Raw genomic sequence first — 72,089 nt, 5'->3', positions numbered from 1 at the left:
AAACGCTCTGGATGAGTTATTCTCGGCGAAGTATGCAATTGAGTATATTTTTCAGAAGCTGAGGACGATTTACTACTACTGTCACTATTGGCAGATATATTGTTTTTACTTGAATTGTTAATATCTGAAATAGTTTTTGTGGATCTGTCATCAACACTGTTTTTTCGAAGACTAGACGACTCACTGCTTTTCCATTTTTCTTTACTTTGTTTATCAACCTTGGTTGTAGGTATGGATTCGTCTGCTATTAAGGACTGGTCATTTTTTGAACCTTTTTTCACATTCGTCTCAAGAATTTGTGAAGTGACCGATGACTTCTTGGGTTTAAAGTTCTCGGTTTGAATATTACTATCTTTCAAGGCGGTGCTAGTAGGAGGAAGATGGGAATTTTCACCCTCAAATTGGAACAAGTCTATTGATAATGCATCAGCGTCAAATTCTTTATTTTCTACCCTTTCACTCGCTTCGGCTAAAGATTTTATCGAAACTTTCGATTTAGAAGACTCTCCACTTCCATATACTTTGGACTTCGATGATTTGTTTTTTTGATCTTGTTTTGCTGTAGTAGATTGTCTTATCTGCTCATCTTTACTGACAGGAGGGACTTTTACAGATTCTTGTTTCGCTTGCTTTTCATTGTTTATCACTTCTAAAGAAGACTTTTTTCCTTTCACTTCTGTTGTAGATTTTTCATCAGTTTTTGAAACATCGCTTAGGTTCACTTTATTTCGTACATTACTTTGCTTTTCCTTAATTTGATCTGCCTTAGTTTCTTCTTTAGCTGGACGAGTCAATTGATCTTTACTTAAAGTGCCCCTTGCTTTAACATTAATGCCTTCGTCCTTTTGTTTTTTTAATTCAGGTTTTCTTTTATTACTCGATTTTGATAGCGAATCGTTCGAGTTTCCATTCTTTAGAGAAACATCATTGACTTTGACTTCTGGCTTCTTTAGTGTATTTAACTCTAGCTCTTGCTGCTTTGAATCACGTTTATCATTCTTAAGCTTTTTGTTCACTGTTAAAGTACTTGAACTTTTGCTTTCGGTGTCTTTTTCTCCATCAATATTTAAAGATGTTGTCTTTGTAATTGCCACAGGTTTCTTGTCTTTTAAATAATTGTTGTTTGACGAGGGTATTGTCTCTTGAGGATGAAAATCGTTTATCTTACTATGTTTATTAACAGATTTATCATTCCTCTCAGGTTTTTCTGATTTCTCTTTCTTTAGAGAAGGATCATCCGTGTTACTCTTCCTATTCTTGTCATTCAAATTCACATTTATTCCATTTTTTCCATGAATATGTTCTGGCTTTTGTTTCCTATTCTTCTTAGTGTCTGGGGTTTGAAGTCCACTTTCTGATTCAAAAGTTCCTTCTTTTATCGGTGGGGTCTGCAGGGAGTTTTCACTTCCAATCACAGGAAGTGCAAGGGTACCCCTTTTAATTCCACCGCTCCGAGAACGATGCGCCTGTGTGGAATCTGTTTCGAACGTGGCCTGTCGATCCACCGGGTCACTTTTTGGTTTTAACAAACGATCCATGATCGTCTGCTCTATGTGAAGACGCCATTTTGGGAAATTTTGACGGCATCATATTGAACTATTACGTATTTAAGTCGATGCCAATGGGGTGGATTCTGAAGAAATAAAAAAGCCCATAATTAGCAATATTTTATTTACATTAATTAGATTAAAAGTATATGAAATTCTTCTGATCATACTTATATTCTACCTTTTATATAACAGATGAATGTTCAAAAAGGGCAACAATTCATACATGTATGCCATATGACTGAAACACTAGCATTCAGCTTCAAATTAACATTTTCTTTGTTATATCACGACGCAAATTAACAAATGTATCAATGCATTTAGAAGTTACACGCATAATAATCAATTAGGAATCGTGATACTTTACTCATGTAAGAGCACACCAAGTTTGAAAAACTATGAAAATTAAAGTTATTTGATGTAAAAACCAGCTTTCTCTAATCTCGCCGCTCTTTCCCTTCCTCTCCTCCTCCCTACCCAACTTTCTCTCCCTCATACTTTCTCTCCCTTCTCTTCTCTCCCTCATACCCTATCTGTCCCTTCTCTTCTTTCCCTCATACCCTCTCTCTCCCTCATACCCTCTCTCCGTTCTCTTCTCTCTCTCATACCCTCTCTTCTTTCTCTCATACCCTCTCTCCCTTCTCTTCTCTCTCTCATATCCTCTCTCCGTTCTCTTCTCTCTCTCATACCCTCTCTCCCTTCTCTTCTCTCTCTCATACCCTCTCTCTCCCTTCTCTCGTCTCCCTCATACCCTCTCCCCGTTCTCTTCTCTCCCCCATACCCTCTCTTTCCCTTCTCTTCTCTCCCTCATACCCTCTCTTCCCTCCCTCATACCCTCTCTTTCCCTTCTCTTCTCTCCCTCATACCCTCTCTCCCTACTCTTCTCTCCCTCATACCCTCTATCTCCGTTCTCTTCTCTCCCTCATACCCTCTCTCCCCTCCCTCATATCCTCTCTCCGTTCTCTTCTCTCCTTCATACCCTCTATCTGTTCTGTTCTCTCCCTCATACCCTCTCTTCCCTCCCTCATACCCTCTCTTTCCCTTCTCTTCTCTCCCTCATACCCTCTCTCCCTACTCTTCTCTCCCTCATACCCTCTATCTCCGTTCTCTTCTCTCCCCTCTCTCATATCCTCTCTCCGTTCTCTTCTCTCCCTCATACCCTTCTCTTCTCTCCCTCATACCCTCTATCTCCGTTCTCTTCCCTCCCTCATACCCTCTCTCCCCTCCCTCATATCCTCTCTCCCTTCTCTTCTCTCCCTCATACCCTCTCTCTCTCCCTTCTCTCCCTCATACCCTCTCTCCCCTCCCTCATATCCTCTCTCCCTTCTCTTCTCTCCCTCATACTCTCTATCTCCGTTCTCTTCTCTCCCTCATACCCTCTATCTCCGTTCTCTTCTCTCTCTCATACCCCCTCTCTCCCCTCCCTCATACCCTCTCTCCCTTCTCTTCTCTCCCTCATACCCTCTCTCCCCTCCCTCATACCCTCTCTCCGTTCTCTTTTCTCTCTCATACCCTCTCTCTCTCCGTTCTCTTCTCTCCCTCATACCCTCTCTCCCTTCTCTTCTCTCTCTCATACCCTCTCTCCCCTCCCTCATATCCTCTCTCCGTTCTCTTCTCTCCTTCATACCCTCTGTTCTCTTCTCTCTCTCATACCCTCTCTCCGTTCTCTTCTCTCTCTCGTACCCTTTCTCCGTTCCCTTCTCTTCCTCATACCCTCTCTCCCTTCTCTTCTCTCCCTCATACCCTCTCTCTCCCTTCTCTTCTCTCCCTCATACCCTTTCTCCGTTCTCTTCTCTCCCTTCTCTTCTCTCTCATACCCTCTCTCTCTCCCTTCTCTTCTCTCCCTCATACCCTCTCTCCGTTCTCTTTTCTCTCTCATACCCTCTCTCTCTCCGTTCTCTTCTCTCCCTCATACCCCCTCTCCCTTCTCTTGTCGCTCTCATACCCTCTCTTCATCCATTTTATCATATCCGTCTCAACGTTACTACATATATATATATATATATACAAGATATTTCATTGACCAATCAAGGGCCAAAGAAGGCATAGTTGACAAAAGAAGCATAATTTAAACATTATTTCTATAGAAACTCAACAATATTGCTCACTACATAATCAATATATGTTTTTAAGAACATGAATACCATGTATTCAAGCGTGAAACATGACAATTATAGATTAACTGAAATGATCTTGCAAAAACAACAGAAAAAATTCATTATGTTGACTTGCCAAAAAAAAAAAAAAAACAAACAAAAAAAACCAAATGAGAAGAACCATTTGATCTCGATGGCAGCAGATATAAATCAATGTATTACACAGTGTTTGAGAAATCGGTAGTTATGCTCTTGAGAGATTGTATTGGAATCAGTGCATGATTTGCTAATAGATATTCCATGTGTTTAGTTAATATATAACACTAATCTGTCTTTGGGAGAAACGTGTGTGTGTATGTGTTTCAATGGGGTGATGTAGCATAACACGGTTTGGAAATTTTTCCACGGTCTCTTTCTTCTAAATATTTACTCATTCTAATCATATTCCAGAATAAGTGCTCTACCTTTGTTGTGTCAACAATGTTTAGTTGTCTAGTACTGACATGTACAGTTGATCTGTGAAATCAAAATACACCACGGTGTAAACAGAAAAAAGATCAATAAACATGAAACTACAAGGACAGACTTTTTCAATCGTGATAAAAATGATATTTTCAAATGCATATCTTTTTTGGCAGAAATAGATTTTCCATTAATCGATGCGTATCTATGAATTCGAAGTACAAACTAGAAACTTTCAGAACATTCAGAACAATACCCCCATTAGTAACCATCACAACTCGACCTCTAAGTTCGTGATATCGGAGTCAAAACCTTGAAAAACACATAAATTATCACCTGGCAATTTATACAATTTAAAGGGTACCAGCTTACATGACTCGGATAAAACGCATAAGAGGATGTCGATGTTCTCAAAAAGAAAATCTGTACCTGTTATTGATGCTTGATCCCCAACTGGTTGGACAAAGAGAATTTACAAGTATCCGGGTAGATTTGCTATTGATCGAGAAAGAGTCGGAATACAGATTTCTTGTGAGTAAACTCCGGGACTCTTTTGCCCAAGGAACTGAATACACCAATCAGAATTTCTGTCCTTGTTTTAGAATATTTAATGGCGGCTAAAGGATATTATACACACGAGATAAAAGTTTAAACCAAACCATGCTTGGGTAATAGAGATTTAACGAAACGCCTCGACGCTTTACAATACCAACATGATTAAATACTATGTACGCTCAGACTGATCTCAAGATCTCTTTCAATATACGTGTACTGCCTCAATCGGTTATACCATTATAAAGCATTATATCACTATAGAAAGAAAGTTGGAAATTGATATGGCGTTTCGGAGTTTAAAAAATATTAATGACATTTATTTGCTAGATACATACACACACAGATATATATATATATATATATATATATATTACGTAGGCATCTAGAGATGGAAATCCGTTTTGGACGAGGATTGTATGTAGTTGTAGTTTGAAGCTGGTTTCTTTTGTGTCATTGCAAGAGGAAATGCCTTTGTATATCAATTCAAAAGGGCCGTGAATGCAAAGAGAACGAAATTGCTTTTCGATAAATGTCCTTAATCTTCGAGACTATGTAGCTATCGTCTATATGGGTATACATCAGATTTTTGATATGCTCTCAAAATAGAAACAACTATTCACCTGTCGGAGTTCAATTTTATCATCGCGCTCAATATTTGCTCAACAATCTATTCTGTATCATGTAAACATTTATATGAATTCACCTTTACCATGCAAATAAAAGTATCGATTAAACTAGTGCTTATTCCATGAAATATATATTTTAGAAACCATGATGTCATTATAAATGTGTATCTGAGAGAGAGAGAGAGAGAGAGAGAGAGAGAGAATCTGAGAGAGAGAGAGAGAGAGAGAGAGAGAGAATCTGAGAGAGAGAGAGAGAGAGAGAGAGAGAGAGAGATTGAGATTTGGCACATAAAAATTACCATATTTTCCTTCTGAAATATCCTTTCTTGTGAGTGTGGCTATAGATTGAAAAATCACTACAAAAACAATGCGTTTCCTTATAAATTCGATCCTACATTCACAATCCGTTTAGAAAGAGGTATTATGCTGTTGTCATTTTTTGCATTCTTCGATCTCGATTTGATTTTGATTGTAGGCTCCTCAGTCCTATCGATTAGATATTTCTTTATAGTGACACTACGACGTGAAGGATTTAACATCTAATTCCATTAAAACAGTGGCCTCCTACTACTTCACACAACATCGGATCCGGATTCAGCCAAGAGCATACTTTCGATCTCTAATCCTGAGATGGTTCTTTGCTCAGAGAACTGTTGGCAAATACATTCTCTTCAAATGTCCATATTTTATGCTCCTGGAGTATAACTATCATCTTGTGTAATTAACAACGGTAGATATGGCATGCGAGTCTGAATTGGGAAGATTTCAACAAAGTTGTCGATAAACACTGGATTTTAAATGTTGAGAACAAACATCGTCCATTCTAACGGGGAGAGACTCGCGTACCGTCTGCGGTATCAACATGGGATAGACGCCATTTTCAACATTCAGTTTTTATGAATTGATACTAAGTACATGTAGCAATTTTAAAAATCCATTAGTATAGATTTTAAATAAACACATGTTCGTTTCTGTGCAAATCGTAAATTGGTTCAGTGGTTTTATCCATTTAATTATTGGGACAATAGAAGGTTAATCCTTCGTTCCATACTATAACACCAGGTCTTTTTTTTATTTTGGCCTTGTTCAAACGCGTGCAAATTAATAATACAAATCTGTTTCAAATGAATTTAAAATCCGTTGTAAATACGGAATAAGTCAATTATTAATGCTTTTCAACCAGGTTACAAAAATTTGAAAAGACAATTACCTTTCAGTATAGCTCGTAAAAGAATAAGGTTATCGTAAGTTAAGTTCAATCCAAAAGATAATTTAGTAAATTTAGTGGAATCTAATTCATTGTATTCAATTTCACCCATCATTAAATTTTCATCACTTCTCAGAGGATTGATAGATAGTAGATACGATTTTCAAAACCAAACTAATGGCGTCTAAATGAACTCAATGAATCACCCCCTCCCCTAAATGGACTCTTCATTTCTTAAAAACAAATGCTATCGTCATGTGAATTATTAGACAGAAGAATATCGGGAGGTTACTAAGTCTTGAACCAAATGATAAAAAATATCTGCTACAAGTGTTATACTGTTACATGGAAACGCGCTATACGACTAAAAATCATTCAATTGGTGAGTTTGAAATAAAGAAAACAAGTTATTGAGCCTTTTCCACTTCATTTGGATTGTTTGTCGTCAGATATTTTGAGATGAGATAGTAAACTGCTTCTTCATCTTCCGACCGAAAGAAGGGTCTTCTATTATCACATGTCGCTACGACCTTCGCATCCGGCTTTTGAACAAAGCGCGGGTCTGGAGGAGACACGAAAGGAGTAGAAGTCGCTTTTGGATAAAAACAGGGACTTGTGGTTCCATTTAACTTGTATATTTCCGAAATGTTAGAGCTATTATTTTTACCAGAAATGCTGGACTCAGTATGGAAGGAGATGCGCGCTTTCTTTGATAGTGGTGGATCCATGGAACCGGAAGAGTTGCTATGGGAACTAGCGTATGAAGCTATCAGATGGTCACTTAGATGAAATTTTGACGGTGAACTGGATTCCGAGAAGCTCAAAATATCACAGTCGAACGAAGCATGGCTATGATAATCCCCAAACGATTCCGTACTTGAATTTAGAATGGATGGAGTCGAATTTCGATGACTCGCGCTTCTACTCCATGGACGTTTGAAGACTTCATTGGATGAATTCCACGTCAATGAATTGGATAGGTTTGGATTGTAGTGCGAAACATTATGAACAATGTCTGTCCAGTCTGACAGGCGATCGGACGCTTCGTCAATAGTACTGCAAGAACTACAGCTGGGTTTGGAAAGCTGTCAAACAGTGAAATATAACATGATCTATAGTTATGACAAAAATAGGATATTAACTCCAATATTTGGCTTTATTACACCCTTACTGATCTTTCTGTACATAAAAGTAATACGACTAAATTGTATTTCCCTGAAAATGCAATATTCTCCCCATCTGAAGACTACTTTCTGCAGAATCCGTAGTAATCCCTGGGATATAACCAATGAAAATGCTCGGTAATCGGAGCGTTCCAAGAACCGTGAGATCTGTGACGTAAATGTTATGAGCAGACGTTATAAAGGTCAAACTGTAATGATGGCGGAAGGGAGGTTTGAATAAGAACTACAGTTGATCATCTTCAATAAAATAAATCAAGTCTGTACACTAAAGCAGCAATTAAGATGGCGAAAAATTTACTTGAAACTAAGTATCTAGTATCTCAGTGAACGGAATATAGCAAGCATGAAGGAAAATGTTTTGAACCTTTAAACTGCTTCGGTATAATAAAACAGTTATTAAATGCTTAATTCGGTAAATAGGAAATGTATGGCCCCCTTGGGTGTAGAGATGTAAATTTGCTATTTCCTTTACACCTATTTTATACCGAGCGAAGCTCGGACGGGCCCGTCCGCGAAGCAAGGTTCTAAAGGTAACACGTATGTAAAAGAAAAAAGTCAAAATCAGCAAAAGAAAAAGAGATAATCTCTATATACGTTCACTGAAATTTTCGTGATCCATATGGGCGCCGCCATTTATTTTTTCATTACCTGATTCAACAGTTATTCGTGATTTATTTTGAATGCCAATAATAGAGTTCGTAATTTAAACACTCAATTTGTTCAAAGTGAATAGTATAATTATTATTGTAACAGGTTTTAGCAAATAAATACATATAAAACCGTAATACGACTAAATAGATGAACGAGTTCATGAGTTTCTTTGAATAAGAATATACGATAAAATTACGGTTACTTTTCTACCATTTTGAATTTATTGGTTAATTTTGTTTAGTTTTAACGGCCTTTTTCATTCTTACGGAATTGTTGTTTATAATTGTTTGCTTTGAAAAAGAGCAAAAAGTCGAGGCTAAATGTGACGTCACAACGCACAGTTTACGTCGCCTTGTGTTTTATTCCCCGCGTTCAATAAATAGGCAGATCATGTAAAACTGTTGTCCCCATATAAACTCCTTTAATATTGAGATGTTGCTGGGTTTTTAGCGCAAGGAAATTTCATTAAAAAAAATATTTTTAAATGAATCATAATCTACCGTACTTAACAGAATTATGATTACCACTCGGGACACGGAGTTACGTATATGCTTCGCTCGGTCCAACGGTCACACAGTATACATATTAACTGTATAATACTAGTATTCCTAGGTAACCCTAGACTCTTTTATACAATGGCTATGAAGCGTACAATAGAAGGATGGACCAATCTCTACCCAGAGTTCCGTGCGCTGCTGGCACTATACCTCTGTCAACGCTCAATTTACAGAAATCTTGTAAAAGTTTCTAATATCCAACATTTATGTTTTGGACTAAATATTCAATCATATTATGAAATGCTTTTGGTGTAATTAAAAAGATGCTTACTGTAAGTTGTCTAGAATCGCTGTTTGCTGATCCTAAATTTGGAACTACTTCGTATTATGCGTATGAATGTAGGACATTGACGTGGTGGAGATAAATGTAAACATGGAATCAAAAGTAAGAAAAGCTGTAAAAACTACGATAAAACTTGTAAAATAAGAGACAAACAGCTATTTAATGGTAAGTGCCAGTGGCCTATTAAAAGAGCCTGATGTATCACCTGTTGCCAGAGCTTTTAAAGGGAAAGAAAACGAGAATGACTGTTCATATCATGTGATTATATTGTCACGTGATTCCAAGCGTTGACAATCAATCAATCAATGCTTTATCCTCATAAATATACAGTAATACATTACAGAGAGGAGGTTGGAAAATACAGAATACTGCTTATATCAAAATATTTATTCCTGTACATGTTGTATATATACAGCATGTACAGGAATAAATATTTTCATATTACTATGTATAAAGCGGAGAAACATTGATTCGACAAATGAACATTACCACGAGACAGAGGTATAAGTGAAGCTTGCGTAACGCACCCTCAGGTGAGAGAATGCGTTTGGACGAGATATGTTTCTTCCGTCAAACATTTAGCAGACTGGGAACCTGGGCCTATTTTACGATTGATTGATTGTATCTTGCTTAACGTCTCGCTCGAGAAATTTACACTTATATGGAGACTTAACCAAGACCGATGAAGGGCTTCAAATTTAGGCCTATGCTCGGCGCTTACGGCCATTGAACAGTGAGGGTTCTTCAGCGTGCCACGGGTCATCTCCGAGGACCCATGACATTCACACCTGATGCCGAGCGTTTGGCGATGGAACTATCACTACCCGTTTTAACGACTTGGGTCTGTCGCGGCCGGGATTCGAACCCCGGCCGACCGCATGCCTATTTTACGAAAAGGTCTTTGAAATCTTAATAAATCTCAAATATGCTAGACGCGTTGAGATGTGATACTTGTATTTTACAAAAACTTACATGTAAATCATTCTTTTGTCATACTAAAAACCGCGTATACAGCGTTCTTGATTTTATGTCGAGGTTAGTCCAAGGTCGGAATCTTAAGTCAGTGGATCTTGCACACATACAATCACAACGGTGGTGGAAACCTGCAGTTTGTATCTGTCTTTGAAGACGACGAGCCAATAGCACAGAGGACTCAGGTTATTTAAATAGACGTTAACTGACAGATAAACTTAACTTTGTGCAACTGGGCCCTGCTTGACCCAGTTACACAAAAGTAAGTTAAGTTTGATTGACAGTCAACGTCTATATATCGCTGTGCAAATGTAATAGTTGGTTTAAACAATAAGATGTTTTCTTTGTTGTATCGGGTGATGAAGGTAGGTAGTATGCGGGTTATGAAATTTTTTCTGCAGTGCTGGATACCTTCATCACCCGTTAAAACAACAAAGGAAGGCATTTTATTGTTTATATTTTTATTTTTATGTATTTTAAAAAAATATAGACTAGATGTAAGTACTGAAATATCATATCGTTGACCATTTCCTTACTTTAAACGGAACAGGCAATGCAACCTTTGACCTTGACGACGCTCCATATTTGGTAATGATTACGCGGACAGTGGTAACTAGATAACCGGATCGAACTAGTTTGCAACAAACTATGATGACAGCAATGAAATATAAGAGAAAAGATTCCGTGAATATGAATGTAACAAGTTAAAGGTAACTAATCTCTGCGCAACTGAGTCCAGTAGAACAAACTTTATCGATACCTTTAAAAAAAAATCCTACATTCTACGACATGATTGTTAAACTGGAGCTACTGCACTAAGTACCAACAACAGGAAAACGTTCTCAGGTTAGTTATTGAACACTTCTTGTTCTTGTGCCGAAGAGTATATCATTCTTATCGATAATGGCTTCAATGGTTTTCTTTTGATTGATGGAAAGCTTGTCAGTTCGAAATATTTTAAAAACTGTTTACATTGTACAATGCATCTATTTTGCATTGTTGAAGTCTGACATGAGGTTACCCTACAATTTATTTTCGCACATGCGCGTAACACCTAACTCTGTCCACTACAGGTCTTTATGGGAGGGAGAGAGGGAGAAATTAGTGGTTATAAAAATAAACCGAAAACGCTAGATTTATTGCACATGTAATACACTATGCTTATAAATGTGTTAACGCTCCCAGTAGTGTAAAAGTATGTCTCGAAAACTTAATGTAGTATACTATTCTAGGCTGATGAGTAATACATTTATGACACAAGTTGTTGAAATCCTGATAACTGGAAAACTAGAAATCAACAGACGAGTTCCAAAATAACTACATGTACTTCCTTTTCACTTTCGCGTGCTTTCAAAACCCAAGTTCAAATAAAAAGAAGAGAGAAAGCGACCTGAGAATTCTAAAGCCTTCATGCGGCCTGTCAGAAGTGAGAGACACGAAGGGACGCGTTCCATGACAGCAAGTGTCATCTCCGAGGAGTAGGGGGAGACAGAATCAACCGTCTACATCCTATAACATAGACAATGACGTGGCTGACAACTTCGGAGATTCACCTTAATGAGTATTTTGGTGGGTGTCTCACTGAAATTACATTTGGGTTCAGTAAATGAATTTCAGCCTTTGAAAGCGCAAGGTTGGCTTGTACATGACATTGCCCCTTACACTCTTAAAAATCCACTAGGGACAATGCACTACCCAATACCTCTTACTGGAATCGACACAAGAACTGTACAAGTATCATTTAGAAAATTTCTGTAGGGATTTAAATTATATGTACGGGACATAAGCTTAAGGTCGATCGATCCTCATGTGATGTCATAGGTTTTCGCAAAAATCTTAATAATTTAAACTTTGTGCCTGATAGAAATATATCTTTCTGAGGAATTTTATTCACTGGATATAAAAAATCTGGTAAACTATTGATACTGAAAAAGTTTATATTTTCCATAGATAATCAATTATTTATGATTTTAAAAATGTTGACAAGGGCAATAACTCCTATGCTGGAATTTCCTCTACTGGATGTCTATTATACATTGGTTTCCATAATATCCACAATTAATCAAAACATATTTATGAATTAGCAGTTTTTTTTAAACTGTTGATATTTAAATTTTGTCATTTCAACAAGTTTTTATCTATTTTTATTATTCTGTAATTAACGAAAATGTGTGATTTTCTGATGTTGATGTATACTTCTGTTTTTGTATGTCTGACATCTTTAAAAAGATGGCAACATATACATTTTCTTTGGTTATTAATTGAATTAAACTATATTGAGTGGAAATTAGTAAAGTTTTTCCACTTTTAACCATTAATATTGATAAGTCACATGAGGATGGAGCTACCTTAATTGGCAGCTTCCGGCCGACCAGGGAGGCTTTGGTATGACAAGTCTTGAAAAAGGCAAGTCAACTATGGCGCGTAAAACGTTGCAATATTGGTGTTTATATGCGTAAATCCTGATCTTGGTGTTTATATACGTAAATCTTGATTTATATTCGATAATCTAATGTTTATATGCTTATCATATTCGCGATAGCGATTCACAGAGAATTTGCCTCAAATCCAAATCCGTTAATATTGACCATGAACAGCTCAAAAGTGATGTTCATTTCTTATATTTATATTTATTTACTAAAACACCGTTTGTTTACATTGCTTCTATTTTGCTGACATGACGTCACATTTCGTCTCACCCTGCCTTTTATCAACATTGCAAGGTGCACTGTATTTTGGAGGTAGGAGACCGCAAGATTGGGATGATAATCCACGTAAGTTTACAATCTTAATCCAAAGGTGTGACTTGCGAGATATTTGTAACAGATGTTCTATTTTTTTTCAAACTATTACGCTCATAATCCGTTCATAGTCAATGTGAACGGATTGTGTCGTGCGCTGAAATTGGTTGGTTCATAGAGGAAAATGTGATTTGCAATATAAATATATGAGTTGCGTCAAGCGAAAAGGGACCTTCGGGACAATATTTTCAAAACTGGGTTTTTATTATTTTCTGAAAGCACACATCGTCATGATTATTTTGATATCAGTGTTTACCTTGAACGTTACACTTAACCCATAGTAACACTGATTTGAAATGCATGCATTGATCCTGAGATAACGTCATAAATCATTTGATAACGTCATATAACGTCAATATCGTTGGATCATCATTGTAAAGAAAACAAAGACTTAAATATTCAATGCAAATGAATTTTATCAAATGTAATCAAAGACTATACCAATGGTGACCAATTTAATGACTATATAAACAATGCTAAGTTGATTCTGAAATAGTGATCAATTATGGACAAGAAAAACGAGTATTGTAAATCATCAACAACAGAATTTCACCATCATCACTCTTCAACATTTGGACAAGTGGTATCCCTTTTTGGGTCACGGACCATGAGGAACAGGTACCGTCGCTCCAAAGGCAATCCGCGGAGAGGAATGTCAGACATTAAGTTCCTGTTGTCAAATCTTCTGGTCTGATGGTGGGCTTCAACAGAATGAATTATCTCTCTGTATCTTCTGCACCACTCTTAACAAACAGCTTCACTGTGTATAGATTGATCCAAAACGACAGTTGTACAAATATTACGAGTAAACCATGGATATGGAATCTTAACACTACCCTATATGGAACTACATGTATCACATCAAATATATTGAAATTTATATGTAGACAATCCGCCATGCAAACCTGGAGATGAAAATCTGAGGTCTTGTAAGTTGTATTTTCCGTATACCTTTGACGGACATGATTCAGAAGCAGAATTCAGGTAATGGTAAATGTCTTCCAGTCATACCACTTTCATGAAATCTCACCTGGATTTCTCAAAGAAAACTTTCATATGTCGAAACTTCGACTTAAGGTTGATATTTTACTCAAATTTTGACTGCTCAAATGAAAGAAAACTCAAACTTAAGTTTTAAAGAAATACAAGAATATTCATCTGCATCATTAGTGTATAAGTATGATGAAGATGTTGAACTTTCCACAACATCTATGACCCGAAAAAGACTTCACACTGTAATAATAGCCTTTATTTATCGAGGATGACACAAATTAGCATATAGCTAGTTTCCATTGTGGTCCTGCAAAAAACTGAAAGAAAAAACTGTGTACTGCTGCCAAAACTCTGAAAGTTTACCAATAATAATCATATCTCTCTCTTTTGATAATTCATTGGTAGTTAAGATGGAATTTTGTACTTCTTTTGAATTGGCATGACCTAGACAGTTCTCTCCACATGTGCAAGATTTTTTAAATACTTTTTCTTTCAAACTCTACATGACATTATATCCATTGCACGCTGTTTTCTGTGCGAAGGTTTCGCCAAATTTCCTTATTTTCTTCCCGAGATCCTCATTGTGAGCTCTGTCGATTGAATGTCGTATGTCCAAATCACTATTCTCCTCATCAATGGTGCAGATTCAGGAATTGATTTATGACGAGTTAGGCATTCGTCAATCAAGTTGTCTAAAGCTGGTATAAAAGCATGTAATTAGGTATAGATTCGATTTGTATGATCTATTAATTTTTATATCAAAGTTTGTTTTTAAAAAATAGTGCACACAGTAAAAGATAAAGCATATAAAGAAGCAGTATATCTACTCTAGATTTATTTTAGTACGTGTCATAATTTTTTGTTCAAAATCACCAAACAATTTAAAATCCTGCATTAATATGCCAGTACAATGTATCATATATGTTGTTCATATATTTTTTGTTCATAATATTTCCAATGCGAAAGATTCAAAGGTCCTTTGAATCTTTCGCATTAGAAATATTTTATATTTTCTTTGATCAAATTTCACACAAAATGAAATTATTGTATTGAAATAATACATTTCCAGGTCGGAGCACATTTGCCAGCTGATATAATGCTGGAACTATCTAATCAAAATTAAATCCTCAATGTTGGAGCAACAAATAATTTCGTTTCATTTTCAAAATTTTAATGATCTATCTGTAAATAACATGTTATAATGGATATTTTCCCTGCCACAGGTATATAACATTAAATATATAGGAAATCACACATCAACACTGGTAATGTCTTCGACCCTTTGAAATGGATAGGTATGAATGGCGAATATTGTTATTAATAAAAAAATAAAAAAAGACAACAGCCCCATACTGTATTTATTATTATTATTATTTACTGAGTGTGTGTCAATACAAAATTAATGTGTAGAGTGATTAGAATATATTGAATTGTTAAAAAAAATTGTCAATCTAATGCGTGTATTTGTTCATCTAATTATTTTACTTTTGTTTTATGTTGATTTTAGAGTAGGCCTATTTCATAGTTATAAAAATCAGCTTTCTTTTGGTAACACCATATATTTAGTAATAACTTTTAAAATATATAGATTTGGATTTTTTAAATGGCTTTAACTACAGCAATTTTGAAGTTTATGTAAAATCAATTCAAAAGAAATCATTGTTTAAATTCTGTGAAAAAATAATTCATTTGATAGAGTAACACCCTCTGAAAATTAATACTATAAATAATGCTTAGGCCAAAAAATATATATATGTTGGCTTCCACTTTCCCTACCTACCCTAAAAATTTCTGCCGACCCCAACACATTTTTTTCCATTCTCACAGATTTTGCAAATGTCATCACTACAACAAGAGTTTATTTATTGACTTATGTATCAAGTTAATTATCATGCACTAATACTAGACAGATTCCAAAACACAGAAACAGTTTTTGTTTACAGTAAAGTGAAGAAATGTATTGATTCATCATATAAATTATATTTGATTACTAAATAATCACTTTATTTTATGGATAGTAAAATACTTAATCATTAGAAAATTATTCAACCTATAAAATAAAAAATTAAAAAACCACTACATGCCTACCGACCCTTAAAAAGTTTGAGATGAAAGTGGAAACCAACATATATATATTGCCTTAAGTCAACATCCAATAATGTTTATATTACCTTTGAAAAATAAAATAATGAGTGAACTTAAAAAGATAAATTATCAGAAAAAAAAAATTACCACTCCAAAAAAAAAAATTGCGCAGTCGCTAAGAGAATTGAACCCGGACCGCCCGCATGGCAGTCGAGACCGCTACCTCACAACCAAGTTGACTTTGTATACACCAGTTAGAAAATAAGAAAAAATATATTAGAAAAGAAGAATAGATAAAGGATTTAACTGTGGTCAAATCTTTTGATTGATAAACATTATATTCAATAGTTCTATAAGTCTATCCATTGATTATGCATGTTTTCCAGTTCTTACACTTGCTCTACATCTTTCATCATCAACGCAATGTTCAGTGCCGACATCTCTCGGTGCACATAATATTATCGTCTGTTTGTAAACAAGACTAGGCCTATTGCAAGTACTTTTAGTTTCCTTTCCATTGTCACCGACTGTGGTTTGTACATTGTTTACATCAGATTTATTATTTGCATCATGTCACTTATAGGCCTATACACACAAGCTGCTTACTGTAGACTCCTTGTTACGTAAGAATCATTTAGCTAGACTAGACAAATGCTACCTTCCATACAGAAAACGGATAAGTTTTGGGGACACATGTGAAACACAATTTAAATGACTAATTATGTGTTATTAAGCTAAATATAATACATTACCTGTATATCCATGGCATGACAGTGTTTGCTGGTATTTTCTCTGCTAAAAATTCTTTCTTTCTTTTTTCGCGTTCAGATTTTTTTTTTCGGCAACTGTCGTCTGTAATAACGTTACTTTTAGGATCGATTGTGACGTTATTCTAAGCATGTCACGAAGGTCGACTTTCCGAATTTCTACTCTCTATCTTTCCAAGTCACTAATATTGGAGTTTTACGAAGAGGCTTACTTTTACAATCGACTGCTGACTTTTTCAATTTAAAGCTGTATGGTCCGAATTACAATATTTTTTTCCATCTCGTAAAAACGCTATTAAATCATCGCACTTATGTAGTTATGAGACTGTACGACATATCATAAATTATTTCACCTGATTTAACCCAAAGAATTTGATTTTAAATCGATGTTTACAAATAGCCGCGCCACTCTGCCATTTCAAGTGACAGTCACGTGGCCAGTTCAAACTTTCAGATCATCGGTGGTCTTTTCTGTGTAAAGCTGTGTATTTTGTTATAACAGTGCCGTACCATAAGTTTAATAGAAATAGAAATATCAAATAACTCTTAGTAATTCGTTATTTTACACTCTTTCAGCCTTGAAACTATCTAGACAGTTGGGTATGAATTAATACATCATGTTGGGATTCCCCTGATGCGCGTGGGTTTATTTATAGACGTCGATTTATATGTACCCACTATATTTACTTTCTAAATAATATTCGCACTGTTTTCTTTTACATGCAGATGTTTTCAAGCATGTAATTAAGGGAAAGTTAATAACTTTATAAAGTAATTAATCGGCTTTAAAGTAATTATGTACAAAAGTAATACATGAACATCGGGTCATACAGCTTTAAATCAGCTTCTTTTAAAGATTTAAAATCAGATCTGAGTATAGGGATAAAAATGACTAGAACGTAAGAAACAAGTAGTAAAAACGAAATCATTTCCTTGTATAAACTGTCTCAAGATCTCCCCAAAATGTTATATACTCAAACAAAAAAGGTGTAAATGAGTGGGGCTGGAGATTGTGAAAACTTCAAAAGTAGCTTAAAGATCGATCAAGTGCTAGACCCCCCCCCCCCCCACCTTTCACAAATTCCTGGATCCGCCTATGAGGTGTGTGTAGGGGGCATTCAATTCCAAGAAATACAAATAGAAGGACTCAAATCACAGCTCAATGACGAGCAAATAAGTTTGACTAGAAAGAAATTTACTGATGATAAATTTTGTCTCATTTGAGGAGATGTAACTTCACCCATGAAGGCTAATTATATGGTTAATTTTGCTCTTAAAATCACTAAATTTCAGGAGCTTTCGGGGGCTTCGCCCCATGGCCCCCACCAAGACTTTACCATGGACCCACTGCCTCTGGAAAAAAATCCACCTCCCCCTAACCAGAATTCCTGGATCCGCCCCTGCAACTCATGCCAATATAAGTTCAATAACCCTATAATATTATAACTATATAGCTGACAATTCCTTAGTAGTAATGAAATGTTTCTAAATTACAGAGAATTTTAGTGTGCAATACCTGAGCCATTATTGAACACAAAGAATGAATCATTTATGATTTACGGTAAACGCGTAACGTGTACGATATAGTCGAGTTTGGAACGGAAAATTTGAAAGGGTGCGGGGGGGGGGTAGTAAAATTAATTTTAAAAATATGAACTACTGTATCAATACACATTCTGCATACAGAAAGGTATATTTAATATTCTACAAAATAAGCCGGCATCGGGATCGATCGTCTAATGTGTAAAGGTATCACACCGGTAATAGTCCAATCAAAAATGATATTTTTTCCCCTGCGCGATTCTTCTCATTTCCTCTTCCTCAATTTTAACAAGTGATAAATTACAACTTTCCCTAACGATTCATTCCAAATATGTTATGATATCCTTCCTTAGAGATCAAGCGCAAGGAGGGGGGGGGGGGTGTCACAATTTGTAATTTTTGCCATTACGCAATTTGACGCCAAGACTGTGCAAAGATTTGGTGTGCAAAAATAATTTTCAAAAATGACCAAATAAGCCGGTATGGGGTTATTTAAGTGTTTTAGTTGAATACACAAAAATCATGACAATGCCAAGAAATCCCGTCCGGTCTGAATTCGTTGGCTTCAGTAGGACCATATTACATGCTGATTAATATTAGCCGTCGTTTATCTCTTAATTGCGGTGACTGATTTATAGCGGTTTTTCTACACCAGAGATTTTGCTAGGAATTTCTTGGCATAGCGTCAAAGATATTGATAAAATTATGCATGTTCCAAAAAGGTGGCGAAATTAAAGATCATACCTAGAAAATCCCAAAAAGTTCTTCAGAATGTTTACAAACACATTGGATACAAGTAATTACAAAATAATTCCTTATTCTCATTTGCCTAAACTGGTACCCTGTTGACTTCGCATCTCATGTTTGTATGCAATCGGATCACGCGCTCGTCCTTTTCCGTAACATTTGCGGTTACGGAAATAGCCGGGTAGTTACGATTGGATTGATTTTGTGTGTAGCCACCAATCAGCGGGGTACCATTTTAACATATTGTACACCAGACAAACATTTTATAAAAAGCCTCAAAATGACTTCATTTCAAAGCGCTGCAGTTATAGATAACTCATAATCAATACTAAAAAATAGATTTTTGAAGTTCCTCTTGCAAAATATTGTGATGTCATTTTAGAGATAAAAAATAGATCCTATGCTTTTTTTAAAATTCATAGATCTGTACTCTGTAAATGTTGCATAACTTCCATACTCAGGAACCAACATCTTTAAACAATAAACTGTGAAGAATATGATAATGATGAAATATAACAACACGGCATATATACCTCAGAATTTTGCATTACGTGCGCTGGTTACAAGATACAGCAGGTGTACTTTTCTCTGTTGTGCATGAAACGTCAAATAACAACAAAAATATGACGTCACAGACTGTTTACGTAAATGCGTTTGAAAAGCAACGTTAGATCTAACGGGAAACGATAGGTGGTAACTGTTCAACTTTTTATTTTATCTCATCATGAACAAGAGGCCCACAGGCCTTATTGGTCACCTGAGTACTAGTGAAAAAGTATCACTATTTCCATGGGCTATGAAATCTAAAAAACAAACAAATTCCTGTTCTGAATATTTAAGCTAAATTTAATGTTCAGCAACAGTATAAAACAAAATGTGTTCTTTAAAAAACTTCGCTGCCCTCAAAAGTTTAAATAATAGGTGTATTAACATTAAAACATCAAAAGATATGACTAATTTGGACTCATCCTAAAGTCATAACCCTGGATTATGAAATTCACCATTTTTCGTACATCCTTTTCTGCTATTCCTAAGTATGCATTTAGAATTTATACAGTATCAGCAAACTTACACATAAATACTATATACTAAGTTTGGCCCTACTCTAGGGTCAGAACCCTTACTCTGGGGATCATCAAATTTACAATTTTGGTAAAAGACTACCTGCTCTATCCATTTAGTATCAATTTAGTATAGATAGCACTAAAGAAGATGTTATTCAAGTGTTTTACTCAGGTAACCTAAAAATGAGAATTTATAATGAAATGAGGAAATAATAATTTCACTTTAACGCGATAATACCGAGCAAAGCTCGGACGGGCTGAAGGCCTGTCCGCGAAGCAAGGCTCTAAAGGTAACACATACGCAAAAGAAAAATTGAGAAAATCAGCAAAGGAATACAGATAATCTCTACATACGTACACTGAAAATTTTGTGATCCATATGGGCGCCGCCATATTGTTTTGTTCATTAGTTGCTTCTACGGCTATTCGTGTTTTAATTTGGAATGCCAAAAATACAAGACTGACGTGCAATTTGTAATTCAAACACTTACTTTGTTAAAAATGAACGGAATAATTTTTACTGTTACAGTTTTTAGCCAATCATCAAAAAGGAAAAGAGTAATACGACTAAATAGATGAACGAAATAAAAATATACGATATATTTACGCTTACATTTTTACCACTTTGAATTTGTTGGTTAGTTAGTTTTAACTGTCTTTTAAATTGCAAACGTATGGTGTCCGGATAGGGCCATTTGCAAAAGCGTGACTGCACGTTAGTCACAACACGCCGTCACGCCAACAAGCAACGCGCCTTCGCGCTCTCACGCCAACAAGCAACGCACCTTCGCGCAGACAAGCAACGCGCTTTCGCGCTCTTACGCCAACAAGCAACGCGCCTTCGCGCAGACAAGCAACGCGCCTTCGCACTCTCACGCCAACAAGCAACGCGCCTTCGCGTAGACAAGCAACGCGCCTTCGCGCTCTCACGACAACAAGCAACGCGCAGACAAGCAATGCACCATCAAACACGGCGCAAAGGCGTATTGCTTGTTGGCGTGACGGTGCGAAGGTGTGTTGCTTGTTGGCGTGAGAGCGCGAAGGCGTGTTGCTTGTCTGCGCGAAGGCGCGTTGCTTGTTGGCGTGAGAGCGCGAAGGCGCGTTGCTTGTTGATGTGACGGCGTGTTGTGACTAACGCGCAGTCACGCTTTTGCAAATGGCCCTATCCGGACACCATACAAACGGGATGTATTGTTGTTTAATATGTATACGGTGTGACCGTTGGATCGAGCGAAGCATGTAATGGTCATTGGAGTGTCCCAAGTGGTAATCATAATTCCGTTAAGTACGGTATATTATGATTCATTTAAAAAAAATATTTTTAATGAAATTTTTCTTGCGCTAAAAACCCAGTAAGATCTCAATATTCAAGGGGTTTATATGGGGACAACAGTTTTACAGGATCCGCCTATTCATTAAACGTGGGAAATAAAACGACGTCAACTGTGCATTGTGACGTCACATTTAGCCTCGACTTTTTTCTCTTTTTCAAAGCAAACAATTATAAACAACAATAATACATTCCGTATGCAATGAAAAGGCCGTTATAAAACTAAACAAAATTAACCAATAAATTCAAAATGGTAAAAAAGTAACCACAATTTTATCGTATATTCTTATTCAAAGAAACTCATGAACTCGTTCATCTATTTAGTCGTATTACGGTGTATATGTAATTATTTGCTAAAACCTGTTATAATGATAATTATACTATTCATTTTGAACAAATTTGGTGTTTAAATTACGAATTGCACGTCAGAGTCTTCTACTATTGGCATTCAAAATAAAACACGAATAAGTGTTGAAGCAGGTAATGAAAAAATAAATGGCGGCACCCATATGGATCACGAAAATTTCAGTGAACGTATATAGAGATTATCTCTTTTTCTTTTGCTGAATTTGACTTTTTTCTTTTACATACGTGTTACCTTTAGAGCCTTGCTTCGCGGACGGGCCTTTGATTTGGAAGAGAGAAAAAAGTCGAGGCTAAATGTGACGTCACAATGCACGGTTTACGTCGGCTGCTGTTATATTCCCGGGCGTTTAAATGAATAGGTGAATCCTTTATCTATCATCATATGTCTCCCTCTCATATTTATACGTAACTGAGCATTTAGCACAAGGGGAATTTCTTAAATATAATACATTTTTAAATGAATTATGATTTATCGTACTTAACGGAATTATGTTTATCACTTGGGACACGCCAATGACCATTTCATGCTTTGCTCGGTCCAACGGTCACACCGTATACATATTAAACGGTGAGGACATAATCAAATTGCTCGAAGTTTCACATTTAACTTAAGTTCACACATTTTTCTTATTTAATGAATGAACAGAGAATTATACTCCACTGAGCTAAACTAAATTTTGCTTCCTGAACAAATCAAAGTACAGATTGTACTCCTTGGAGTTGAACTTTTTTACCCAAAAGAAAAAAAGAAAAGTCAATTACTGTACATTACTGTAAATATCAAGTTAAATTCGCTGGGTTTCATCGATTTATTTTCAAAGGGCATTGTATTGTATTGTTTATTGACCAAGAACCATACAGTTCATAGGTATAAAGTATGAGCATCTGTGGCAGCTTTTGAAAATCCCACCCACCCATCCCATATATACTATAGGGACATTTTTTAGGTCTGGATACTGGCTGCTGTTTTTTGTGTTTTTCAGATACTCGTTCCTTGCCTTAGTATACCAGATGGTAGCTGCTTCCCGTTATGTTGTCGTGACATATCTGTTGTGATGGAGGCGTTTGCGCACACCAAATCAACTGATTCTATATGTATTGGTGTATTGCCAGTGAATTTGAAACTGTTCTGTGCAATTGAACTGTGACTGAATTTGTGAAACTGTGACTGTTGTCAAATGATTGCTATTATCCCAACTCCCAACTGATTCCACAACTCTAAATTAACTCCCAGTTGATTCCATATCTATTGTGTTGCCAGTGAATTTGAAACTGTTCTGTGATTTGCTGTTGAAAAAATGAGTGCTTTTATCATAATGCATTGCATAATTGAGCTAACTATTGGGTTAATTTTACGTACTCTAATTAATTTAGTAACCATCCGCGGTTGACCTGGGGTCGTCATTTCTGAACTTGTTGATTGATGTTACATTTTGTGTTGATGTTGCTTTTTGTGTGGGTTTGCCCATATGAGTTGTTATTGAATGGCATCCCACAAATTCTTGCTTTATGCCACGGCCAATACTCGCCAAATAAAGTTTAAACTGGTTTGCTTGTCTTTTTCTCTGTATAAATAAATACAACAACTTATACATGAAATAGTAAGAGAACATAATATATCATACTGTTCATAAGTATAAAGTATATACAACAACTTATACAATGAAATAGTAACAGAAGATAATATATCATACTGATGTACATGGACAGGATAGAATAAATACAGAAGATAATCTTAAAATAACTGAGATCTAATAGATGAACATTTATATAGGTATTTACCAAGTTTACATAATTCCGTAATATTGGTTTAATGAATCTATAAATTCATTATCGGACGTCAGAAGGCGGGCGATTATATGCTATGGTTTTAGAAAGGCGACCGTGATAAAGAACTTTTAAACCTTACGTTAACTCAACATCCTCAGTAACCAGCACGAAATGACTTGATCATTAAAGATAAAAATCAAATAATAAAAGAGAATATTACATGTTAAAATCCATATCGTATGCCATATCAGCCCGAGTGGCTCCATATCAGCCCGACGACCGAAAGCCCGAGGGTTGATATGGGACCCGAGAGCTGATATGACATATGATATGGATTTTAGCACATTAAATATATCGTATACTGCACCTTTTTATACTTATTAATAAATCTTGAATGCATAAGTTGTATAGTGTTTTTGAGAGAGGGGATAATCTGACATGGGATGTGAGGGCTGATTTTACATTTGATAAGACTATACATCAAATCAGATTAATCCCACTTACATTTCTAAGTAATTTACCTTGCATTTAAAAAAAATTATTTTTACTTTTAATCTACAAGTATATTTCACATCTTAAAACATGTAAAAGTATTTTATCTCCTTTTTTTTTTTTTCAAAACAAGGCATATGTCGTTACTGTCATATCAATTATATATGAAATAGATGATTTCATAATTATTACATTATAATGTATCCAATCCAGGAGCCCATGGTACCCTAGGTGAGGATTTAGACAGGGTTTTTGCATCTACTGTACATAATGAATATTTATATACGTGGCATGATATAGTACAGTGTATGTAACATTATACAGTTATTGACTGCGTCCTCGGACAACAGCTGTTTTGGTTGACCCGAGAATGGATCTGTTGCCCGAAGGCTTCAGGCAACAGGTCCATTCTCGGGTTAATGAAAAATGCAATTATTAATTAGGATATTGGGTATGTTTTCTTTTAAACTAATGGATACATTGATAAAAAGCTAAAAATGAATGTGTATAACAAAAGTTATAGACTGTGTCCTCGGACAACAGCTGTTTTGTTTGACCCTCGAATGGAATGGACCCTCTGCTTTATGAAGTTGTGCCCCAAAACCTCAATTGCTGGATCCGCCCCGATAATATGGTACTATATAAATTTTCCATAATTGAAAGTACTCGTACCTAAGCAGTTAAAGATAAAAATAAGATGCTACACATCTCCCAACTTTTCAACTTTCTCAGACACCAGCTTCTTCAAACAACGATTGATGTTATAACCGATGGGCTGCTTAAAAATGTATTAGTCAACCCCGAAAGATCACATAATAAATAGATGTGATAACTTTTACAGGGACCACGAGATGTCCGTCCACACCATTTGTATTACAATGAACGAGTTCGGGTATACAGTTTCGTTTCGCTAGATTTCCTTTTGTTTCGTTTCGGCAGGTTTCGTTTCGTTTCGGTAGATTTCGTTTCGCACTTTACAGGTACCCCTATAAATAGCGATATCTAGTACCCCTCGGTGCATTGATGCTTACAAACTTCCAAACCACGCAATCTCTTGTTACGTGTGATATCTCAGTGAAATTGTGGACAGAGGATTGATTCTTGATAGATTATGGCATGGACACCATAATAGAAAATGCACTCTTTTAATTTGCAATTGGGGCACATTTTCTCCTCTCTTCAAGTTGGTATTCTTCCATAATGTCTACCTCTCCCAATCAACATATTGTGGGAAGAAATTTGAAATTTAGTCAAGAACTGTCTTTTCTCAAATTTTCTTAAGATTGATGAGTAAAGTTCTAGCCCAAATTTTGTTCCATTGTGCAGTAAGTGCCGAACTTATATTTCTTTGATACCACTTTTCACGAAAATACGAATTAAGAATGCATTTAAAGTGATATTTAGATGATTTCAGATGGATTTTAACAGCGAAAGTAGTTGTTTGATTATATCAATGGAACCAAACCATGAGTATTTATTTTTGTTGAAGTTGGATATGGAGACCGATCATGCAGGAGATGTGTCATAGATCTAGATTCTCAAGACGCAATCAAACACCCCCTAACCTAATATTTTTTTTCTGATCTGGGATAAAGTTATTTTCTTTTTACTTATATTTTGTAAATATGCATAAAAGATGGTCGAAAAATGTTATTTTATCTCTGTTACATATTTTGAAAGAAGTAGGCACAGTTTCTAAAGTCATCTGGCCCAAAATATGGATGATTTCACTTGGAGCTCAAACCCTGGCATTCAAATAAGGAATAGATTAGCAAACCTAAAATTCGCTCAGTTTGATCAGCAAAATGATTTATGTCCTATGATGAGAGCTAGAAGTTGGCATACAATTGCAAAAATGCCATTTTCAAAGAAATATCCACAAATTTAGGTGGTTTTCCTTTCAGAAAACATACAGCACGTACGTCGTGCAAATTCATACACAATTTATAGAGAGTAAATTTTGGGGCCTTTTTTATGTATACAATCGTACCTTGTAAAAATCTCGTTATCAGTGATTATATTTCTTCTTACAATCGCTGCTTTTTACTAATATGTAACAGAGACGATTTTTTAAAAGATGATCTTTGATGTATATTTACAAGTCATAAACAAAAAAGTTTGTAGATCCCATATTAAAAAAGTTCGAAGGGGTGCAAGATGCGCGTGTACTTTCCTCTGGTGAAATATGGAGCCCGATACGAATGATTAAAATTCAGCGATAAAATAAATTATCTTCGGAAAAATAGCGAAGCGTGGACGCGCCGACCACAACTAGCCTCTCGGACATTTTCTCCTGAAGCAGTAATTCAATTCAATTTATTCGCTCAAACCATATTAAACGGTACATGAGGTACAAGAAATATAATACATGCAAGAAAAATCGTCAGAGGTTCATATACGGAACAATACAACTTTCTTAGATACCAGAGGGGAACATAATATACAATGTATGTATAAATAAACATACCGGTAATAGCAATACGTTTAAGAGGTAGCAGAAGAACAATTGCGAAGAACAACAGACAATCTCAAAAATATGAGAAATAAAAACACAGAGATTTCTTAATTTCATATCTTGAGTTCACAATAGATTAGAGAACTTCAGAATATTTGGTCTTTCATTAAAAAAAATGTCTACGTATTTTTTCCTTAATTGTGAAAAAGTTGGACACTGTAAAATAAAATGGAATTCATGATGTACATAGTCTTTCATTCTGGGGAGTACCATACCATCTACCTGTCTATGGGTAAACGGTGATTGGAAGTCTGAAATTTCATAAATAATTTTCTTAATTTTACAGGCAAAGTAAGTACATATTTCTCTAAACCAAAACAATGTTTGAAAAGTTTATAAACCTGGCCCTTAGAAGAGTCATCAACATCAGAAGACCACTTCTGAATAAATTGACCTTTCAAAATCAGATTCACTGTTGTAGATAACCATTTAACATTTACGTAATAACCTTGCTCATTCCAAATATTTGAAAGTCCACACATGTTAAAAAAAAATTTGAACACAGCCAATCCAAAGGTTTTTATATCCAACTTTATCTCATGCGTATGGTGTTTATTGCAAGTGAGATAAAGCATTAGCTTTATCACACGCCCATTTGATAAAGCACTTCCGGTCCGAACTACCTTTGACACTGGTCCCGCTTGGATGACATATTTCCTGTGTTTATGCATATCGACACATGAAATGAAGCGTATAACTTGTTATTCTGTATTTATTTAGAATTTCTTTTATAGCAAAATTAAAATGATGTTGCCCCTACTGACATCTAATGAAAGTTACCGGCCATAAAAAAGGCCAACTCGATCAGTAACTACTCAAAAATTACGATCAGAAAACAAAAATATGTCCACACTATTATCATCGACAAGGAATCAACCGCCTACTGGACAAGCATAATCGAAAGTACCTCGACATGATGCGGTACCAAGTATTCAGAAGCACAGTCTCTTTTCTCTGGAGCCGTATTGAATGTATTATGAAGGCCTAATAAATCTCAACAGATTTATCCTAAAGTGTCTCAGGATTTCCTTTCGTCAAAGAAACCACGTGAATAAAATCCAAATGCACAAACACTTCTACTTTTCATTGTAAACTGTTGAACATTCTAATAACGTTGCATTAAGATATTACTTTCATTGATCGTTGTTACATGCTTATTTAAAAAAGACGACATCAAACTTTCATCAAAAGGTCGGGCCTACGTCAAAAAATAAATACTCGGTCAATAGTTGTTACTTTGTTGGAATGGCAAAACCATTATTAATTATAAACTATAATCCCATCTAAAACAATTTTCATCCATGGTTTCTTTTATAAAAATGCCCTTTTGTACTGTATATGAATGGATTATAAGCGCACTATTTTTCCCGCGTAAGGAAGACTGATAAGCACGATGTCAGAGCCACGGATTCAAAACAAATTCAACCAGCTGTTTCTACCATACTGGGGATCATCTCAAAATTAAGCAAAAAGAAGACGTATGAGTTTAATAATATATCGTATTTTGATATTTTGGTTTATCCAACTTGTTGATATGGTGTATTTATTCCCTCGGCAAGTCTCGCGAAAAATACACCATATCAACTCGTTGGATAAACCAAATATCAAAACACGCAATATAGATATCCTATATTTATCATGTTGGATACAAAAATATCTATAAACAATATTAACAATTACAACTGGCGGTAAAATAATTTATACCAGTGATTGTGATAATTAAATGCAATCCGGAGGTCATAGGTCAGGTCATCCGTGACGGGATTGCAGTTCACAACCATTTGAATTAAGGATATTTTTGGGTTTTTTTTGGTGGCAATAATTTCTCTGAAATGTGCGAATTCCATGTCTATCTTATCCCTCTTTCGATTTATGTAACCGTTTCACGCTTTTGAAAGCTTTAGAGATTGGCCTTCTACAAGTATATCCATACTTCAGGTGCCTGTGTCCACAACTGAGTACCATCACTCTGCGCGTGACATCTTGAACACATTGAATCTGTCCTATATAAACTTGTGTTGGAAAGAACACCTTCACCATTCTCACGATGGAACCACAACAACCCACTCCACACATAGAACTTTCCGTAGTCCTTGTGACTATGAATAATTAATGCAAATTAGGTGACCTAAGACATCGCAACATTGAAGCAGGCTGTTTATTAATACAAAACCCTATTAGGTATGCACATTTCTATTTTCAGACGGGATTTTCCCTTTGCACATGCGCACTGAAGAATATAACTAAGCGCTTCGAGCCAAAGCAATCTTTCCCAGAAATTCAGAGCGACGAAGACGAAGATGCCATGGTGACTGAGGACCCTTTTGAGGAGCACATTTACGATGCAATGTTGGTGGTGTTAAGAGCAATTTGGCTCAGACGAAGAGAAAGTTCTGCCGAGCAACATAAAGCCCTCCTGAACTACAAGTTGTCCGGTGTACGAAAAAAATTCAAGTCAACTTTGACGAGGAATATGAACCAGCAGAGAAGAACTAACATAATCCCATTGAAAAAAAAAACCCACCCCAAAACCAACGGCCCTTTGAGGTCAAGTCAACTTTGACGAGGAATATGAACCAGCAGAGAAGAACTAACATGATCCCATTGAAAAAAAAAAAACCACCCCAAAACCAACGGCCCTTTGAGGAGCACATGTTGGGGGCGTTGAAGAGCAATTTGGCTCAGACAAAGAAAAGTTCTGCCGAGCAACATAACTCCCCCCCCCTGGAACTACAGGTTGTCGGGGGTACGAAAAAAATACGAAAGAGCCAAGGGGAGAAACGCTCGACCACTCCAGTACAGCTGCCGCCTACAGCTAGCCGTCATTGAGGGTTTTAAGAAAGTTTACTACGAGAACGCCGAAATCCAGGTCGAGGAAATGCAACGTCTGGAGATGCATATATATTCGGTGAAATTCAAGTCGATTTTGACGAGGAATAGAAACCAGCAGAGAAGAACTAACATGATCCCATCGAGAGAAAAAACACCCAAAACCAACGGCCCTTTGCGGAGCACGTGTACTATGCAATGTTGGGGGTGTTGAAGAGCAATTTGGCTCAGACGAAGACAAAGTTCTGCCGAGCAACAAATAGTCCTCCTGAACTACAGGTTGTCGGAGATACGAAAAAGATAAGAAAGATCCAAGGGGAGAAACGCTCGACCGCTCCAGTACAGCTAGCTGTCATTGAGGGTTTTAAGAAAGTTTACTACGAGTACGCCGAAATCCAGGTCGAGGAAATGCAACGTCTAGAGGTGTATATATATTCGGTGAAATTCAAGTCGATTTTGACGAAGAATAGGAACCAGCAGAGAAGAACTAACATGATCCAATTGAACTAAAATACCCCCAAACCAACGACCCTTTGAGGAGCACATGTACTATGCAATGTTGGGGGTGTTGAAGAGCAATTTGGCTCAGACGAAGACAAAGTTCTGCCGAGCAACAAATAGTCCTCCTGAACTACAGGTTGTCGGAGATACGAAAGATCCAAGGAGAGAAACGCTCGACCGCTCCAGTACAGCTAGCTGTCATTGAGGGTTTTAAGAAAGTTTACTACGAGTACGCCGAAATCCAGGTCGAGGAAATGCAACGTCTGGAGGTGTATATATATTCGGTGAAATTCAAGTCGATTTTGACGAGGAATAGGAACCAGCAGAGAAGAACTAACATGATCCCATCGAGAGAAAAAACACCCAAAACCAACGGCCCTTTGCGGAGCACGTGTACTATGCAATGTTGGGGGCCATGAAGAGCAATTTGGCTCAGACGAAGACAAAGTTCTGCCGAGCAACAAATAGTCCTCCTGAACTACAGGTTGTCGGAGGTACGAAAAAGCCAAGGGGATAAACGCTCGACCGCTCCAGTCCAGCTGCCGCCTACAGCTAGCTGTCATTGAGGGTTTAAGAAAGTTTACTATGAGTACGCCGAAATCCAGGTCGAGGAAATGCAACGTCTGGAGATGAATATATATTCGGTGAAATACAAGTCGATTTTGACGAGGAATAGAAACCAGTAGAGAAGAACTAACATGATCCCATCGAATAAATAAACACCACAAAACCAACGGCCCTTTGAGGAGCACATGTACTATGCAATGTTGGGGGTGTTGAAGAGCAATTTGGCTCAGACGAAGACAAAGTTCTGCCGAGCAACAAATAGTCCTCCTGAACTACAGGTTGTCGGAGATACGAAAGATCCAAGGGGAGAAACGCTCGACCGCTCCAGTACAGCTAGCTGTCATTGAGGGTTTTAAGAAAGTTTACTACGAGTACGCCGAAATCCAGGTCGAGGAAATGCAACGTCTAGAAGTGTATATATATTCGGTGAAATTCAAGTCGATTTTGACGAGGAATAGGAACCAGCAGAGAAGAACTAACATGATCCAATTGAACTAAAATACCCCCAAACCAACGACCCTTTGAGGAGCACATGTACTATGCAATGTTGGGGGTGTTGAAGAGCAATTTGGCTCAGACGAAGACAAAGTTCTGCCGAGCAACAAATAGTCCTCCTGAACTACAGGTTGTCGGAGATACGAAAGATCCAAGGAGAGAAACGCTCGACCGCTCCAGTACAGCTAGCTGTCATTGAGGGTTTTAAGAAAGTTTACTACGAGTACGCCGAAATCCAGGTCGAGGAAATGCAACGTCTGGAGGTGTATATATATTCGGTGAAATTCAAGTCGATTTTGACGAGGAATAGGAACCAGCAGAGAAGAACTAACATGATCCCATCGAGAGAAAAAACACCCAAAACCAACGGCCCTTTGCGGAGCACGTGTACTATGCAATGTTGGGGGCCATGAAGAGCAATTTGGCTCAGACGAAGACAAAGTTCTGCCGAGCAACAAATAGTCCTCCTGAACTACAGGTTGTCGGAGGTACGAAAAAGCCAAGGGGATAAACGCTCGACCGCTCCAGTCCAGCTGCCGCCTACAGCTAGCTGTCATTGAGGGTTTAAGAAAGTTTACTATGAGTACGCCGAAATCCAGGTCGAGGAAATGCAACGTCTGGAGATGAATATATATTCGGTGAAATACAAGTCGATTTTGACGAGGAATAGAAACCAGTAGAGAAGAACTAACATGATCCCATCGAATAAATAAACACCACAAAACCAACGGCCCTTTGAGGAGCACATGTACTATGCAATGTTGGGGGTGTTGAAGAGCAATTTGGCTCAGACGAAGACAAAGTTCTGCCGAGCAACAAATAGTCCTCCTGAACTACAGGTTGTCGGAGATACGAAAGATCCAAGGGGAGAAACGCTCGACCGCTCCAGTACAGCTAGCTGTCATTGAGGGTTTTAAGAAAGTTTACTACGAGTACGCCGAAATCCAGGTCGAGGAAATGCAACGTCTAGAAGTGTATATATATTCGGTGAAATTCAAGTCGATTTTGACGAGGAATAGGAACCAGCAGAGAAGAACTAACATGATCCAATTGAACTAAAATACCCCCAAACCAACGACCCTTTGAGGAGCACATGTACTATGCAATGTTGGGGGTGTTGAAGAGCAATTTGGCTCAGACGAAGACAAAGTTCTGCCGAGCAACAAATAGTCCTCCTGAACTACAGGTTGTCGGAGATACGAAAGATCCAAGGAGAGAAACGCTCGACCGCTCCAGTACAGCTAGCTGTCATTGAGGGTTTTAAGAAAGTTTACTACGAGTACGCCGAAATCCAGGTCGAGGAAATGCAACGTCTGGAGGTGTATATATATTCGGTGAAATTCAAGTCGATTTTGACGAGGAATAGGAACCAGCAGAGAAGAACTAACATGATCCCATCGAGAGAAAAAACACCCAAAACCAACGGCCCTTTGCGGAGCACGTGTACTATGCAATGTTGGGGGCCATGAAGAGCAATTTGGCTCAGACGAAGACAAAGTTCTGCCGAGCAACAAATAGTCCTCCTGAACTACAGGTTGTCGGAGGTACGAAAAAGCCAAGGGGATAAACGCTCGACCGCTCCAGTCCAGCTGCCGCCTACAGCTAGCTGTCATTGAGGGTTTAAGAAAGTTTACTATGAGTACGCCGAAATCCAGGTCGAGGAAATGCAACGTCTGGAGATGAATATATATTCGGTGAAATACAAGTCGATTTTGACGAGGAATAGAAACCAGTAGAGAAGAACTAACATGATCCCATCGAATAAATAAACACCACAAAACCAACGGCCCTTTGAGGAGCACATGTACTATGCAATGTTGGGGGTGTTGAAGAGCAATTTGGCTCAGACGAAGACAAAGTTCTGCCGAGCAACAAATAGTCCTCCTGAACTACAGGTTGTCGGAGATACGAAAGATCCAAGGGGAGAAACGCTCGACCGCTCCAGTACAGCTAGCTGTCATTGAGGGTTTTAAGAAAGTTTACTACGAGTACGCCGAAATCCAGGTCGAGGAAATGCAACGTCTAGAAGTGTATATATATTCGGTGAAATTCAAGTCGATTTTGACGAGGAATAGGAACCAGCAGAGAAGAACTAACATGATCCAATTGAACTAAAATACCCCCAAACCAACGACCCTTTGAGGAGCACATGTACTATGCAATGTTGGGGGTGTTGAAGAGCAATTTGGCTCAGACGAAGACAAAGTTCTGTCGAGCAACAAATAGTCCTCCTGAACTACAGGTTGTCGGAGATACGAAAAAGATACGAAAGATCCAAGGGGAGAAACGCTCGACCGCTCCAGTACAGCTAGCTGTCATTGAGGGTTTTAAGAAAGTTTACTACGAGTACGCCGAAATCCAGGTCGAGGAAATGCAACGTCTAGAAGTGTATATATATTCGGTGAAATTCAAGTCGATTTTGACGAGGAATAGGAACCAGCAGAGAAGAACTAACATGATCCCATCGAACTAAAATACCCCCAAACCAACGACCCTTTGAGGAGCACATGTACTATGCAATGTTGGGGGTGTTGAAGAGCAATTTGGCTCAGACGAAGACAAAGTTCTGCCGAGCAACATAAAGCCCTCTTGAACTACAGGTTGTCGAAGGTACGAAAAAGATACGAAAGATCCAAGGGTTAAACGCTCAACCGCTCTAGTACAGCTGCCGCCTACAGCTAGCCGTCATTGAGGATTTAAGAAAGTTTACTATGAGTACGCCGAAATCCAGGTCGAGAAATGCAACGTCTGGAGGTGCATATATATATTCGATGAAATTCAAGTCGATTTTGACAAGGAATAGGAACCAGCAGAGAAGAACTAACATGATCCCATCGAACTAAAATACCTCCAAACCAACGGCCCTTTGAGGAGCACATGTACTATGCAATGTTGGGGGTGTTGAAGAGCAGTTTGGCTCAGACGAAGACAAAGTTCTGCCGAGCAACATAAAGCCCTCCTGAACTACAGGTTGTCGGAGGTACAAAAGATCCAAGGGGACAAACGCTCGACCGCTCCAGTACAACTGCCGCCTACAGCTAGCTGTCATGGAGGGTTTTAAGAAAGTTTACTATGAGTACGCCGAAATCCAGGTCGAGGAAATTCAACGTCTGGAGGTACATATATATTCGGCGAAATTCAAGTCGACTCTGACGAGGAATAGGAACCAGCAGACTTAGTCAGAAAAGAACCTTCCCAAGGCTAAAATAAACCCACGGAAAAAACAAAACAAAACAAGGACCCTTTTTAGGTACATTCAAATATTTCGAAAAGACACCTCTCCATTCACGAAATGAGATTGTACCTATTTCTCAAGTTTATTTTATAATTTTGATCATCTACTTTAGTCAAAGCTTTCATACTACTTGTCAATTTTTAAAGTATCCTAATAGAGAATTCAAGTTCTTTACGAGAAGATGCTTATCACTTTTTTGTATGGGAGGAGTGTGGTGATGATGGTGCTTACCAAGTTAAAAAAAAACAAAAAACAAAAAACAAACGGGGGGTGGGGTGTTAAAGTACAAATTGTTTACATTGACAAGACAACCGTGAAATCATTCTCTGTAGCTTGATCGAGTTGCTTAAGACGTCGAACGTAGTCTGTTAATTCACCGACCGCCAGCCATGCATTTGTGCTAACATGAATATATACATGTATAATCAACTCCTATCACACTTCGAACGCGACGTTCCTCAAACTTTGTGCAGTTGTTATGGATATATTGAAGATGTGCATGTGCCTTTTTGAAAGTGATCAGACATTTTTCAAAAAATTTACGTGTAGTTGAACTTGATCTTTTTTTAAACACGAGAAGCTTGGACTTTCTTATAATTTCATTAATTCTTCAAATTAAGATCTATGCAATTATTATTTTATTTCAAAACTTTCAAGATATGTGTGTATATGAGAAAAACACCGGCCCATCAATTATAGTCCTAATTCAATTTATTTGCCAATCTGGCCACGTGTACAGTATGTAGTGTTTGAAGAGTGCATATCCCATCGAAGGGACGATTGGCCATAAAGCTCGTGTAATATTCAAGACGCAGGCGCATTGGTAGACGGGAAGTATTGCACAATCATAAATACAATGTAACGAGACGGATGCAGATATATAAAAATTCTACAATTTAATCAAGATACAATTACCACTGAAATATGCATCCAACAACGCATAACATGATCCGCAAAATGAATGGTGTCAAAATAAACACAGGAGGAGTCATCCCATTTGAATCCTTTTTTTCACAAGTTACGCAATAACGATAATTCATTGATCAAATATCCAAAGAATCAGATTTATGAAATCATTAATGTTAACTAATTCTAAAGATATTAATGTCAAATTCAGAGAAACACAGACTTGCCTATGCAAGCTGAAGATAACTAATAGTGATCAATCTCATAACTCCTACAAGTAATACAAAATAGATAGTTGGGCAAACATAATATAATATTCTGTGTTTTACTGGATCACTGTCGATACATCTAAGTACTTAACGAAAATAATTATAAATCATATATGTATTTCAATGCTTAAATTTTATTTTACAAACTGAATGATTACTTTTACTTTTGCTTGACGTGGACTGTTTTTCGGAACAGAAGAAAAATCAATGCATTATATACCGAAATTTCAAAATTTGGGTTTTAAATTCATTTGAATAAAATGACAAATACTGTGATAAGTCAAGATATGTTTTGATTTCTGTTAATGGTTAGCTACCGACATACAGAGTAGCCCTCCCTTGACACCACCAATCATTTTTTCGAGGCGTTGACATGTTTGACTCGTTATTTAGGCGGTTATGATTCAAATAGTCGACTCAGCAAAAATGGACAAAACATGTCATACACTTCCTGATCAACACAGTGACCATCAACACATTTCATCTCTACATAGACTACGCAAGGATACAGTCGTGTTTTAAACGCAGAGTACAACCAACCCTTACGGCAATTTACTATGAAGAGGGTAGATGTTCGTGAGGAGGGGTTAGGAAGTGGTCCATAGTTTTCTTTATACAAACAATTCTTAAGAATTATATAGTCTATCAAGTGACGCATTGAATTCTGGTTCGAATGATATATAGCATTCGGCCAGAACCCCTACCACTTGCTCAAACACTTCAACACAATTACAAAATTTCGAGTAGATTTGTCTCTGTCGTTCGTTTTCTTCACATTTTTAGAAAACAGAAAAAAACCCACCTACAATTCATTTACTTCAGTGAAACGACAACATCAATACAAATGTATACAATGACAATTTGCAATGAAGGATGGTTTTTAAAATAAATGTGTTTTGTGATGCCATCTGGCGTTTTCGTTATGTTTTGAAATTTGAATATTGAAATTCATTGTTTATTGCAAGATATGTGACGTAAATTATAACTGTTCCAAAGAGAAGAAAATTTAAGAGGGTTTTAGTACTACATTCCATGTCACCATTTTCAATAGCATGTAAACCACAGGGACCAAGCTCGTTGTGTTATTACCACACTTGTATCAATTCTTTCGTCTCCAATTGAGTGAAATTGTTTCGTGAGTATTGTATTGTATTGTTTATTGACCAAGAACCATACAGTTCATATGTATAAAGTATTTACAACAACTTATACAATGAAATAGTAACAAAACATATTATCACCGATTCCTGTCCAAAAATAACACTGTACAACCACTATAATAATGAACGATATTTATTTGTTTTGGCGCTCTTGGCCGCGGTGATGGTTGGAGGCTACCACAGAGCCGCCCCCTCAACAATCAATCAATCAAATGTGACGGCCCCAGCTGGGCGAATTGTGCACTGGGTAAACGCAAGTGCACAACGTCACCAAATGCAAGTACAATAAATAAATCAATCAATCAATAATACAAGGATTAAGATAATCAATCAATCAATAGTCCGACAATTCAATGTCAACAACAATTCAATGATTCAATTAGCAATTCAATCATCAATCAATACTGCAAATTTTCAAGTTCATGGCATGAAGCTGCAGAATATTGGGTGCACTCCTCCATTTGAGTTGGGGTGCGCCGAAACGCCACTTGCACGTGCCACACACGCCCGTGAAACAGGAGCGCTTGTGGGACTGCAACCGCCACCAAGGGAGTGCCCAGAACCGTGGTGACGGCGGCAGTACGCCAACTCAAATGGTCATCGCTAACCAGATTGCCGTAAATCGAAACAGGTCTAAGGAAATGCATTAACCCTGCCACCAATGAAGGCACCTTGTAGATTATTCAGAAATAAGTCATTCCCAAGCTGTGACAGATGCACACCATCATAATGATACAGGTGAACGGGCTTAGCTTCAAACTGTGTGTGTTTGATGAATGCCCCACCCTTTGAAGCTATTAACCTAATACCCTCCCTGTTAATTCTTGCTCTTCCATTGCCTATACCTGCGTAAAATAATGCCAACTAAATCTAGGTAGAAGTGAGGACCACACTAATCTCACACTAGTAAAAAGTTTGGTCATTTCTAGTACAGCTGACTAAAGAGTCTGACCAGTGACCACAGGTTGGTACGGCCTACGTTGTTTGCCCCACAATGAACAATGATAAAATCAGGAATATCTTGCACCTGCTTTAATATTTTAAGTTTCGTTACCAACTATATAAATTCATACCCCCGTAACGGTCGTGTTTGGAACGTTAAGGTTTGGTTCCCCTGTCCTGGATCTGGCAGCCACTGCTGCCTTTTTAATAATGGAGGATCCAACAATCCACACTTTAATTTGACCTATGAAAAACTTGGTGAATGTTAGGCATGCTACTTACCCAAGGCATATGAACGTTAAGAGATTAGCGAATATATGACTGATATGCAACAGATCTCCATGACCTGCCGCTTGAATAACTTCGGCTGACATCCCTTGTTGTGCGAGTGTAGTTGCTGCACCAATGCGAAACGAGTGGGATTTGAAGCGCCTACTGTTGTCTATCCCAGCTAAATTAAGCGATGGTGAAAAAACTGAGGTGAATTGGTAACGAGTAAGAGGCTGACCAGAGTAATGACAAAATAATGGCCCCGCTTTCGGTGCCCTAACCTTCATATAGTCGTGCATGGCTTGTATTGGACAGGTAGTTCTGGTCACCTTATGTACTATCAATGTGGTGCCCCTTCCTTATTGGTCAGTTTTCAAATGTCTAATGTGGATTGTTAAATAGTTAGTGTGCAGGGAAATGTCGCAGTATGTAAAACCCGATCCACAGAATTGCCCTTTCACAAAGCAAATTCCCCTACCCTAAGCAAGGCATTAAAAGCTAGCGAGAATGCTTTTTTAAAAAAAAGGGGGGGGGGTCTCATACGTGCTAGAGCATACAACTTGTAGTTTATTTATGATTAGTTTCAAAATGTCCAATGTGATAGGTAAATGTGCATCCAACATTGAATTTTTGCGCTTCATACCCTTCAACAATTTCTGCACTATAAAATGCTTAGTCGGATCCGCATTCCAGTGGAGTTTGCACTGAAAGCTAATGGCAGAGATGTATGCTTTAGCTGTGGATTGCTTGTAACCGTGTATTGATAAATGTGCAATAAATGTATTGATGTGAGCATCCGGTGGTGGCCATGTGTTAGGTAGTCCCTGAATGCTACGGAAATGGTTGAATGCCTGAATACCCACCATAAATGCTTGGTTAGTGTTTGCTGACAAGGATGAGTGTAAAAGGCGGCTTATTTACTTGACACAGCAGCATCTGGAACGAAGCTGCGGGTTGTGGTCGGCTGTAGGTGCCAGGTCCCTGAACAAGTCTTACTGCTTGCAAGATATAGAATCAGCAATTTTATTGGTTTTCCCAGAGATATGCTGGGCTTTAAACTGAATATTGAAGTGCAATGATTGAAGTGGTCTGAGAAACGACATGACCCGATGTGACTTAGATGACTGTTTGTTAAGAATGTGTACTAAGGCCATATTGTCCACATCAAAATAGTATGTTTTTGTTTTGCAACCTACTGCCCCATACTGATATGGCTAGCGCAATTGGCACAAGTTCTAAAAATGTGATGACTTTCAAGATGGAAGTAATGGCCCAATTATGTGGCCATTGAAGGTAGGTCCACTGACCCTTAAAGCTGACATGAATTAATAAATACGTACACCTTTCTCATCTTATCCGCCATATCTCTTTCAGGTAGCCTAATTTACTCTACCCGTATATACCCCAAATGTGATTGTCACACTTTAGTGATTTTTCTAGGTGGACTCGACCAGTGCACATCTCCGATAGTAATATATAGGGAATGAGAAACAAAATAACATTTTAAAACATTATGCTTTGCTCAAAATTACAAAATATTGATTGTATACTAATGCAACATTCTGGAAGTTTAGATAAGTTAGACAAAAGCTTTTCTTGCATGCTTGTAAGTGCATGCAAGTATTTGCATTTTCTAATAAAATATATGCGGATAAATCATTTGTCAATTACATACTGATAGAATGGAATAGGCAAAGAGCATAAAATATATTATTTATATCAATTCTTGCAAAATAAAGGTGCATGCCATATGCATAATATGCAATGCACAAGATATAATCGCCAAAAAAAAGTATCAAATACGGGCGTCTATTCAACAGGTATCGGAGATGTGCACTTACCGAAAATATTAGATTCTCTTTATTCTGATAAATCCACGAAATAAAATGATAAACTCCATTTGTATCCCGTTAGAACTTTACAACACGTTCTCATTCCATTATACAGACTGCGACACACTTCACCCGTGCCAAACAGGGTGTCTTCAATCAGGAGAGATGTCAGAGTCGAAAATTTTTCCTGTATTGAATGCTTGTCTGGTCGAGGTTTTGCAGTTTATAGAAATGGGGAATCTAATATCTGGTTGGATATATTGCGTGCACAATTCAAAATTTCTCGATGATCATATACAAACTTGGATATGCAAATAAGGGAATAATGATCGAAAATATACATCTGTGTGCAAATGCGTGTATTACATTTGCAATCCATAATAAACAGCTCATTACACAAAGACACATATGAAAGGATATTTATAAACGAAAATATAGTTTTCTTGTCTCTTTTGGAACCACATAATTATTTACGGTCTCTGTATGTCCATATTCATTGAGAGAGAGAGAGAGAGAGAGAGAGAGAGAGAGAGAGAGAGACCGTACTACTTCGATTTATAATATATCATTTCATAGAAGGAAAGAAAATTGATCACTTATATAAATGTAAGCTTTCAAGCATTAAAAATTTCCAGCTATTTAAAAATTTGTGATTGACAATATATTGGAAACTTACAGGAGTTGATGCTTATAATTGAATTCATTACAAATTTTAAAAAAAATATTAGTTTGAACTGTGCATGTAGAAAATACTGACTTTGTATGTTAGAATAACGGGGGAAAAGTAAATTGTCAAAAAAAAGTGGGGAAAGCAGACCAGCCTTCCTGCCCACCCCAACCCCCTGTTTTCGTGCCTGAAACAACATATCAATTCGTGTTGAAAGAAAGGTGCATATCTACATTTCATTAAATTCCAAAGGAGCTCGAATTTATGTGTTCCCCTATTAATTATTTTGTATGCAAGATTCGTTCCCAAATTTAGAATCATGCTTTCAGTCAAAGCAGAAATGAACTCATGTTGAAGTATATCTAGTTTGAATGCAAATGTTGCTTTCTAGACGTTCCGTCCCATAATCAATCCGTCCCTTAGTCGATTCGTCCCATTACCGATCCGTCCCTAGACTATCCGTCCCCTAGTCGATCCGGCCCAGAAAAAATCATATTTTTTCAAGTGGTATTTACAATACTGAATTGATTTAATTCATCTGTGTATTTCATCTTCATGCATGGTGTGTGTGCCGCTGATATCTTGTCATCAGGTAGTCATCCTTTAATATGCTCTATGGTATTTATGGCTTTTTTGCAGACTAATTAACCTTGATCACACGTAATGTATATTAATCTTCTTGAGACTGTTTATCATAACGAATATCTCTTCTTTTAAAAGGAAGAAAGACATACTTTGCCAAAGCATTTAAGGTATTTGTTCCTCTATATTGAAATACGCTTTCAGTATTTCCCAAAAAGAAGAGATGTTTTGATATTTGACAGCTTTTTCTAAAATCATTATACACATCACAATATTCGATAAAGTGGGCTTAATTTTCAATACAAAGAATACCTTTTGTTTTTAGACAAAGTTTACATACTCTCATTTCTTGGAATATTTCTATACCTGCCACATTCTATTTCCAAATCATGAGCAATTCTTTGAACTTCTGGATGCACAACAATGCAGTTATAAAAACTGTTTTCACTAAGGTGTTTTCACAATGATCAGTGGACATGGGACACACATTTACATTTATTGCTATACATAGTTGAATAACGACATTTTCATAACCATCTCACTTCAAACAACAATTATAAATCCTAGCAAAATGGGCCGAATCGACCATGGGACGGACCGTCTAGGGACGGATCGACTAGGGACGGACCGACTGGGGGACGGAACGACCTGTTACCCAAATGTTGGGTTCCTTCTTTTAATTTCATCAGACTCATTAGAAACCCCTCTCCCAAACTATGCAGCTTTGTTTTTATTGATATCTAATCGGTATAAATGAATCCGGATATAAATTATATAATGTTTTTTCGTGATCATATAGATATTGATACTGATAATGAAAAAAGAAAATGTTTATACTCTTGCCTTCTGCATATCCTACTAATGCATTACAGTATATTGACATTGTATCATATCAAATAAAAGCTCAACACGAATTTTACTGTTTAATCAATATTAACATCTTATCGAATACATTTGAATTTGAAAGTTCTACGTACAGCGGTATGGCCATTGCGCCAGACCTACGAAATGAAAATATTTATGAATAAATTACACTCAAGCCTCAAAGTAATCATTATGGCATGTTACAGAAACGTTAAAACACACAAATATGCTATAGTCCTGCAATGCATGCATACGATTTTTCTGAATACATGTATTTATGTATTCATGAATGAAGTTCCTACGCTTGAAAATATCTTGGTCTTTATGCATTTTGTTTTGTGATTTTGGTTTACCATTCCTTACACTGTGTAAATGAAGGAAAACTTGGTAAAGGGTGCAATTCTACATGCACCATATAATTAGTATACATGCATGTGTAGCAAAACAAAATGTACATGTAATAACCAGACATGTATCGTCATTTTTCATGGGGGGGGGGGGGGGGGGGGGGTACAACAGGGGAAAAAATGGAAAATTGGATTCTTCAAAATTTCTTGCCATTCAAAATAATAATTAAAAAAGATGAACGAAAAGAGCAATAAAATAAAACAAAACACCCAAACAAACCAAGATGTTTTGTCCGATGTTCAAAGTCCTAATGTGGGGTGAAGGGTTAAAGAGTCTTTTACTTTGACTACCTCAATAATTTCCCCCTACACTTCATTTTCTTCAGTCGTTGGGGGTCGGATGGGGTGGTTAGAGTCCTCTACTACTATGAGTGCCTCAAATCTTCATTTTCTTAATTGGTGGTGGTGTGTGTCTTCTACTATTATATCAGAACTTTCAAGCTGGGGTAAGTGGGGGAGGGGTTGTCACTCAATGTATCTTTTATTTGCATTACGAACTAACAAAAAATGGATATTGTTATTAAAGGTGGGTGACAGACACTCTTGTCCTCTCCCCTTGATGTTTGATAACGACGCATAATATGATAAACTCGATGATTACATTTTGCATTAGTACAATTTGCGTCGAGTTCGACGCAGAATGTAATAACGCAAAATGGCATAGATATATAAGATCTATTGAGCGCTAAGTTAGCATAAAATGAAGTAATTGAAAATAACATTATTTAAAAATATGTTTCATTTTTAATTAATCAAATAAATCTGTATTATCAATTAATGAGAGCAATATTGAGTTACTAGTACTGTTCTCTTTTTATTGAATTAACGATATCATTTGTCTTAATAAGAGCACGATTATTACAAGACCATCGGTTCTCTCTCTCTCGTCGTTATCTCTCTCTCTCTCTCTCATCCCACACACTCGTACAGTGTTGTATATGCAAATTTATGTACCTAAATGATTTCCTGATTTATAAATCTGCAATACTCTGACCAGTAAATCATATGGTATAAGGATCCATGCACAATACAGGGTAAATATTATACTCTGATACTTCCCCTGATTGAAGATAGCTGATCGGCACGGGCTAAGTGTGTCGCAGTCTGTACAATGGACAATGTTGTTTACTGTTGGAATGCAAATGGAGTTTATCGTTTTGTTTCATGGATTATGCAAATAAAGGGAGTTTTACTACTACTTAGAGTATTTTCGACAAGTGTACACGTACATCTGCGGTCCTTTACAGATATTATGAGTAGGCCCAGGTAAATAGTCGTCCGCATTCGATGCGTTTTCATGGCGAGCATACATGCCATTTTTATAAGTACAGTAGTATTTATGTCTTTGCCTTTTACTTGAAGTAATTGTGAATGGTATAGATTGTATACTCTTTGCTTATTCCATTTTATCAATAGATAAAAGATGAAATATTTCTCCGCATTTTTGCATAGTTTTGACATATTTACTGCAAATGTACGCACGTAAAGTAAAGGCATTCTATATATATTTATCCAAATATATATATTTAGAATGATTTACTACTGTACGATATGTTTATTATAATTTTGAGCACTGCGTGGTGTTCCAAAACGTGATTTCATTTCTTCTTGATGTCCTATAAATTAGTATCGGAGATGTACGTGTTACCTGTCGAAGCTACCCGCACAGGTAAATCGAAGACACTGATGTGAAGTGAAGCTTAGCAAAGCTCGTCCCCTTATATACCATGCGAACCCCGATGCATATAACAATAGAAATTCCAACTAATATGGCGGATTAGCAGAGAAATATGGCGGACATATAGAATTATACTATATTTATTAATTCATGTCAGCTTTAAAATAACACCCGTACCCTAAAATAGATTCACCTGCACTGTCCGTGAACAGTTGTAAAGTGTTCTGGGTGGCCCACTCCCTCTCTGGGAAATACACTACACCATTAAATCCCCTCAAAGAGCTTATCCATGTATTCATGTCTTCACACATGGAGCGATTGATTCTGATATGATGCGATGGCTTAGAGGAACCAATCGTGGCATTGTAAAATCTACGGTTGAATGCCCTGCTACCGGGTATTGCTTTGCCAAAAAAAATTAACTTGCCCACCAGACTCTGAAGGGTAGATAACTTAATTTTTTTTTTTCGAGACCCAGAAGAGTAGGAGATTCATGAGTTCGTCAACCTTTTCTCGGGGTATTCTAATTTTCATTTTGATAGTATCAATCTCCAGACCGAGAAATATTAAACAGGTAGTGGGTTGAACAGATTTATCCTGGTTCAAATGTATTCCCATCACGACACACATAGACTGAAATGTATGCATAAGGACATGACAATGGCTTGTATGCGCACTGCCTGCAAAAATAAAATCATCCAAGTAATGATGAACCGTTTCAATCCCTGATTTTTCTATGACCATCCATTGTAAAAATGATGAGAACATTTCAAGAAAATTTTGCATGAAATACCGCAACCAAAAGGTAAACACTTATCAATATAAAAACTGCCATTCATATGCAAGCCCTGTGTTTGAAGGGGTCATGTAAATGAGCCAAAGCTCTGCGTCAACCCTGCCCCAGTCCATAGACGGATTAGTTGCCATGCGCAAGCGAAACTGCTCGTCATAATTAAGCCAACCCTGTGACTTTTCTGCCCCCAGTCTAACATCGTGGACGTACTTAATGATTGTTGTGTTTTATCTAGATGAGCAGCAATATATATGCTAGTAAATATAATGAACGCATCTGTCCTTCCCGTGGAGGTCCGGGTTAGATTAGGTCCTCAGTATCCCTTGCTTGTCGTAGAAGGCGACTAAATGGGGCGGTCCTTCGGATGAGACCGCAAAAACCGACGTCCCGTGTCACAGCAGGTGTGGCACGATAAAGATCCCTCCCTGCTCAAAGGCCATAAGCGCTGAGTATAGGCCGAAATTTTGCAGCCCTTCACCGGCAGTGGTGACGTCTCCATATGAGTGAAATATTCTCGAGCGTAACGTCCCGTTAAACAATATTCAATCAATCTGTCCAGCGATCAATAGTAGTGATTGTGATTGCTTAGGATGTGCAATGATTTGGCCAAATTTGTTGACTGAGAGAATAGATGCTATCTGAGAAAATTACTGCTGTCACGTACAAGCAAAGTGGCTAAATTAACAAATTCAACGTTGACTATTTTGTTTAGTGTGGTTATCAACATGATATGCCAATGGGGCCTGGTTTGAATTGATCATTGTAGGTAACGGTTGTGGGCCCTGATTAAATTCATTGTGCAAAATATCATTACCTGTACTCGGCGTCAATTCTACCCCAGGCTGCACCCGCTGTGGGGGTTGAAAGTGATCGTTGGGCTGGACCACAGATATCTGTGGCTGGACTCCGCCATGTGCTACACTGGGGTCCGCATCATTGCTCCTCCGTGTCCTACGATTACTCCCTGTCTGTACTGCCTAAGCATGCTGAGACTGGTCCGACGACGTGGATCTGGATGCCCCCCTTTTTGATTTGGTCTTCGGCATATTTTAAAGTGATATGTATAACAATTTACGCTGCACCAATTTCAATGACCACGCCGTTTGGAAGAATGTTCCAGAAAGGAAGTGATGTGTACGTGTCAATATATATTAGACTATTGCAGAATTAAATTTCACGGAATGGATCAGAACACCCCCCCCCCCTTCCCGTTTAGTAAAAACTGACAAGGATACAGTTACGGAGATAAATGCGCATATCCAAGACAAGCTTGGATATGCGATAATATATCATACTGAGTGACGTTAAACAGTATCCAATCAATCAATCAATTATTCTATCAGTAGGGTCCCAGGGAAATTCTGATTAGAATAACTTCTCAGTACCCCTTGCTTGTCGTAAGAGGCGACTAAATAGAACAGTCCTTCCGATGAGACAGCAAAAACCGAGGATGCATGTTACAGCGGGTGTGGCAGGATAAAGATCGCTCCTTGCTCAAAGACCGTGAGCATAAGCCTAAATGTTGCTGCCCTTCATTGTGCAGTCACCTGGTGTGTGGATAGCTTATATAGATCTTATATACATACCCAACTTTTAGAATGAAATTATTTTAATACAAAACATAATTTATCCAAAATATATTATTTACCCTCATAGATCGTTCTGAATAGCCAGTTTCTACCTTCTGTAAGCTTTTGATTGATTGTATGCAAGGTGAAGATAACGAACAGTGATCAATCTCATAACTCCTACAAGCAATACAAAATAGATAGTTGGGCAAACACGGACCCCTGGACACACCAGAGGTGGGATCAGGTGCCTAGGAGGAGTAAGCATCTCCTGTTGACCGGTCACACCCGCCGTGAGCCCCATATCCTGATCAGGTAAACGGAGTTATCCGCAGTCAAAATCAGTGTGCCAAGAACGGCTTAACAATCGGTATGAAACACGTCAGACAGCATTTGACCCAATGCGAGGTTGTATTGACGAACTAGATCGTTATAACGACCATAGAATTTGCGAAATGCTGACTTCAATCGAGACTGTTGAAATCCCTGTACCATCAACTTGTTTGTCAGTAGCTTACCTCGATTTAAAAACTGACTATACCCAGAACAAGCTCTTGCGTATCGAATCAGTTGAGATATATAAACACCATATGCAGGTGATAATGGAATATTGCTACATAAATGTGGGAAGTTGACGATGGAGAAGCTGAAATCATCCCGTTTGTCATACAGTTGAGTTGTTAGTTTGCCGTTAATGTCTACTTTCAATAAAATATCTAAGTATGAATGATAATGATTTATTTCTCGTGGATCTACAATTTAGAGTACACAATGAGACAGTTCCAGGCTTGTTAACTTTTGGAATGTCAACTGTGTGAATTTTATTTCAAGTTAGAAACACTTCGACAAATTGGTTTGTCGATTTTTTTGGCCCGGTGTTGTATCAATGCTGGAATTGGAATAGCATCACATGGCTCATCAGATGTGAGGGTGCTGAGCGTGTCACACGAAATGCAAACCAAGTTATCAATATTGACCCCAAGTTGTTCAATTTATCTAAACTGCCCAACACACACTGTGTTGATATGTCTGGTGAATCTGCGTCCAGCTTTTGTGCCGCTTCGCACACGAATTTATTTTCGTCCGACCTGTTAGATGTAGGTTGATTGGTGTTACAAAACACATCGTACAGCTAAATATCTCATGTACGAAAAATCATGGAACGAGTCTGTATCAAAAGTGAAGACAAAAGAAAGACAATTTGTACTTAAGTAAAATCCACGCGTACGAAAAGTCATGGAACGACACCTCAATAAAATTCAACACAGAAGAAAGACAATTTGTACAAATAAAAGTCACGGATCAGTGAACACAGTGCATAAAACAACTAAGTAGAATTTTGTTTAAAAAGTTTTTAAAGAAAAAAATACCGTGGTTATATTTGATAAGTTGTAATACAAGAGCTCAACAAATCTTAAAACTAGAACTTTAGCAATTAAAGAGAAACTGGGTTACATAGTCAGAGGTTCCATTACATAGCGCGGGTTACAGTCAGGTCGCCCCATCGGCATTTCGCCTCATGCACGAGCGCTCCAAAGTAATTTATGGTCGCCCCAAAACAAATCCACAACGCCCCATAGTCGAATATCGAACGCCCCAAACTACAATTACGAACGCCCCAAAGTCTTATTATGAACGCCCCAAAAGTCTTTTACGAACGCCCCATATACTGTACTAGATCAGTTTATCATTTTGACATAATAAATAATCGCCACCATTGAAAAAAAAGTACTTGAAATAATGTAAAGTCACAATTACGATCATCCACAATAATGTGCTGGATTATTTCTTCACTTTGCCTGTATAAATAATCGTCATCAGTGGGGAAAAAGCGTACTTGAAAATAGTCCTTTACGAACGCCCCAAATAATGTACCGATGTACTGATTTTTCTTTCTTTTTGTCTTCACAAATAATCGTGGCCATCGTTAATAAAAGTTATATGTTGATTTAGTTAAAAATAATTACATGATAATTATTATAATCAGGTAAATAAATATACAGAAAAGCACCAAAGTCGTAATTATTTCCAACTTTGCCATCATGAATATTCACCATTATTGAAATAAACGTACATACGATAAAAGATTAACAATACTATTATAAATGTTAGTACACTGGTAAGTTAATGATAATCAACTGAAGAAATATGGTTTAACTTGATTTTCATATCCATATCGGGTATTTGATATAATTAATTGTCGATACAAAATGCCGTGTTTGGATTGCATACATTAGATCAGTCAATTAGTATTTATTTATGTGTTATGTTGCTCAGTCAAATTCAATGAATTATACTTTGATGCTTTAAGTTCACAAACTAAGTAGTAATATGATAACAAGGATACTGTGGTTCAACAATTTTAAATTTATTCGCATATTGAAAACAATAAATTTAAAGTACGAAAGTAGACTTTAAAGTTTGGATACTGTCATTTCGCTTTAACTTTGTGGATATATATATTTTCCATCAACCACGCCTGTAACCACAGCCCTTGGAAAACTGCTGAAGTAAATGGTGTCCAGTCAGGAGACCTTCCTCATATTGTCCCCACAAATCCTCATAATGCTGTTGTCTCTCTCGGACCTCCTTCCGCTGTAATCTCTGGAGAGATCCCTCGGCCACCATTTGCCTTTGAAGCAGTAACTTCTCAGTCTTACTGTACAGCATGGTAACCAGGATGTAGAATGGTGGCGTAGACTCCATGGCGCAATTATTAAGCCTCCTGTGCCATCCCTTGCAATCGTTATTTGTCCTCGTGTCTTTCTTAAAAACGTTCCATGATGGAATTGGAAAGGTGTTACTCTCCACCCAGTTCCTCTCCACGTAAGCCACAAGTGAGGTCATTGCTGGATTTGACCCTATATCCTCTTTGATGCTAGTAAAAGCCTCCTGCACGATGTCAACTGGGAGGAATGGGAGGGCGAGAATGCTCCGCACTTTGGTGTACACATGGCGATCCTCGGTGTACAGGGTCTGTAGACCAACTTCCTGGACCTTTCTCCAGACTGCCTGCGACCAGTGGAAATTACACCCGAAAAGGGACACTCCCGGAATTGTTGTTCGCACTGCAGACCACGTTGCCTTTTCAAAACCTAGCTGCTACTACTGTCTGCACAACGGCTCGTCTCGGGAGGATGTTGACTACTTCACGGAAAACTGTAATATAATCCGAAGTTTGTCTCCTTGTCATGAAAGCAAACAGAAGGGGAACTTGCTTCTGCTGATTTCCAAAAAACCCATGAATTGAAAAAAGTTGCAGAAAAGGAGATCTCACAACCTTGAAAGTCCCGTCGACAAACCAGGTCTGGAGGTCAGCACGGACGTCGAGTTGTTCCTCTGTCGCAAATAACAAGTAGCGTTGACCATCGGAAGATATGTCGGCCTGAAGGAATCCCGTAGGCAGGTGCTGGAATAGGCAAAGGAGTCCTTGGTTTTGGCACTGGATATAGCATCTCTGGAGACGGAGGCGACGAAGGTAACATCTCTGGAGACGGAAGTAACATCTCTGGAGACTGAAGTACTGGAACTATCAGCTGTGGGGATGGAGGCGATGGATTGGGAGAGGTAGTTCTGGGAACTGCGAAATACGGTGACGAAACATTAGGAGTTAACTGGAATGGAAAGTGGATTCTCTCTGGAGACTCCGGAACAAGGATGCACTCTGAACAATGCCACTGGCGTTCCAAAGTTCCTTTCACCATGCATCTATATTCTGTACACGATACTCCTGAAATAAAATAAAAACCCATATTATATTACGCGTACAATATTTTAAATTGCTACCATATGCAATATTGTAAGAATAATAACTGGTTTAATTAAGAATGAATTAATCAAGATCAATACATGCTGATCTATTTAATCATTTTCTGAGGGAAAATCAAATTTGTGATCTGTGTGGAAATATTTCTGAAACTGTATTTCACTTCTTCATGAATTGTCCAAAATACAAGACAAAGACACAAACTAATCAAAGTTTGAGTAATTTGCAATTGCCGTTACATTTATCCATTGAACTTATTTTGAATGGAGATAACAATCTTACATTCAACCAAAATATTGCAGTATTTAAAATTGTGCATGAATTTATCCTGTCTAAAAAGAGATTTGTGTAAACCAATATCATTTTATTGTCATAGAATCAATATCCGATTTTCTTTCTTTTCATGTTTCCTATTTGTTTTTCCTATTTTGTATCTTTTGTTTATAATATTTATACCTACAGTTAAAGTGTAAACTATTTATTAATTCCATACGATATTATGGTAGAATTGATTACAAGCAAGGTGAAGATAACGAACAGTGATCAATCTCATAACTCCTACAAGCAATACAAAATAGATAGTTGGGCAAACACGGACCCCTGGACACACCAGAGGTGGGATCAGGTGCCTAGGAGGAGTAAGCATCTCCTGTTGACCGGTCACACCCGCCGTGAGCCCCATATCCTGATCAGGTAAACGGAGTTATCCGCAGTCAAAATCAGTGTGCCAAGAACGGCTTAACAATCGGTATGAAACACGTCAGACAGCATTTGACCCAATGCGAGGTTGTATTGACGAACTAGATCGTTATAAAGACCATAGAATTTGCGAAATGCTGACTTTAATCGAGACTGTTGAAATCCCTGTACCATCAACTTGTTTGTCAGTAGCTTACCTCGATTTAAAAACTTACTATACACAGAACAAGCTCTTGCATATCGAATCAGTTGAGATATATAAACACCATATGCAGGTGATAATGGAATATTGCTACATAAATGTGGGAAGTTGACGATGGAGAAGCTGAAATCATCCCGTTTGTCATACAGTTGAGTTGTTAGTTTGCCGTTAATGTCTACTTTCAATAAAATATCTAAGTATGAAGCAGAAGTGGACGACTCTGTGGTGTCCTTTATTTCGAGCTCACAGGGATATATCAAATCGACATATGAATGAAAGCTATCATTGTTAATAGACAAAACGTCATCGATGTATCTAAAAGTCGAATTGAAGGTCACAGCGAGAGATTTTTTCTTCTCATGTAGAAGTTTTTGAATAAATTCTGCTTCATATGAATATAAAAACGGGTCAGCTAACAAAGGAGCACAATTCGTGCCCATGGGAATACAAGCTGCATAAATTACATCTACTTATGTTATTGCAGTGTTTAAATTATTATATTCTTTGTGTAATACTGTATTCATATATTCTGTCTTCTCTTTTACATAGAATTTATCGTATCAATATGTTTTAGAAAGAAATATATCACCAATTACATGGAATGTATTGACTACAATTTAACATTGACATAGACACCCCCCAAATAAGCAACACATTCATGATTTCGTAACCACCTCCAGTCTAAAGACAATCGGAAATTATTGTTTTTCTTATCAAATTATGTATAATTATACTTTGATAAATTATGAAATTCAGATTCAAATTAATACGATTCTCTTTTAAAAGAATATTATAGAACCTATAAGAAGATAATTTTAGTGGGGTGTTCGTAAAAGACTTTTGGGGCGTTCATAATAAGACTTTGGGGCGTTCGATATTCGACTATGGGCGTGTGGATCTGGTTTGGGGCGACCATAAAATACTATGGGGCGCTCGTGCATGGGGCGAAATGCCGATGGGGCGACATGACTAGCACCCCATAGCGCTAACACACTCACAAACATGAAAAGAGGGGATGGGCTTTTTTGACAACGAACATTTATCGTTATTTTCATATGCAAATTAAGGTACATATTTAGTATAATGCTCCCCCAACTATTTCTGATTGTTGTAGCGAACGGGAATAACGTAACTTTGAAGTTATGAATTGAACCCATGTAACAAAGGAAGAACATCCCCCCCCCCCTCCACACACGCACACACACTATTTAATCAATCGAAGTCGGGGGGGGGGGGGGTGAGGTAATTTTAGTTAATGCACACTCTTCCTCTTCCACGAATTAGGATTTGGATCCGGAGTTCGGACAACCTCCACCATTTTTATTTTCTTGTCAAGAGTTGTAGACTTCGCCTGCTGCCCCCTTTTTTCTTTCGAAAAAACCCCCACCCCGATGCTGCCTGCCTGTAAGAGGAAGTATTGACAGCTTGACACCTCGCACAGACACATCTCTTAATCGGAGCATGAAAGACACCACTAAAGACAGCTGCTGGGTGACTACAGTCCTCTAGTTCTACAACTCATATGTTTGGTAGTTCAGTAATCGCTGTTTTAACCCCCCCCCCTTTAAAAAAAATTAGGACACGGCATACGGATGCTGACTGTCATGTACATCAGTGTGGAAAGCAACGCTTACCTTTGTTTGACTTTAATTTATTTTTGAACATTGAAGACATATGAATGCGTCAAAAAATCTGCATCTAGATAGGATAATTCTTATCTACCAGGCATGTTTTTTCAAATGTTGAACCACTCGTCAGTATAAATGTCATGAATATGTTAAAACTAGTGTAAATTGAGTTCATCTCGGCCCGATCGTGTCTGTTTTGCACCCCCAACAACTTGTAGTTCAGGAGGGCTATTTGCTCGCTCGCCCGGCGGAACTTTCTCTTCGTCCGAGCCAACTCCCTCCTCGCAAAATCCATCCTTAAAGAAGTTCCTCAGTAGTGGCATCTTCCTCGTCATGAGTAATATCAAAAATGGTTACAGAGATGTGGGTGGGGGTTGTGTATGATCATGTCCACATGCGGGAAGTGTTATTGGTTAAACCATGTTTAATTTGTTTATACACATTCTAAGATCTTTGCATAACTAAAGTACATACCAGTGGCGGATTTAGAGGGGGGCTCAGCCGGCGCCCCCCCCCCCCCCCCCCCAATAAAATTTTCAAATTTAAGGTAAATCGCGGTATCTTGTTTCGGAAAATGTACTAAACGATAAAAGAAACAATAATTTCTTCCACTCCCGGAGAAATAAATTACAAAATCTTTTGATTTCTTGAATAACTTTATTGGGAGAATGTAATTTTTTCCAAAAAATCCTTAAAATTTGGGTCATTTTATTAATTTCACCTTTAAAAAAATGATAGAAAATAGTACAAATGACTAAATAGGAGAAATATTTCAAGCCCAATAAAATCTGTAATATCCAGGAGCTTCCGGGGGCTTCGACTACTGGACCCCCACGAGGGCTTCGCCCTGGACCCACTGCCTCATTAAGTGGCGCCCCCCGTAACCGCAATTCCTGGATCCGCCCCTGCATACACTCTATTAGAATACACACTTTTTGAACGGTTGCCGTAGGCTGGCAAATTTTGCATTAGAACAGATATAATATGATGAAGAAAAGTACCTCATGATTACACCAGCCTTTTTTGTTACATGTATTTTAGATTACATCTTAAATTAATTCCAGTTGATATATAATAGCTCCTCATCATTGTCTGTCGCGCATTGAAAGCCTACATCAGAGATTAGTCAAATTCTGATTTAAAGTTGCATTAATTTTGGAACCTTGATGGACTTTTATCTGGTTACCACAGCTCTGATCAACACCAGGGATCTCCATAGCTTCAGATATAAAACAAATACAAACTGAGGCCATTTGCAAATATGGTATGGGAGTGGTTTTTAGTACGCCTTACTTCCCGAGAGAATATGTGATCAATGCATAATATCATATTACTTGGCTTTCAAGTTTGTATCAATTTAAAATGTACACAGGTAGGACGCTGACACGTGCTGATGCGCTTTGATAGTGGATCGGACAGACAATGTATCGGTGAGTATGCATCTGTAATTTACTACTGTTTTCCATGTAAACGTTTAACACCTATATATAATAGATATATTTTACTAATACTATTAATTTTAACATTGACTGTTTGACTGATACGACGTAAATGATTTTAGTGTTGTAAATGTGAATTGTTGTAAAATAAAGCACGATATATTTTGCAGTTTCTTTTTTCCATAGCAAACTGCAGAACTGTAGCTCTCTGAAAAAAATATTGGGGCGGATCAGAGATCTTTTATACAGCCTGTATGATATAGACATCAAATATCTTCATAAATAATAAAAACTTCGTTCACTATAAAGTCCTCGCTACACCTTTTGTTTAATTTCAACTTTCCAATTGCTTTTTCAATTTCATGACATGTGATTTCTTTGTTCAAGTCATCATACACAACTTATCATATGCAGCGCTAGTGTTATCCGAAGGATTATCTATATTCTTTTGGATAAGGTCATTGAAGTGTGTGTAGAAATCTTCATTAGTTAGATTACTATTTATACGTTTGCTTTTTCCCCCTTGAAAATAAACTATAATCAAAGTACTGAATGTACTGAAAGACGGGTCAAATTATTCAATGCATAACTTTCAGAAATGGTGCAGTTATGCTAATATGACAATTCATATGAAAACTCTCCAGACAAATACTTTAATCAGACATAGGTCTTGAATTGCAGAGTTACGTACAACTTCCTATTCGTGTTTTTGATATAAGAAAAGAAGTGTTCAAAATAGAAATTTTCTTGAAGTCTGTTCGTTTTTTATGGTTTTGAGGCCAAACGAATATCTAAAGGAATGCTTGTATTGTGACCTCCTAGTCTTGTGGCCAGTTTTGTTTAATCAATATGATCTAGAACTCTATATTCTTGGGTATCATTTCGCCGAGATAGTTCCTTCCTTAATACATGTGATAGTCAATCATAAATATGCAAGTCAACAAGCCAGACATCTTTTTTTTTTTTTTTTTTTTTTTTTTTAGATAATATGATATAAAGAGCTGTAAATTATATAATTTCAAAATATTTTAAAACATCAAAGATGCGTATGGCCGAGTTGCAGTTTGGAAAATTATGCACGATTGCATTCACGAAGTAAAAACATGCACGTATTTTATATAGTTTATAAGTATGAAGCTTTGAATGGGCGCAATAGGTATTTAGTATGATAATGACCTTGACCTTTGGATTTCAAAAGCAACATGATTCTTGAATGTCATCAGGATTTAAAGTCTGATAAACATGCACCAGCAAGTACATGTATAAAAGTTAGAGGCAAACTCAGATCTACAGTATATAGTGAAAAAGAGACTGACCTTTTGACCTCAAAATAAATAAGAAAAACGTCAAAAGAACTCGCCTGTACAGTTGTCGGGGTGTAATATTGTTGGCTTGCATTAAAACTATTTTTTGCGTGCATAGAATAAATAACACGACAAACTCCGGATATATTCGCATATTCTCGGTTTCTTCCGTAAAAAAGGCCGGATGTAAACAAAGTAAGAATATTTGCTCATGAAAACAACAATTGTTTGTTTGAAAGATAATTCAAATTCATCTAATAAATCAATAAAAAATAAAAATATTGGGTTTTTTTTCCTTCAAAATATTGATCTTATATTTCTCAAATCTGTGTACAAAATGATCAGCGCAATTTATGCACTCTTTTCTTCCACGTAGATTCAATTCATGTGTTCTCGGCACGGCTTCCGTTTTGAGGCCTCGACTGACAGTAAACTAATAGACGGGGTCACATGACCCCGTCTAAAACTGCTTTAGATTCCGTTTCTTTAAATACTCTAACATATCACCCTCATGTTGTTTATATTTCCGTTTGAGCTTAAATTCGTATGTTTTATACTTTTTCTTAACACTCAAAAGAGTTATCCTATTCTCATGAGATTTACATTTATTATAATTGTAAAGAATACGTTTATACTCTTTCAAAAGGTTCTTACGCGTATCATCAAACCAGGGTCAATCTCCCTTACCTTGATTACGAATAACAGCATTTTTATTATCACTATTACCTATTGTATCTTTAACACCCTACTCGGTTTAATATAGCAGTGTTTTGTCATCTTTGATTTTGTAAGTGTAAACTTTCACGAAAATGACACATGTATTTTTCATTTTTCAGTGTAACATATATTTGGATTTGGATTCACACAACTTGTCTATGCTACCCAACATCTGGTTGGCTAGGGAACTTGGAAAACATTACTGATGTTATCGAATATTACAGTAATTTTTGTGGGACCAACTTTCTCTGCTCGGACAAAGAAAGAGAGGAATCAGCAAACATAATTAGAGATCAATCGCAGTCATTTTGCCCTTCGTGCTCATGTTCGGACGACTGTCACGTGACAGGAAATTGTTGTCCAGACAAAGCCCTTAGTAGCTGCGTTCCCACAAAATACTTCGTCAATAATGTTGGCAATGGCGACATCTATTATAATATTGTATCGTACTGTCCACTAACCAGAGATAAGACTATAGCGGAAACCTGCATCTTACCCATTGACCAAACTAATTTTCTGGCCAAAACACCAGTTATTTCGAAGACGACAAATGTTTCTTATGCAAATAAACGATGTGCAGAATGTCATGGAGAGACTGATGTAATACCTTGGTCGTATGATATTGACTGTCTACACGGAATGTTGGATTTGAGTGTATATTCAGATATGACAGAATTGTGGTCCGGTATGCAACTAAATAACTGCACAATTCAATTCATTCCTCACTTTAGTGACAGTCCGCTACCCTGCAACACAGAGTCTGTGATCGGGGAATGTAATATTACTGGAATTTGGGATATATATGATAAGGACTTAATAACTGCATGTGAAACTTACTGGATTCCGTATGGGGCATTTCAGAATGTGTTTTGTTTCTTATGCAATACTGGTAATGATCAACGGCAACAGTTTACTTTGCGTCAGAAAACAAATCGTAATACAACGGTTCCAGAATCGAGTGGGGAATGTGGAAATGGGTATACCAATACCTCACAACAACTAGAAAGATGCACAGGGAATTCTTCCAAAGAAACTGGGAAAATTGTGTATTCTGATGCAGAAATAATTCTATCCGAAACATATAATACCACCTTGAACATATATTCAGCTAATTTCACATTTCTTTCGATTAATCTACAAACCAAGATACAGGAAATGCTGTCTATACGAAAGGATATGAACATTTCTAGTGGAACCCGTTCAGTTAATATAACATCATTGTACATAGAATACGCCAAGTCTGGGGGATATGAAGACTGGTGTGAAGAAGATCATAAAATGGAGAAAATCTACACGGGTTGGAATGCGAGACGAACCTGTTCATGTGATGAGGAATGCTATAAGTCTGGCTCATGCTGTCCTGATGCTGCTTACAGTCAGATATGGTCATGTATTCTACCGGCTTTTGGAGACATTCATCATGCAAGCTTTATTCAGAGCGTTTTCCTCATTAGTAAATGCGTGGTGGGTTATAGAAATGCCTTCGTAAAAGCAATGTGTGAAAATTCACAAGATTTTGCCTTACTTAATGTACCTGTTGTCAATGTTCAAACGAATATGGCATACAAAAATTACTACTGTTACATGTGCAGCAATCAAAATGAACTGACCAATGAAAATCTTTCTGACATAAAGCCATGGAACATAACTGTAGCTTGTCCACAGGTGTTTTTTCCGGTATTAATGACGTCATTGCAGTCTGTCCTGGACCATGCCAAACAAAGTAGTTGTACCCTTTACTTTACTACGACTCGTCCCGTAGACACGTGCTGGATGAAACTGTATTCAACGATCGATAAATGCAATACTACTGGGATAGCTACTGTTGTAAGTCAAAATGCCCTAGCTCTGTGTGAGGACTCCAAAATAAACACAATGACAACATCTAAAAATGAGATATACAAGAACGTAATTTGTGACGTTTGTAATAGTGGCATCTATGAAGATCCAATCTCAAAATGTAATGTGACGGGCAAATGGGAAAACAACGCCGCCGATTCTTCAATCAAAGATAAGTGTGAAAATGGTACTTTGGATAAACATTCTTATCCGTTCAAAAACAGATTCTGTAAATCTTGTAATGAAATACGAACAGATTATTTTGAAGGGAGTATCGAGGAAACAAGCAATAAGAGAACTTATCGACAATTGTTTTCAATTATGGATTTGTCTCAGGACGAAAACAGCGTATCAGCCAAAGATTGTAGTTCCACAGAAATTTATGATTCCTATCAGGTAAATCTGGTCGGATATATTACACTAAATTGCTAGAGTAGTGCTTATATACACGTATAAATGTAATAATTATTATGATGAGTATATTTGAGATTGTTTCTTTCATTTACAGAAAACCTGTAGAAAGCTCTACTGTTCCCCGGGGAAGGTTTTACACCAGTTTTCCTGTATTCCGCTGATCAACAAACTTCAAAATCTCCAATATAGTTTAGCATTCAAGGTTATTATTTCTTACGATCCTAATCTGGAAGGCGTTAGTTTGAATTCGGTATTAGACAATCTCAAAATGTATCTTGAACATGTTCTTTCTATTGGAGCTTCTGGCGTGTACGTTACCGTTACACAATCCCATTTCTATGTACAAAAGCCCTGCCATCTCTTCTCACAGTTTACTTCGAGCTCTGAAGATGAGGCTTTGGTTAACATTCAGATTCAAATCATGAACATAAATGGACCAATAGATCGGTCAGAGGTAGAAGTCCATCTGTTAAATTTCACAGAATGGAATATTAAACTGGATGGTATAAACCTAAGGTTTCAAGAAGATACTCAGTCATGGTATTTACCTAGTCGCATGGAACTGGCAAATTCCCAATCGGAATGCATGGCCCATAAATATCGATCCAAGGGGCATCTGCATTCATTTAAAGTTAACAAATTATTAATGTGTCCACAGATACAACTAGAAAGCAATGAATTTACCTGGTCAGAATCGCATTTACAAATTTCAATACCAGCAATTAGACGAAGCTTTTTCATTAATGAGTTCACGAGAAGCCAAAACAGTACCGTCCGAATTTGTTCAGATTCATTCAAGGATGTCTCTGAATCATCTGCATTGACGGAAACAATTTTAAACGTGACAACATTTATTTGCACCATTATTTCACTTGTTTGTTTGTTTCTAACCTTTTTGATATATTGCATTTTACCGGTTTTACGAACTCTTCCAGGCAAAAACATTATGTGTTTCTCGTTCTCTCTTTTCTTTGCCCAGTTGACGGTTTTGATTCGCTCTCACATTAAAGATAGAATTGTATGCGCGTTTCTTGGTGGTCTCACTCATTATTTTTGGGTATCTGTGTTTATCTGTACAAATATCTGTTGTTTTCAAATGTTTAAATTGTTTGTTAGTTATTCATTGGTCCAAAATGATAAATCTAAAGAAAGGAATGCAGTTATTCGGTACTGTTCTATTTCCTATGGTCTACCAATACTACCAATAGTCCTTAATAAAATCCTTGAGCATTTTCTAACAAACGGTGATGAATTCGGATATGGAGGAAGCAGGTGCTTTCTCTTAAGTCCTTTAGCTTTACTTCTGACATTTATCATTCCCACCACTATTCAAATCATATTTAATATTGTCATGTTTTCCGTAACTTTCCACTACATACGCAATACCCCCAAAGTGCAAAGTTCTCAGCACAGGAACGAATTTTCTATTTTCTTAAAACTGTTTTTGTTGACTGGAATATCCTGGATTTTAATGATTGTGGACGGATTTTTCGAAATATCTCCATTTACATTCCTGGCCACAGTCGTGAATGGATCCCAAGGTTTATTTCTATTTATATCATACATTTGCAACAAGAAAGTTCGATGTGCGCTGAAGAAGAAATTGTTTAAGTCTCCACTGAAAGAAGCCTCAAGTAGCATGTCGACGTTTTTACACCCAGACTGTAAGAAAAGTTCTGTATACTCTAATATCACTGACACGACGGAAACGCTCCAGTCCACGAAGATGTAGGATTTTTTTTATGTACAGGCCGCGCAAGAGCGCAGTCTGTTCCGATAGGTGTTTTCAAACTGTACATGTGATTCTGCAGAATTGATATGATTGATGTGAATGTTGTGGTTTTTTTTTTAAATATCTCCAAAATTGATGTAATACATACTTATTGTTAATGTTAGCCTTTGAATTGTATAATCTCTAGAAATTGTAATAAATTGTAATAAATATTACAGTTGTCAATTTGTACTGTGTTTGTTTCGGGTTCAATTTATTCAAGTGTAAATCGTCTGGAATTCCAGCATTTACACATTTTAGAGAATCAAAACAAAAAGGCTTGCGAAGAGAAGTGGATGTAGGCGATGCCTTTCCACTTCTTTAAAGAGTTCGGGCGAGTGCAAAAGGAATTTTAAATTGCTAATGATTGATTGTATATTGTGTAACGGCCCTAACTCGGACCCCCACGGGACTAAACACCCAATGTAATAGATAGCTATATACAGTAATTTACATGTCGCGGTTACTCCATGGCACGAGCGGAGTTCGAACTCACGACCTCACGGCCACGAACCAAAGGATATATCATCACGTCGGTTCCGTGTAGGACTAGTTTCAAGAACACGTTGCTAGCAATGGCAAATCCAGCGCTGCGCGCACCCCCTCCCCTAACAAATATGATTTTTTAAATGTAGAAATGTACAAAAAGCATGCACGTTTTATTTTGTCAAAACTCAATATACATGTAGTTACCAGTGAATTTCGACCCCCTCCCCCCTGGGCCCCCACCAAGGCTTTGCCCTGGACTCACTAGGGGTCTCAAGACAGCTCCACCCCCGACAGATACATATCCGCCCAACCGTTACTGCATCCTTTCGTTCAGAAATGTCGAGATCCGCCACTGGTTAAACACAAGTTTGATTGATTGTATATTGTGTAACGTCCCTCTCGAGGCTTTTTCACTCATATGGAGACGTCACCATTGCCTGTGAAGGGCTGCAAAATTTAGGTCTATGCTCGACGCTTGCAGACTTTGAGAAGGGGAGGGGATCTTTATCGTGCCACATCTGCTGTGAGACGGGGTCTCGGTTTTTCCGGTCTCATCAGAAAGACCGCCTCATTTAGTCGCCTTTTACGGCAAGCAAGGGGTACTGAGGCTTCACGTCATTGTATTTAGCAAATACAGTACATGTACATTCCTGCGAAACGTAACTCCAGAATTTGAGCTCGTGTAAACTATCTTGAACAACACGCGCATTACCAAATTCGATGAAAGAAAACTTCAGATTAATCCAATGAAATCCTTTGTAACAGACCAAAATAAACAATCCCTCAGATACAATACAACTGAAAATTTTACAATGAAAATGAAAATTATACAATACAAATGAAAATCATAGAATACAAATGGACAATATACATGTAGATGCAAATGGAAAATACAATATGAATAGAAAATATACAATACAAATGAAAAATTCTACAATACAAATGAAAATTTATACATTATGAAGGAAAGAAATATACAATACTAATGAAAAAATAGAATACAAATGAAAAATTCAACAATAGAAATGGAAAATTATTCAATACAAATGGAATAGATCAAATATTGCAACGTTTGACATGCCATATTCAGCTGGTAACGTCTCAATATGAGTCAAAACTTCTCGTAAGGACGTAAAACAAGCATGCTCTTAGAACTTGAATATGTTTTCATTATAACTGCTCATCATACATATCTAGAAGATGTGGCACTAACATTAGGAATATTATTAAAAGAAGTTTTTAGATGAGGTAAACAATCAAGAAAACATATTAAAGGTTTAAGGAAACGTAGCAAAGGGTTTTCAAATTATTTAACGGGATCTTTGCAAACAATAATGATATTTATAACAATTGTTCGCTATATGAGGGTTTTTTGGTCTGAAACACCTGGGTAGACGGTAAACATCAAAGTCAGGTTATGACAGACTAATCGCCTAGCTGAGTAGCTAAGTACAGTGTAGGTTAGCACGTCGACTGCATTCTACAGAAACCACCTTGCTTAAAGTCCGTCATGACATTACACAGACATTAGATAACGGATCATCCGTTGTCCTCGTGCTTCTGGATCTGTCTGCTGAATTTGATGTCAGTGACCAGCGCATCTTAACCAGGTGGTGCCTTTAAATGGATCCATTATGCCTGTGTCACATTACTAGCGGGTACCGGGCGAGGTATAGGTATCGGTGGGGGACCTGTCAAGATCTAACACCGTAGGGACACATTTCCAAGTCTGCCGGGTGATTAGCTCTCCTCATATACCGCCCGCACCTCGGGCGGGACAAGGAAGGCAGCCGTATGTTTACCGGGCGGGGAGCGTATGGAATGATGGTGTTGGTGGCCGCCCGATATCCGTAAGGTTATCGGTAGGTAACCGGGAGGGGTACGTCCGGTACCCATACGGACATCGTACGGACTAGGTACCCCCGTGCGGTCACCGCTCGGACACCTGAGGGGTATCGGATGAAGCCCGGACGATGTCCGTTCTGAGAACATCCGGGTACTCGATACAGCTTATGCCTGTGTCACATTACTAGCGGGTACCGGGCGAGGTATAGGTATCGGTGGGGGACCTGTCAAAATCTAACACCGTAGGGACACATTTCCAAGTCTGCCGGGTGATTAGCTCTCCTCATATACCGCCCGCACCTCGGGCGGGACAAGGAAGGCAGCCGTATGTTTACCGGGCGGGGAGTGTATGGAATGATGGTGTTGGTGGCCGCCCGATATCCGTAAGGTTATCGGTAGGTAACCGGGAGGGGTACGTCCGGTACCCATACGGACATCGTACGGACTAGGTCACCGCTCGGACACCTGAGGGGTATCGGATGAAGCCCGGACGATGTCCGTTCTGAGAACATCCGGGTATCGTTCGGTGACCTTTGCCTTTTCATGCGTGTTAAGTGCAATTAGGGGAAATTGGGGCAAGTGGGACACTTTAGATTATTTTTGATATTCCATACTAATAGAGATGTATTTATAAAAGTTTAATGTCATGCAATAAAAGATAGATATGTTAAATTTCATTTCTCAGGTATGAAATTCTTTCAGAAGCATTACTCCAAAAAGAAGGGAGACAAATCGTATAACTGCTGAGTGTCCCAGTTGCCCTTCTGTAATGGGGTAACTGGGACAACAATGTTGATACCTAAAGTTAGAAGATTAAGTGGGGACAAGGACAAACAAGGGGTTCCTCCTCTCTCTCCAACCCGTTTTCCTAATCTCTCCTCATCCCATCTTGTCGTTCAGCCCCTTAAATTCTCTCCCCAGCCCGTTTTCCTCCCTCCTTCCCTGATCCTTCAAACCCCCCCCTCCTTTCCCGATCAATCTTGACATTAAACACAGGTAAAACCGGCAAAGTGCTTCAGATTCGATTATCTATTAAATATTGAGCATAAGTTCAATTATATACCTATCAATTGTCAACCCAAATCCACAGTTAGCCATTTCTAGAATATGACCAACAAGCTGATTCTCTTGATCCGATGTGAAGTACACGGTTGGTCGGGAGGCTGGGGCATCAGTATCTTGTTCTCATTTCGCACTCATTTCATGCGTAGATTTTAGTATTGCAGACAGTAATTCTGCAGCTTTGCGAAAGCTTAGTTTATCACATGTAGGCCTAATTTTTAATGCTTTTTTCATAGACGATTAAGACCACTTTACTTGTTTGGGGTTTTGGATTTTCTTTCGTCTTGCCATTACACCTACTCAAAACACTTGTTCAAACATGCACATACCATATACATGTAATCATAAGCAAATTATAACGACCTTTATTATGTTTGAAATCTAAGATTATTAATTGAATCAAATTTGCTGTGTTTTAAAATAGAGAATTATAAATTTATTATTTATCCTTTAAACATTATGAACTATCCAAAACCCTGCACAATTCACCAAATCTAAGGATATAATTTTATTTGAAATGCATAAAATCTGATTTTCTAAAATACAACTTGAACACCTGTCCCACTTACCCCAATTCAAAAAGGAAATAATCATGTGGAGAATAATATACATTTAAATAATTATTATTGTAATTATTGTACTGGCATTACTACCAACACGTTAAATGAATAACGAAGATTTGGAAACAGCAGTGGTTTTAACAGAAATGGTTGAGAATAATCCCATTCGCAATTATTTAATTGCACAATGTGTTTATCAAAATTATCAATTTGTGACGTCACAATATCTCAGACCACAACATCCGGTACGATGTCGTATATTAATTCAATTTTCGTAAATACTCTAGTCAATTTTAATGTGATAAGATATAAATACTTTGCAAAAAAATGTTTATATCAATATTAACATATAAATTTTCCGCTTCTAAGTATTTTATAAGGTGCATGGTTGTGTTTTGTAAAAGCCGTCATGAAAATAAATGGTGTCTTTATCCCGAAGGAATTTCTTATTCTGAAATGCAATGGGTCATTGATAAATTGCATGGTACTCAACATTTTTCGCGAGTGTTTGTTACGTTTTACAAATCGAGGTATTGGAAAGTGATTAGAACGTTTATCCATATAATTTTAACAAATCAAATTGTTAAATAATTTGTATGATAACAGTTATAATATCTACATCGACAACCCCCCTTCTTATTGCGTAACATACACAAAATGTGCTTACCTTTCGGATCAAAGACCCGATAATTGTTCTGTTTATTTCGTCTTCAGCTGCCAAATTTCACTTTTTAGCAGACGACACTGAGGTAATGTTTTCAACAGAAGAATTTCATACTAGGGCTATACAGGATTTTTTAACTACCGATGAAAAATATTACAGTGTCCCAGTTACCCTGATGTCCCAGTTGCCCCAATTTACCCTAAGGCAATTGCAAACTGGTGTATATATACCTATCGTCATCATCTCCAACATCATCATCGACGCTGTTGCCATCAACATCGACATGGCCAATCCTCCGAGGCATCTGAGACTGCCGTTCCTACGTCTACAACTCGCTGAAGCACGTGAGCGTTATCTTACGATGGGGTTGACATCGCCAGGATTTAACTCCGCGCTAAAAGCTGCCGGTGGGGTATACGGGCCCTGAATGGCGTGTTCTCACCGCATGGTCCCCGGCCGGACACTTTTCAGATTTTGGCATTCTCAGGCCGCTCAGAATCCGCTACCTAGTCGGATACCTAATCGCAGTGTAATGTGACACAGGTATTATGGAAAAACAGGTGGTGCCTTTAAATGGATCCATTCTAATGCCTGTGTCACATTACTAGCGGGTACCGGGCGAGGTATAGGTATCGGTGGGGGACCTGTCAAGATCTAACACCGTAGGGACACATTTCCAAGTCTGCCGGGTGATTAGCTCTCCTCATATACCGCCCGCACCTCGGGCGGGACAAGGAAGGCAGCCGTATGTTTACCGGGCGGGGAGCGTATGGAATGATGGTGTTGGTGGCCGCCCGATATCCGTAAGGTTATCGGTAGGTAACCGGGAGGGGTACGTCCGGTACCCATACGGACATCGTACGGACTAGGTACCCCCGTGCGGTCACCGCTCGGACACCTGAGGGGTATCGGATGAAGCCCGGACGATGTCCGTTCTGAGAACATCCGGGTATCGTTCGGTGACCTTTGCCTTTTCATGCGTGTTAAGTGCAATTAAGGCAATTGCAAACTGGTGTATATATACCTATCGTCATCGTCATCATCTCCAACATCATCATCGACGCTGTTGCCATCAACATCGACATGGCCAATCCTCCGAGGCATCTGAGACTGCCGTTCCTACGTCTACAACTCGCTGAAGCACGTGAGCGTTATCTTACGATGGGGTTGACATCGCCAGGATTTAACTCCGCGCTAAAAGCTGCCGGTGGGGTATACGGGCCCTGAATGGCGTGTTCTCACCGCATGGTCCCCGGCCGGACACTTTTCAGATTTTGGCATTCTCAGGCCGCTCAGAACCCGCTACCTAGTCGGATACCTAATCGCAGTGTAATGTGACACAGGTATTACTTAGAAGAACGGCATCAATCTGTATCTATTAACTCCACTAAGCGAGTTCTTTCTTTTGGCGTCCCCCAAGGGTCTGTTCTTGGGCCTAAACTTTACTGCCTGTTTTCCAAACCAATCGGAACCATCTGTCGACAACACAAAATGAACTACCACTGTTATGAGGACGACTCTCAAATTTACCTTTTAATACGACCAATGAAAGGATGCAATACTTACTTTTCAAGATTAGAAGTTTGTATAGCAGATATTAGTTCATGGATGGCAACAAACTTGTTGAACCTGAACCAGGACAAAACGGAGCTGGTCATTTTCTCCTCAAAACATGAAAGGCGAAGATAACGAACAGTGATCAATTTCATAACTCCTATAAGCAATACAAAACATAGAGTTGGGCAACAAAACTTCCATTATATCACCTTAAAGTTGGAGAAAACAACATATCTGCTGCATCGTGTGTCAAAAATCTTGGTGTGCACTTCGATCCCAATCTCACTTTTGATAATCATGTATTATGTATTGTGAAAGCATGCCGCTTTCATTTTAGCAATATTGGTCGAATTCGCCATTTGATAACTACTGAAGCGTGTAGGACTCTTGTTACATAAAAACTTAATTAGCCAACTCTCTTCTATTTGGAATCAACAAGACCACCTTGGACCGCTTACAGAAAGTACAGAACACCACAGCCAGGTTTGTGTCGAGGACAACGACACAGGATGATATTTCCCCAATCTCAGCGCAGCTGTATTGGCTTCCAGTGCAGTATCGTCCACAATACAAAATCTTGGTATTTACCTTCTGTGCACTGATGGGATGTGATCCCGAATACCGGGTATTTATAAGAACTCATTGAAGTGTATTCCCCATCTCAACCACAAAGATCTGAAACATCACTGAGACTCATTGTGCCAAATATTCGCACAAAGTCTTTTGGAGCACGCACATTTAGTTGGGCTGCAGCCAGTTTGTGGAATGACCTTCCGCAACAAATTAAAATTGCCAAAAACTTAACATTTAAAAAATAAATGGTAAAAACTCACTTTTCAAAAATTACTTTCCCTGATTTTGAAGCTTCTTACACAGTACATTTTTTTTCTATGTCCGTTTTAATGTAAACTAAATGTTTTATTTCATTGATTTCTAATCCTTTGCATAGTGCTCGACATAAAAGATAATTAAAAAAAAAATTGAATTATAGTGTTTTATTTTGGTAATTTTACAGACATATAAGATCTTATGCCATAGTGTTAAATTTCATTTAATTGTGTTTTACTGTTTTATTCCTCTTCTTACTCTTGTAAAACGCCTTAGAGTAATTTGTTTTATATACGGCCTATATAAATTTTATTACCATTATCATCATTATTACATGTACATGTATTACGAAAAATCATATTTATGCCCCCACCCCTGAAAAGAAGAGGGTCATATTGCTTTGCAGTTGTAGGTCGGTCGGTCGGTAGACCACATGTTCAATATCTTGAGAACCATTCACTTGATCGTAATGCTATTGTGGGTTGGTTATGAGTAGAAGAGGACCCTTATTGATTTTCAGGGCAAAAAATCATAGGTTAAGGGTCAATCAAATCTGGACATAAGAAGATACTGCCAGCTCAATATCTTGAGAACCCTTTCCTTGAAAGACATAAAACTTGGTACACTGGTATACCCTAAGTAGTAGATGTCCCCTATTAATTTTGAGGTCACATGATCAAAAGTCAAACTGAACACAGGAAGTTACTACACGTTCCATATTCATAGAACCCTTTGCTTGACAGATATCAAATATGTTACATTTGTACATCCTAAGGAGTAGATGAGTCTTATTGATTTTGAGGACATGGTCAAAAGTCAATCCACTCTGGACATAGGAAGACATTGTCCTTTCAATATCTTGAGAACCCTTTGCTTTACAGACATCAAAGTTAAAACACTGATATATCCTAAGGAGTAGATGACGCCTCTTGATTTTGAGGTACATCTAACATGGTCAAGGGTCAAACTGGTCATAAGAAGATACTGTCCGTTGAATATCTCGAGAAGCCTCTGCTTTATTGACATCAACATGGTACACTGGTACATTCTAAGGAGTATACCCTATTACCGTTATTGATTTTGAGGTCACATGGTCAATCCACTCTGGACATCAATATTTTGAGAACCTTTTACGTGACAGACACCACACTTGGTACACTGGTACATCATAAGGAGTATATGGCTCCTATTAATTTTGGGTTCTTATGGTCAAATGTTAAGGGTCAAACTGGACATAGTAATATACATGTATTATCTCCTATATTTTAAGAATCATTTGCTTGATTGACACCAAACTTGGTACATTGGTACATCTGAAGGAGTAGATGACTCCTATTGATTTTTAGGTCACATGGTCAAAGGGCAAGGGTCAATCCACTCTGGACATAGGAAGATATTGTCTGCTTAATATCATGAATTGTTTTGGCACAACTATCAATTAAAGGGTGCATTTGTATAACCCCTTTCAATTTTGCATTCAAATGTTGAGCATTTCCCATATTCACTGCCAAAGCTTTTCTAAACGAGGCAAAAAATCCTACCTTCCGTATCAAAATCCTAAATCTGCAACTAGTTACCTTTTGGAATATACCTTGATCAACATGAAAAATCGTCATTTTTCACCTGTGCCAATTCGATATGTAAACACGATTGGCTTTGTTTATTCTAAATGACAACATGTATGTACATCGGGGGCGATTTGAGGGTTACAATGTAACATCAAGATTACTGTAATACACACTATATAATCATTAAACTTTTATATCATCAAAGAAAACAAAATATTATGACATTTTCCCCGCGATATAACTATATTAGACGTGAACGTTGTGACGTACTTTTATATTCTTCTCGGAGGAATGTAAGTTCAGTTTGCATTTCAGCTCGATTGGTGCATCATGACCTACTTTAGGGGTAAAAGTAGGTCAAAAAGTTTTCCAGGATTTGTTATCAATTCAGAGTGCATAATGTGTTTACATGTCCAACGGGTGATTGTTGTACCGTTTGCGGAACTCTTCTTGATTTTAATGCTTTGGTAGCAGGGGACAGTTTCGCACTATAGGCCCGGTCAAGTTTCTTAAAAAATGGAGATACCCCATATTTGAAGTGATATTACATGTGTAAAAATGTGTAGAATAATTTTAGGATACATTTCAAGTGTAGCTGAATGCTTAGTGAAAAAAAATGATATGCAACATGTAGGTGTCACCATGATGCCTAGTATATAGATGGGTGCAAATGGGAAACTAAGACACGTGGTCAGCAGCTGAAGAAATTCAGACTAAAACCTAGAGGGTCCAGGAAAAGGTAGGTAGCTCAGAGGGAAGGTGGATGGCCCCATATAACAGGTAGATTTTCAAGAAGGTCAGACAGGGTTCTTGATTGTGCACAGCATCTATATCCCCTCGCTTGGTACTGTGGTGGTATGGGGGTGGTGCGGATTTAGCCCAAATGACAGAAAATCAGAGCAAGAAGGGGGCACCTGCTCAGGGCATGTTTTGTGCAGCAACACCTGCATGTATGGATGACATTTAATTTAGGGCCCTAATTTAATAACTACACTAATATGAAATACAAATATTGAGAAAACAGGGTTGTATGATTTTTCATTAACCTGTCATAACCTGACTTAGATGTATACCCCCTTCCCACATGTTGAAAAACCAAAAAAACTGTCCTCTGCCACCTTTATTTCGATGCATCATTGTCTGTAAAATCAAGTCATACGATGTTTCCCATGATGACGAATAGTTATTGTTTGTACTGTACCAGTATTCACAAACACTTTTCATATAAAATTTTCGGTTGCGAAGTCTACCGTATCTGCTTCGTAAATAGTCCAATGACAGTTTTCGACTTAAGGATCACGTTTTATGAAATCTGCATGTTTAGAAGCCCACACTAACGGTTATAATTTCTATTGGATGAAAGTGAGACATCAGTTGCTCTATGATCACTTATAGAAGAGTCTATTTCTAGCGTACCAGACTCATAAACTCGAATAACAGTAGAACTAAAGATAGGTTCGAGAAGTGAGGAAATCATGTTAGAAATCCCAGTTAATTCGTGGATATGTTTTAAAAGGTTGTGCGTTGAGATAAATTCATTGATAAAGTGTGCATGTTGTATACATTAATTTCACCGATTAGTATTATTTTGTCCGAATATTCACCAACTTTGTCAAAACTCCACGAAGTTGGTCCAAAAACTACTACTGTCGAAACTCAAAAGCATAACACAACAGAGGTAGTATTACAGAAATGGTCACCTATCTCAACCCATATACATTCAATGTCGGCGAGTTCAAAATTCTTGCATCTATGTAGCACCAAATTAACATGAACTCAAATCATTGAAGATATCTGTAATTATTTGAAATTATCAATTCATTTGATGCACTTAACAGCTCAGTTTAAGATCTCTTCAAATAACTAATGATATCTTCAAATCTAAATTATTGTGCGCATTAATTGAATTGTTGATAGCATTAATTATTCTGCTTAATTGATGCGCCCTATAAATGAATTGTTGCCCTCTTCAAATAAATTGATGATATCAACAATGGAATCGATGCGAGCTATGATTCAACTGAAAAGAGCAATAATTCAGTTATGCGCTAATCAATACAATTACTGTGCGCATCAATTCAGTTATGTGCGCAATAATTGAATTATTGCTCTCTTCAATTGAATTAATGATACCATTAAGTCAATAGATGCGTGAAATAATTCTTTTGGAAACAGCGATAATTTAATACATGTAAGATATATCTTCAATTTAAAATATCCAAAATTAAATGAACGATCTCAATTGTTGCTCGTTTTAAAAGAATTGATGCGTGCATTTAGGGACATTGGCTGTGGAAGTGATGACAAACATTTTGTTTTTAAAATCTATGATACAAATAGAAAGGTATATTAATGAATGATAAAAATATTTATTTCGTACAAAAACAAGAGAAGCCTAATAAAACTACGATACATAATCGCTTTTAGTGTAAAGAAATATATAAGGAAGAATTATTGTCTTACATGACAATAATTATTTAATCACCAAAATTACATATTCATGTGCCTGCGTTTGGGTTTAAAATGTTTGAAATAATTAAAAATACTGGTGTTATCACTGAAATAATCTCAGGGAACAATACAGAGCAATTTTCATTGAATTTAATTTTTGGTGACAAAATGTTAGCCAATGCATCATTAATTACTTATATAGAATTATTGTAAATGATTAAAGATGCTTTAATTGAATTAAAGAGGTTATCATTTTATTTATATCTTGCTCCAAATTACATTTTGCGAGCAATAATTCCACCATATTAATGCGCGCATCAATTTAATAGACGAGAGCAATGATTGAATGGATGTGCTTATATGCATCAATTCAATTGATGAGAGTAATGATTAATTTGATGCGTGCATCAATTCAAATATTCCGCGCTATATTTTAATCTCGCATCAATTCAGGTGTTGCCCGCAATAATTCAATAGATGCGAGGATCAAATCAATAATTGCGCTCATCAAATCAATTATTGCGCGCAATAATTCAATTGATGCGCACATCAATAATTCAATTGATGCGCACATCAATTGAATTATTGCACGCAATGATTGAGTTAATGGTATATCTTCAATTATTTGCGTTTATGTTCATTTGGGGTTTTATATACTTCTAACAGCTTGTGTTTTATTTAATAGATAATAATAGAACATTTTCGATCAAGTTACTACAGGAACAACACCTTATTCTTGATTTTACACATAGCGATCACGTGATTTTACACATAGCCATCATGTGATTTCCAACTTTTTATATTATGTAAATATATTCATACACGTACTCTACAAAAATTCTGAATTACACTGTTTGCTGATGAAGGACACGTCATTGCATTAAACCCTTAAATCCGCCACTATATTGTTAGTAAATTCAGTCCCGCCACTATATTGTTAGTAAATTCAGTCCCGCCACTATATTGTTAGTAAATTCAGTCCCGCCACTATATTGTTAGTAAATTCAGTCCCGCCACTATATTGTTAGTAAATTCAGTCTTTTTCACATATGAAGATCAACTATTCCAGTGTTCGCATGAAACCTTAGTAGATCATTTTCGGAACAAAA

General features: G+C 37.5%; 3 protein-coding genes across 4 annotated transcripts in view; 2 read left to right on the top strand and 1 right to left on the bottom strand.

The window, feature by feature from the left end:
- Positions 1-6,342, bottom strand: part of LOC125670991 (putative autophagy-related protein 11) — a 9,160-nt gene extending 2,818 nt beyond the window's left edge. The window contains exons 1-2 of one of the 2 annotated variants that reach the window (XM_056161592.1): positions 5,586-6,342; positions 1-1,633 (exon numbers count right to left, since the gene is read on the bottom strand). The exon at positions 1-1,633 is cut by the window's left edge and continues 2,818 nt beyond it. In XM_056161592.1, coding sequence (XP_056017567.1) covers positions 1-1,538 — 1,538 coding nt within the window. In that variant the 5' untranslated portion in view covers positions 1,539-1,633; positions 5,586-6,342. Of the gene's footprint in view, positions 1,634-4,534; positions 4,821-5,585 lie in introns of those variants that run through there. The other variant, XM_056161593.1, reaches the window with a different exon arrangement.
- Positions 6,343-57,989: 51,647 nt separating this feature from the next.
- LOC125668833 (uncharacterized) lies at positions 57,990-58,737 on the top strand. Its single transcript, XM_056164386.1, has 3 exons — positions 57,990-58,167; positions 58,280-58,585; positions 58,702-58,737. The coding sequence occupies exons 1-3, from the start codon at positions 58,093-58,095 to the stop codon at positions 58,735-58,737; spliced, it is 417 nt and encodes a 138-aa protein (XP_056020361.1). The 5' UTR covers positions 57,990-58,092.
- On the top strand, positions 58,714-60,328 carry LOC125668820 (G-protein coupled receptor Mth-like). Its single transcript, XM_048903254.2, has one exon. The coding sequence runs from the start codon at positions 58,742-58,744 to the stop codon at positions 59,915-59,917; it is 1,176 nt and encodes a 391-aa protein (XP_048759211.2). The 5' UTR covers positions 58,714-58,741; the 3' UTR covers positions 59,918-60,328.
- The last annotated feature ends 11,761 nt before the right edge of the window (positions 60,329-72,089 follow it).

Source organism: Ostrea edulis, chromosome 4 (assembly GCF_947568905.1).
Source record: "Ostrea edulis chromosome 4, xbOstEdul1.1, whole genome shotgun sequence".
NCBI lineage: Eukaryota > Metazoa > Mollusca > Bivalvia > Ostreida > Ostreidae > Ostrea > Ostrea edulis.
Note: the sequence above shows the minus strand (reverse complement) of the source record. Positions and strands in the feature narration are given on the sequence as shown.

Excerpts from the sequence above, each read along its gene's own strand:
- LOC125668833 (XM_056164386.1), top strand. The coding sequence starts at position 58,093 with ATGGATTTGTCTCAGGACGAAAACAGCGTATCAGCCAAAGATTGTAGT. Across the intron at positions 58,168-58,279 it reads AAATTTATGATTCCTATCAG|AAAACCTGTAGAAAGCTCTA; the intron begins GTAAATCTGGTC and ends TTTCATTTACAG. Across the intron at positions 58,586-58,701 it reads GCTCTGAAGATGAGGCTTTG|GTTTCAAGAAGATACTCAGT; the intron begins GTTAACATTCAG and ends TATAAACCTAAG.
- LOC125668820 (XM_048903254.2), top strand. The coding sequence starts at position 58,742 with ATGGAACTGGCAAATTCCCAATCGGAATGCATGGCCCATAAATATCGA.